Source organism: Erinaceus europaeus, chromosome 1, assembly GCF_950295315.1.
Source record: "Erinaceus europaeus chromosome 1, mEriEur2.1, whole genome shotgun sequence".
Taxonomy (NCBI): Eukaryota; Metazoa; Chordata; class Mammalia; order Eulipotyphla; family Erinaceidae; genus Erinaceus; species Erinaceus europaeus.
The window spans coordinates 107,132,708-107,201,809 of NC_080162.1; the positions used below are offsets into that span (position 1 = coordinate 107,132,708).

At 47.2% G+C, this 69,102-nt stretch overlaps 2 protein-coding genes across 3 annotated transcripts in view; one reads left to right on the plus strand and one right to left on the minus strand.

Annotated features, from left to right (window-relative positions):
• The window catches only part of PGAM1 (phosphoglycerate mutase 1), a 9,254-nt gene extending 8,715 nt beyond the window's left edge, over positions 1–539 (minus strand). Inside the window, exon 1 of the mRNA XM_007532636.3 lies at positions 251–539. Within this exon, the coding sequence (XP_007532698.1) occupies positions 251–389 (139 nt within the window). The 5' untranslated portion in view covers positions 390–539. The remainder of the gene's footprint in view (positions 1–250) is intronic.
• Positions 540–25,509: 24,970 nt separating this feature from the next.
• RRP12 (ribosomal RNA processing 12 homolog) lies at positions 25,510–59,010 on the plus strand. 2 transcript variants are annotated; one of them, XM_007532661.3, is made up of 34 exons: positions 25,510–25,734; positions 26,099–26,328; positions 27,754–27,837; positions 31,579–31,655; positions 32,457–32,562; positions 32,760–32,876; positions 34,089–34,227; positions 34,310–34,437; positions 36,839–36,937; positions 37,593–37,684; positions 39,856–39,967; positions 40,169–40,266; positions 42,191–42,305; positions 42,938–43,080; positions 43,293–43,414; positions 45,354–45,418; positions 45,507–45,669; positions 46,048–46,202; positions 46,421–46,488; positions 47,000–47,093; positions 47,994–48,152; positions 48,261–48,341; positions 48,504–48,609; positions 48,759–48,866; positions 49,309–49,466; positions 50,733–50,824; positions 50,975–51,139; positions 51,212–51,384; positions 51,581–51,715; positions 54,403–54,452; positions 56,043–56,115; positions 57,555–57,622; positions 57,915–57,997; positions 58,564–59,010. In XM_007532661.3, the coding sequence occupies exons 1-34, from the start codon at positions 25,596–25,598 to the stop codon at positions 58,664–58,666; spliced, it is 3,900 nt and encodes a 1,299-aa protein (XP_007532723.1). In that variant the 5' UTR covers positions 25,510–25,595; the 3' UTR covers positions 58,667–59,010. The 2 variants fall into 2 exon arrangements, with proteins under 2 accessions (XP_007532723.1, XP_060048691.1); XM_060192708.1 differs by lacking the exon at positions 27,754–27,837.
• Positions 59,011–69,102: the final 10,092 nt, after the last annotated feature.

Below are 69,102 nucleotides of genomic sequence, written 5' to 3' on the forward strand. Positions count from 1 at the left end.
CGCAGGTGCTGTCGTGGAGAACTCGACGCTGCACCAGGGGTGACCTTGAGCAAGTCGACCTCCCTACACACACTACATACACACATACACACATACACACACACACACACACACGCCTATTTCCTCCAACTGCAAGTGAAAGTGCTGGAGGAGCGATGCCCAAGGGCTCGGCCTTGAGCTGCCGGATGCGGATGCAGCAGGCCCGGCCCGGCCCCGGCCCCGACTCCCGCCCACCCCGTCCACCACGCACCTCGCAGCGCCCGGCCGCCGCGCTTGGCCTCCTCGTGTCCGGCTGGGCTCAGGTCCGCGTCGTACCAGCCGCTGAAGCGGTTCTCCAGGTTCCAAGCGCTCTCGCCGTGCCGGATAAGCACCAGCTTGTAGGCGGCCATGGCGATGGCTCGAGATGCAGCGCAGCACACTGGCGATAGCTGAGATTCCGGATTCGCAGTCGGGTCCCTGTCGTCGCGCTTGCGCACTCGCACCCCTCCTCCCGCCCCGATACCGCGCACTGTCTCGCCCAAACCTTTCCACTAGCCTGGGGCCCGCCCTCTGCCCGCCGGCTGTGCGCATGCGCCCCGTGCCAGCGCTGCGGCCCCCGGGTGGGGAGGGACGTCAATGCGCATGCGGCCTCCGCCTCTGGCAGAGCGTCCGGCTCGCAGGTCACGGAGCGCACGTAAGCGCAGAAGGGCGGTGGGACCTCCCTGGCTTGAGCTCAGCCGCCCGGTTCCCCCGGTCCTGCACGTGCTCCTGAACCGCTTCCTGGACTCAGATGGCTTTGTCCTTGGTCCCGTACGCTGACCTTAACAGTTATGCCCATGGTTGACTCTTTATCTTGGTTCTTTCATCAGATTTGCTTTATATCTGTTATAAATACAACATGTATCTATATAAGGTTTATATCAAAATCTCATCTGTAATGGACATGATGTAAGTCCTAAGCTGATGATTGTTGCTATGGCTAGCTCATGTCATGAGATTGTAAAATATTTATTGATAATTGAGAAAGAACCATAGCATCACTCTAGCACATGCAGTGTCAGGAATCAAAAGTCGAAACCTCATGCTGGAAAGTCCAACAGCTTTATCCACTACGCCCCCTCCCAGGCCCTCTGGGAATCAACATTCATGGGATGTTGATCCAAGCGTTCACACATGAAGAAACTGGCTCTGACTGGCTGCTGGTTCCATGCCCCACTGTATGTGCCACGCAGAGCTGTTTAGTTCACCGCTTTTGGTCTCTCATGATCTCTCCAGTTAGTGTCTCCTGGGCCTCCAACAGTGCAGTAAACTCTGGGTCCCTTCACGAATTGCTGAAGGTGGAGAGCGATTGGCTGGCACTCCAGGGCACACAATCAGCCCTTATGCACCTACCTGGTCCACTCTCTGTTACTCTCACTACAGGATCTTGACATCATTCATTTTCAGTCTAGGCTTCTAGTGAACTCCAAACAAGCTTCAGGCTACAGGCTGATGTGGTCTCTGCCCTTCATAACAGGTGGCATTCAAATAAGACCCAAATGTAAACAGTTAGCAATGAGATTATGCTAGATTTTTACAGTTCAAGAAAAATGCTTATTACGTAGGAGAGTTCCACATGAGGTCATGAGATAGAAAGAAAGAGAAGCAACAGAGCACCATTCCAGCACATGCGGTAGTGGGGATGGAACCAGGAACCTGAGACAGAAGAATCCTATATGTTGAGCCATCTCCCCAATTATATCTAGAAAAAAATGTAACATTTGTGATCTGGGAAATGGTGCAGTGGCTAAAGCACTGGACTCTCAAGCATGAGGTCCCAAGTTCAATCCCCAGCAGCACATGTACCAGAGTGAAGTTTGGTTTTTCTGTCTCCTATCTTTAACATAAATAATTTTTTTAATTCTTTTTAAAAAAATGTTACATGGGGGGTCGGGCGGTGGCGCAGTGAGTTAAGCGCATGTGGCACAAAGCGCAGGGACCGGCGTAAGGATCCCGGTTCAAGCCCCCAGCTCCCTACCTGCAGGGGAGTCGCTTCACAGGCGGTGAAGCAGGTCTGCAGGTGTCTATCTTTCTCTCCCCTTCTCTGTCTTCCCCTCCTCTCTCCATTTCTCTCTGTCCTATCCAACAACGAATTGCGTCAACAAGGGCAATAATAATAACCACAACGAAGCTACAACAAGGGCAACAAAAGGGGGGTAAATGGCCTCCAGGAGTGGTGGATTCATGGTGCAGGCACCGAGCCCAGCAATAACCCTGGAGGAAAGAAAAAAAAAATGTTACATGAACTCTTAAAGCAGCTGCTATGTGTCACACAGTGTTATAAGTGTTCCACAGGGAGTCGGGGATAGCACAGCGGTTTAAGTGCACCGTGACGCAAAGCACAAAGACCAGCATAAGGATCCTAGTTCAAGCCCCTGGCTCCCCACCTGCAGGGGTGTTGCTTCACAGGTGGTGAAGCAGGTCTGCAGGTGTCTTTCTCTCCCTCTCTCTGTCTTCCCCTCCTCTCTCCATTTCTCTCTGTCCTATCTAACAACAATGGCATCAATACCAACAACAATAATAACTACAACAATAAAACAACAAGGGCAACAAAAGGGAATAAATAAAACTGTTCCACAAACATCTACGGATTTTATCCTCATAAGGACTCTATGAGGCAGGTGCTACTATCATTTTTCCATTTGCTAATGAGAAACAGGAATACAGTGATATGCCTATGGTGATAGGAAGCAGAATTCAAGCCTAGGCCCTAGCCTCTCAAGTCTATATTCTCACCTACGTTATTTTTTTATTTAATTTATTTATTTTCCCTTTTGTTGCCCTTGTTTTTTATTGTTATGGTTATTATTGTTGTTATTATTGATGTAGTCATTGTTAGGACAGAGAGAAATGAAGAGAGAGAGGAAGGAAAGACAGAGAGGGAGAGAGAAAGACAGACACCTGCATACCTGCTTCATGGCCTGTGAAGCCACTCCCTTGCAGGTGGGGAGCCCAGGGGCTTGAACTGGGATCCTCATACCAGTCCTTGTGCTTTGCGCCATGTGTGCTTAACCCGCTACACTACTGCCCACTCCCTCTGCATTATTTTATGTAGCCTCTGCATTTTTGGGTTTTGTTGACTTTGAACAGAGGAAGAATTTGAGAGGAAGAGAAAAGACATTTTTGGAACAACATGAACCAAACCTGTAAGACTGTTTTGTAAATATGTGATCATAATGGCTACTTTTTGTGAGAGCTGTATCAGTCTGACCCCTAACCCCCCATTGCCACCAGGGTTATTGTTGGAGCTCAGTGCCTGTACAATAAATCCACTGATCCCAGCAGTCTCTTTCCCCCGTTCATTTCATCCATCTATCTATCTATCTATCTATCTATCAACAGAGAGAAGTTGAAAAAGAAGGAGATAGATAGATAGATAGATAGATAGATAGATAGATAGATAGATATGGGGCTGGGCAGTAGCACACTGGGTTAAGTGCACATAATATGAAACCCAAGGATCCTGGTTTGAGCTCCTGGGCTCCCCACTTGCAGAGGGATTGCTTCACAAGTAGTGAAGCACTTTCTCAATCCCTCCCCTATCAATTTCTCTCTGTCCTATCCAAAAAAAAAAAAAAAAAGATAGATAGATAGATAGATAGACCTGCAGCACTCCTTGTGAAGTTCCCCTCTTGCAAGGCAGGGATTGGGGGCTTGAACCTCAGTCCTTTCACATGTTAATGTGCACTCTAATGGGTGCACCACCACTAGCACTATCAATTTTTTCCCTTTACTGGGGGATTAATGTTTTACATTCGACAGTAAATATAATAGTTTGTACATGCATAACATTTCTCAGTATTCCACATAACAATACAACCCCCCACGAGGTCCTCTGTCATCCCTTTCCAGGACCTGTACTCTTCCCCCCCAATTCACCCCCAGAGTCTTTTTCTTTGCTGCAATACACCAACTCCAGTCCAGGTTCTGCTTAGTGTTTTCTCTTCTGATCTTGTTTTTCAACTTCTGCCTGAGAGTGAGATCACCCCATATTCATCCTTCTGTTTCTGACTTATTTCACTTAACATGATTTGTTCAAGCTTCATCCAAGATGGGCTGAAAATGGTGAAGTCACCATTTTTTACAGCTGAGTAGTATTCCATTGTGTATATATACCACAACTTGCTCAGCCACTCATCTGTTGTTGGACACCTGGGTTGCTTCCAGGTTTTGGCAATCACAAATTGTGCTGCTATGAACATGGGTATATACATTTTTTTTTTTTTTACTTTGGTGCCCTACTCCATACTCAGTCAAATCCTGCTTTGAGTTTCCCTTTCTGTTCTTCTTTCTAACTTCTGTTTATGGGTGGGATCATCCCATACTCATCTTTGTCTTTCTGGCTTAGCTCACTTAGCATAATTCGTTCTAGCTTCTTTTTTCCCTTTTGTTGCCCTTGTTTTATTGTTGCTGTGTTTATTATTGTTGTTATTATTGATGTCATTGTTGTTGGATAGGGCAGAAAGAAATGGAGAGAGGAGGGGAAAACAGAGGGGGAGAAAAATAGATACCTGCAGACCTGTTTCACCACTGGTGAAGCAACGCACTCCCCCTGCAATTGGGGAACCAGGGGCTCGAACTGGGATCCTTGTGCAGGTCCTTGCACTTCATGCCCTGTGCGCTTAACCTGCTGCGCTATCACCCGACCTCCCAACAAATCTTTTTGGTTGGGTGTGTTGGATTCCTTAGGATATATCCCCAGGAGAGGGTAGGTCCATTTCTAGCCATCTGAGAGTTCTCCAGACTGTTCTCCACAGGGATTGGAGCAATTGCCATTCCCACCAGCAGTACAGGAGGGTTCCTTTGTCTCTGCAACCTCTCCAGCATTTGTTATTGCTACTTTTTCTCTTTCTTTCTTTCTTTCTTTCTTTTCTTTTTTTTTTTTTGCCTCCAGGGTTATCACTGGGGCTCTGTGCCAGCACTACGAATCCACTGGTCCTGGAGGCTATTTTTCCCATTTTGTTAGCCTTGTTGTAGTTGTTACTGTTGTTGTAGCTGTTGTTGTTGTTGGATAGGACAGAGAGAAATTAAGAGAGTATTGGAAGATAGAAAGGTGGAGAGAAGATAGACACCTGCTGACCTGCTTCACTGCTTGTGAAGCAACCCCCTGCAGGTGGGGGTGGAGCCGAGGCTAGAGGGGAGGCTGGGACTCAGCCTGGATCCTTAATCTGGTCCTTGAGCTTTGCACCATGTGTGCTTAACCTGTTGCACTATTGCCCAGCTAGTTTTTCTGCTGGATGACATTCTCACAGGAGTGAAGTGGTATCTCATTGTTGTCTTTATTTGCATTTCTCTGACAATCAAAGACTTGGAGCATTTTTTCATATGTTTCTCGGCCTTTTGGATCTCTTCTGTGGTGAATATTCTGTCCATGTCCTCTCCCCATTTTTGGATGGGGTCATTTGTTTTCTTGTTGTTAATTTTGGCAAGCTCTTTATATATTTTGGTTACTAAACTCTTGTTTGATGTATGGCATGTAAAGATCTCCCATTCTGTGAGGGGTCTCTTTGTTAGGGTAGTGGTTTCTTTTGCTGTGCAGAAACTTTTTAATTTGATGTAGTCCCATTGGTTTATTCTTGCCTTAGTCTTCTTTGTGATTGGATTTGTTTCATTGAAGATGTTCTTAAAAATTTATGCAGAGAGAATCGGGCGGTAGCACAGTGGGTAAAGGGTACTTGGTGAGAAGCGCAAGGACCGGCATAAGGATCCCAGTACAAGCCCCTAGCTCCCCACCTGCAGGGGAGTCGCTTCACAAGCAGTGAAGCAGGTCTGCATGTATCTATCTTTCTCTCCCCCTCTCTGTCTTCCCCTCCTCTCTCCATTTCTCTCTGTCCTATCCAACAACAACGACACTAATAACAACAATAATAACTACAACAACAATAAAAAATAGCAAGGGCAACAAAAGGGAAATAAATAAATAAATATTTTAAAATTTTTATGCGGAAAAGAGTTCTGCCAATATTTTCCTCTAAGTATCTGATAGTTTCTGATTTAACATCCAAGTCCTTGATCCACCTGGAATTCACTTTTGTGTTTGGTGAAATTTAGTGGTTTAGTTTCATTCTTCTGCATGTTTCTTTTTATTTATTTATTTATTTTATCCCCATTTGTTGCCCTTGTTGTTTTATTGTTGTAGTTATTATTGATGTTGCTGTTGTTGGATAGGACAGAGAGAAATGGAGAGAGGAAGGAAAGACAGAGAGGGGGAGAGAAAGACAGACACCCGCAGACCTGCTTCACCGCCTGTGATGCGACTCCCCTGCAGGTAGGGAGCCGGGGCTCCAACCGGGATCCTTATGCCGGTCCTTGCACTTTGCACCACATGCACTTAACCCGCTGCACTACTGCCCGACTCCCTCTTCTGCATGTTTCAACCCATTTTTTCCAACACCATTTGTTGAAGAGACTCCCCTTTCCCCATTTAATAGTCTGGGCACCCCCCACCTGCAGGGGAGTTGCTTCACAGGTGGTGAAGCAGGTCTGCAGGTGTCTTTCTCTGCCTTTCTCTGTCTTCCCCTCCTCTCTCCATTTCTCTCTGTCCTATCCAATAACAACAATAATAACTACAACAATAAAACAACCAGGGCAACAAAAAGAAATAAATATTTAAAGAGAATTAAAAAAAATAGTCTTGGCACCTTTGTCAAAGATTGCATGTCCACATGCTATAATATGCTATAATCTCCATCCTAAACACGGCTGAGCCATCTACGCCAAATCGTGTCTTGCGGACGTTTATCATACGGCCTCTTCGACCTTGTACGACTCCATTACTATTGGAACTATTCAGCTCGTCAACGTATATAAGCCTCCCAGTGCCTCATGGGATAATGAGGTCCTGCCTAGCCCAAATCACCCAGCCGTTTACGTTGGAGACTTTAATAGTCATCACCAAGACTGGGGATATTCCTCCACTCGTGCTGACGGCTCTATCTTAGCCAACTGGGCTTCAACGAATGACCTCTCCCTATTATACGATCCCAAACAGCCAGGCTCTTTTCACAGTGCTAGATGGAATAAAGACTTGTCACCTGACCTGTGCTGGATTAGCACAGTCAACGGCCAAGCCTTTCCCGCTACGAGACAAGTTCTCAAGATCTTCCCGCACAGTCATCACTGCCCAGCTATCATCCACGTTGGTCTCCAGCTCCCACTGATTCTGTGCTCGGAGAAACTAAGATGGAACTTTCGGAAAGCAAACTGGCGTCTGTTCAGTGATCTTACCAACAAATCTATTCCTACAATTCCAATTAACTCTATCCCCTCTGAAGATTCCTACAGGCGCTTCCGCCAAGCCATCTTCAAAGCAGCTTCCCAAGCCATTCCTCGTGGGAGACGTGCTAACCATACGCCTTGTCTTGATGCTGAATGCGAGCAACTACTAAAGCAGTATGATGAGCCGGGCGACCCAGATGTGGCTGACCATCTCATTGCCTCCCTGGATGCAGCACGCCAAGCCCGCTGGCAACAACTCACGGAAAGTCTGAACTTCACCCACTCAAGTAGGAAGGCCTGGAAGCTTCTTCACAGACTGGGTGCCGGTAGCCAACCCCCTCCCATCTCCCATCCTCCCGTATCTCCAAACTCAGTGGCCAGTCACCTAACTCAAGTTGGATGTGCTAAGATCGACCCAGTCTGGAAAAGAGAAATTTCCCACGAGTGGTCATCCCTCTTCCGGTTATCTTGTCCATCTCCAAAACTCTCTCCCTTTACACTGTCTGAACTGGAAGACGCTTTGAAGAGGGTTAAACCGGGAACAGCTGCTGGCTATGATAATATCACCCCAGAACTCATTCTTAACCTGGGTCCCGCGGCAAAGAAGTGGATCGCTTCATTCCTGTCCCACATCTTGGAATCTGAGTCTATGCCCAAAGTTTGGTGTCGTGCGAAGATTATAGCGGTTTTGAAACCAAAGAAAGACCCAATACTGGCCGCCAGCTATAGACCAATTTCTCTCCTCTCCGTGTGTTACAAACTCCTTGAGAGGCTGCTTCTGTCACGTATTTCTCATCTTACAGAGAAATTCCTATCACCCGCCCAAGCTGGTTTCCGCCCAGGAAGATCTACCTGCGAACAAGCCCTAGCCCTCTCAACTTACACTGAAAATGGATTCCAGAAGAATTTAAAGACGGGTGCTGTCTTTGTTGATCTCACAGCAGCCTATGACATGGTCTGGCACTGTGGTCTCCTAGTCAAGATCTCAAGATGCCTGCCTCCATGGGTGGCCAACACTATATCGTTTCTTCTCCAAAACAGAAGATTCCGGGTGCATCTGGGTGACAAGTCTAGCAGATGGAGACTTGTCTCAAGTGGCCTTCCCGCAGGGCTCTGTTCTGGCTCCTACGCTATTTAATATTTACATCAATGACCTCCCAGAAACTTCTTCAAGGAAGTTCATCTACGCCAATGACATCTGCTATGCAACTCAGGCATCAAAGTTCGACATCCTTGAGGAAACACTCACGAAAGACATGTCTCTGATATCTGATTGCTGTAAAAAATGGCGACTAATCCCTAGCACTGCAAAAACGGTATCATCTGTTTTCCATCTACACCATGCCTCGGCCTCGCATGAGCTTAATGTGCAGCTTGGCGATACGAGAATCCGGCATGAAGCCCAGCCAGTCTATCTTGGCATTACTCTCGATCGCACTCTGTCATTTCACAAACATCTCATAAAAACTGCAGCAAAGGTGGGCGCGAGGAATAACATCATTGCAAGACTGGCCAGCTCCTCATGGGGCGCGAGCGCTTCCACACTGCGATCATCATCTCTGGCATTATGCTATTCCACTGCAGAATACTGTGCCCCAGTATGGTTCCGTGGCCCCCATGTCCACTTGGTCGATTCCAAATTATATTCCTCCATGAGGATCATTTCTGGAACCATCCATTCCACCCCGGTTCCATGGCTGCCAGTTCTTAGCAACATCGCCCCGCCAGATATTCGTCGGGATGCAGCATCATCTAAGTTCATTTCCCACGTCTATGCTCGACCGGACCTGCCAATATACGCGGATATCTTCGCCCACCCTGTCCAACGCTTGACGTCTCGTCACCCAATCTGGTCCCCTACGCCTACACTGAACTTCTCTGTTCCAGTCTCTTGGAAACAGAGTTGGCAGTCAGCTGAGGTAAAGAACAAACACCTCATCACAGACCCCTGCAAGCGTCAACCCGGCTTTGACCTAGCACGTTATGATTGGGCCCTCCTCAATTGCTATGGAACAGGCCATGGCCGGTGCGCCGCTATGTTCCATCGCTGGGGAGCCAGAGATGACCCGAACTGCCCCTGCGGCTACAGACAGACTATGACCCACATAGTCAACGACTGCCACCTCTCCAGATTCAAAGGAGGTCTCGAAACTTTACATTAGGCTCAACCTGACGCTGTTGACTGGCTACAGAAGAAGGGCAAACGCTAGAAGAAGAAGAAGGTGTGGGAGCACTGTCAAATTTTTTAAATGTTTTTGTTTATTTATTTATTATTGTATAGAAACAGAGAAACTGAGAAGGGAAGGGGAGATAGAAAGAGAGAGAGAGAGAGACACCTGCAGCCCTGCTTCACCACTCAGGAAGCTTTACCCTGCAGGTGGGGACTGGGTGCTTGAAGCCAGGTCCTTACGCACTGTAGTGTGAGCGCTTAACAAAGTGTGCCACCACCTGGCCCCCGGGGTCAATTCTTTTTAAACTATTTATTTGCTTTTTTTTTATATATTTATTTATTCATTTTCCCTTTGTTTTTGCCCTTGTTGTTTTATTGTTGTTGTTATTGATGTCTTCGTTGTAGGATAGGACAGAGAGAAATGGAGAGAGGAGCGGGAGATAGAGAGGGAAGAGAAAGATAGACACCTGCAGACCTGCTTCACCGCTTGTGAACCGACTCCCCTGCAGGTGGGGAGCCGGGGGCTTGAACCGGGATCCTCTCACCAGTCATTGTACTTTGTGCCACCTTCGCTTAACCGCTGTGCTACCGCCCGACTCCCTATTTATTTGCTTTTTAATGAAAAAGAACCAGAGTGTCACTAAAGTATATGCAGTGCAAATCCTGCACTCACCACTTAAGACACATTCCTTGCTGCTCAAGTATTTTAATGTATTATCTCAACCCCACCACCACCACCAATTAATTCATATATTGTAGATACCATTATAGTTCCACCCACAGATGAGGAAGATAGGACCCGGAGAAATTCTCTTTCCAAAGTCACAGCTTAGGAAGCGGAGGAGAAAAACCAGAAGTCAAATCCAGGTGGTCCAGTGACTTAGTGCTCCACTGCCTCTGTGTTCTATAGCTGGGGAAAAGCAGAATTCATTGACCAGAGATGTGACTGGGATGAGAGTCAACATAGCTTTTTGTGTTGGCCTTCATCTTTTTTGCCTTAAAATTATTTATATTTATTTATTGGACAGAGACAGAATTGAGAGGAAAGATGAGATAGGGAGAGAGAGGGAGAGAGATAGAAAGACACTTGCAGCCCTGCTTCACTACTTGTGAAATATCTCCCCTGCAGGTAGGGACAGGAAACTTGTGGACCCAGGTGTTGCACATTGCGTCGCAAGGATCCTGGTTCAAACTCCCAGCTCCCCACCTGCAGGGGGGTTGCTTCATGAGTGGTGAAGCAGGTCTGCAGTTGTCTGTCTTTCTCTCCTCCTCTCTGTTTTCCCATTCTCCCTCAATTTCTTTATATCCTATCCAACAACAACAACAACAGCTATAACAACAATAACAACTACAAGAAGGGCAACAAAATGGGGAAAAAATGGCCTCCAGGAGCAGTGGATTTGTAATGCAGGAACTGAGACCCAGCAATAACCCTGGAGGCAAAAAAGAAGAAAATGATATATATCAGGTAATGATACAGCTAGTGAAACACTCAAATTTTGTTTTGTTTGTGTTTTTGTTTTTACCAGAGCACTCACTTCTCAGCTCTGAATTATGGTGGTGCTGAGAATTGAACCTGGAGATTTTGGTTCCTCGGGTATGAAAGTCTTTTTGCATAACCATTATGCTATCTCCCCAACCCAAGCACACAAGTGATTATGCTCAAAGACCTGGATTCAAGTCCCCAGTCCCCCCCACACACAAGAGGAAACTTTGAGAGTGGTGGAGCAGGCTGCAAGAGTCTTCCTCTCTCTCCTTTCTCTCTCCTTCCTCCTCTCTCACTCTATTTCTCTCTGTTTCTATAATAATAAAAATAAAAAGAAAGAAAAATACCTGCAGCACTCCTGTGGTAGTGGGGAATGAGGGCTTGAACTTGAGTCCTTGTGTGTATAACGTGTGCTCTAAAGGATGTGCCACTGCCTGGCCCTGGGAAGGTGTTTTTCTTTTTCCCCCACCATCAGCTCCCCTTCTCCTTCTGTCTAAAGACTAAATTTTCTTTTTTTTTTCTTTTTTTTGTATTTATCTATTTTTCCTTTTGTTGCCCTTGTTGCTTTTATTGTTGTTGTTATTGATGTTGTTGTTAGATAGAACAGAGAGAAATGAAGAGAGGAGGGGAAGACAGAGAGGGGAGAGAAAAATAAACACCTGCAGACCTGCTTCACCACTTGTGAAGCAACTCCCTTGCAGGTGGGGAGCCGGGGACTCTAACGAGGATCCTTCCGCCAGTCCTTGCGCTTTGCGCCACATGCGCTTAACTGACTGCGCTACCGGTTTTTTTTTTTATAGATTGTATTAATTTATTCATGAGAAAGATAGGAAGAGAGAGAGAACCAGACATCACTCAGGTACATATGCTGCGGGGGACTGAATTCATGCTCAAGAGTCCAATGCTTTATCCACTGCGCCACCTCCCGGACCAAAAGACTAAATTTTCTCTTTAATTTGTTGTTTTCTTGTGTGTATGTACTTATAGTCTCATGGACTGCTGGGAGCTGCTGGTCATAGTTTCGAAACTTTTGGTATGTGGCCCAGGAGGTGGTGCAATGGATAAGATAATAGACTCTCAGGCATGAGGTCCCAAGTTAACCCCTGGCATCGTATGTGTCAAACTGCTGCTCTGATTCTCTCTCCTCCTCCATTCCCCAATAATGGATACAGAAATATAAAAACAAACTAAAACAAACAAAAAAACTGTCAGTAGTAAACACCATCAAACCAAGGAGATTTCTCAAACACCAGTAAAGGATAAGGATAAAACAGGGAGCTTGGCCCTGCACTATGTACATTTGTTTGTTTGTTTTATTTTTTTATTTTTCAATGAGAGAAATACAGAGAGAGGGAGGGGGCACCAGAACACTGCTCAGCTCTGGCTTATGGTGGGGCTGGGGATTGAACCTGGGACCTTGGAGCCTCAGGCATGAGAATTATTTGCATAACCATTATGCTGTCTTGCACAGCCTCTACTTTTGAAAAGTATTGTTATCTCCGGGTGTTGGGCGGTGGCGCAGTGGGTTAAGCGCAAGTGGCGCAAAGCACAGGGACCGGCGTAGGGATCCGGGTTCCAGCTTCCGGCTCCCCACCTTCATGGGAGTCGCTTCACAGGCGGTGAAGCGGCTCTGCAGGTGTCTTTCTCTCCCCCTCTCTGTCTTCCCCTCCTCTCTGCATTTCTCTCTGTCCTTTCCAACAACGAACAATATCAACAATGGCAATGATGATAACCACAAGGAGGCTACAACAAGGGCAACAAAAGAGGGAAAAAAATGGCCTCCAGGAGCGGTGGATTCATGGTGCAGGCACTGAGCCCAGCAATAACCCTGGAGGAAATATATATATATATAGTTATCTCCATTGAACATAAGACACCCAGGCATTTGTGAGGATTGATTCCACTGGCATTTCTGAAGAAATGTGCAGATTCAGAAACACGTTCACATTCTGAGAACAAAATCTGCCCAGGAATTCCAATCTCAGCAGCCTGACGAAAATAAAGCCCAGCTCCTAACCAGTCCATCATCCTCCCTCTATGTCCTACGGGGGCCAACTGTGGCCAAATATTCCCTCTTACTTCTTGAAGTCTGGAGGTGGAATCTATGCCCCACAGTAGAGAGCCCTCATGAAAATCCACAACCGGGGAGTCGGGCTGTAGTGCAGTGGGTTAAGTGCACGTGCACGTGGCACAAATCGCAAGGACCAGCATAAGGAACCTGGTTCAAGCCCCGGCTCCCCATCTGCAAGGGAGTCGCTGCACAGGTGGTGAAGCGGGTCTGCAGGTGTCTGTCTTTCTCTCCCCCTCTCTGTCTTCCTCTCCTCTCTCCATTTCTCTCTGTCCTATCCAACAACGATGACATCAATAACAACCACAATAATAACTACAATAAAAAAACAAGGGCAACAAAAGGGAATAAATAAATATTAATAAAAAAATTTTTTAAAGAAAAAATATCCACAACCAGTGCACCAGCACGTTCCAGATCCTGAATTCTTGAGAACCTACCTCTTCCTTTTGGAACATTGCTTTGATCCCTCAGGTCAGGAAGATTCCTAAGGCTATAATAACTTTCAGACAACCAGCTTACTGATAAAGCTGTTACAAAACTAAGAACAGTCATTGAAATTGTTATCAAATGAGGAAAATTAGTGGCCAGAACTCTATTATTTGTCACTGTTTCTTAGGACAATAAAGGCTTCTCTCAGTCTTCCCTTCTTTATTTATTTCCACAGAAGAATAACTTTCTTGTCAAGTAGCCAGCATTCAGTGAAGGAGCCAATTCAGAAACACAGTGGGTAAACCACATTTCCTGCTGGGCGTGGGGAGGGCAGTATCTGATCAGCCCACAGGCCTCCTGGCCCAGCTACCACATGTTTTTACTTGCTTCTGAACCATCTTGCAGACTCACTGCCTGGTGGTCACATCACACCAGCTCAGCTGATGTCTGAAAGGAGAGCATTTTCTGTCTCAGAAGAGGGAGTCCAGATGGTTGTGGCTAGAAGCTCCAGACTCTGTGCTTTCCAGAACAGAAAGCAGTGCTTGCAAGGAGGCGGAAAACTGCTCCGGCTCTTAGCAGCAGCCTCCTGAAGTAGAGTTGGAGGCTATGCTGTTGGAGAGGAAAGCAGACATTGGCTGCAGCGTTGTGACTTCCTTATGCCTCCCTCTGTCTTCTCTCCTCTGGCCTCAGAACCCCACCTTAGGGCTTGGGAGTCCCTTCATCTTTATTACAAGCTTCCTTTTCCAGATGTATGGATCCTTTTGGTTTCTGGACAGAAACCACCTTACTGGAGAGACAGAATAATGGTTGTACATGACTTCAACGCCTCAGGCTCTGAGTTCCAAGATTCAATTCCCAGCATCACCATAAGCCAGAGTTGAATAGTGATCTGGTTAAAAAAGGAGAAGGAGAAAGAGAAGGAGAAGAAGAAGGAAACCATCAGGTACATGCCAGGCCCTGTGTCTAAAGGGTCTGCATGAGAGAACTAAGATGATGCCAGTTATCTCAATAAATACATTTTTTCAATTAATAAGCAATAAAATAAAAATAAGAAACATTATTATGAGTATGAGAGACCATGGCTGGGAAGAAAACATAAAAGTTATCCAAAAGGGGGGCTGGGCAGTAGTGTAGCAGGTTAATCACACATGGCAATTAAATGAAAGATGGCCTCCAGGAGCAATGGATTTGTAGGGCAGGCACTGAGCCCCAGTGATAACTCTTGGGGCAAAAAAAAAAGTTATCTGGGAGTCGGGTGGTGGCGCAGCGGGTTAAGCACACGTGGCACAAAGCTCAAGGACTGGCGTAAGGATCCCGGTTTGAGCCCCCAGCTCCCCACCTGCAGGGGGAGTCGCTTCACAAGTGATGAAGCAGGTCTGCAGGTGTCTATCTTTCTCTCCTCCTCTCTGTCTTCCTCTCCTCTCTCCATTTCTCTCTGTCCTATCCAACAACAACAACATCAATAACCACAACAGTGTTAAACAACAAGGGCAACAAAAAGGAAAATAAATAAATATAAAAAAAAACTTTAAAAAAAAGGTTATTCAAAAGACTTTTTTTTTTTTTGCCTCTAAGGTTATCACCGGGACTCGGTGCCTACACCACGAATCCACTGCTCCTGTAGGCCATTTTTTTTCCCTTTTGTTGCCCTTGTTGTTGTATTGTTGTTGTGGTTATTGTTATTGTTTGTTGTTACTGTTGTTGGATAGGACAGAAAGAAATGGAGAGAGGAGGGGAAGATAGAGAGAGGAGAGAAAGATAGACATCTGCAAACCTGCTTCACCGCCCGTGAAGCAATCCCCCCGCAGGTGGGGAGCTGGGGGTTCCAACCAGGATCCTTATGCTGGTCCTTGTATTTCGCACCATGTGCGCTTAACCTGCTGCCTAAGTCATGCATTCATTTGGCAAGTAAGTGTATTATATACCTATTGTGTGCCAGACAGAGGCAGCTATGTTGGCACCTGTATGGCCCAGACATGGTCCTGGGCCTCACAACCATGATTACATATTACACAACCAGGGCCCAGGGAAGCAGAGAAGCAAAAGGCAATCCTGTGACTCAAGCATCAGTGAATCTTAAGGCTTCTCAGGGACTTAGAGATACAAAAGCTGTGATTTAAAGAAGATTGAAGTGTTTCCTGCTTGTCTTTGCACTGCTAGTCTGTAGGTTGCCTAAGAGCAAGGTAAACCACAGCCCAGGAAGTAGCATAGTGGCTAGAGTGACCTGTGAGCATGAGATCTCAAGTTTGATCCATGGCACTGTATATGCCAGAGTGATGCTCTGGTGTGTGTGTGTGTTTTCTCTAAATAAATAAACAGATTTTATTTTTATTTTATTTTATTTTTATTTTATTTCTGAGTAGGTGGTAGTACACCACATTGATCACCCACGTAACCATGCACAAGGACCTAAGTTCAAGCCCTTGGTCCCCACTTACAAGGGAGAAGCCTCATAAGTAGTGAAGCAATGCTGCAGGTGTTTCTCTTTCTCTCTCCATAACTCTCTTTCTCCTTTCAATTTCCACCTTGGTTGGGAGAGTTGTCCCTTTGAGCAGGAACACAACTACCCAGACTCCCATTTTCTCCAGTAGCAGAACACACTTCCTCCAACACCAGGCCATCGGCTTGTGCCCCCAGACTTGTCTAGGAAGCAGGCCCTTCTTCCTAGAAATCTCTTCCTTGGGCAGCAGGGTGGTGGAGGGAGTAGATGGCATAATATTTATGCAAAGAGACTTTCATGCCTGAGGCTCTGAAGTCCCAGGTTCAGTTCCCACCCCCCCACCCACCCACCACCACCCCCTCACCACCACCACCACCATCAAGCCAGAGCTAAGCAGTACTCTGGTATTTCTCTCTGCATCGCTCTCAAAAATAAAAAAAATACACCACAGAAGAGATCCAAAAGGCCGAGAAACACATGAAAAAATGCTCCAAGTCTCTGATTGTCAGAGAAATGCAAATCAAGACAACAATGAGATATCACTTCACTCCTGTGAGAATGTCATACATCAGAAAAGGTAACAGCAGCAAATGCTGGAGAGGGTGTGGGGTCAAAGGAACCCTCCTGCACTGCTGCTGGGAATGTCAATTGGTCCAACCTCTGTGGAGAACAGTCTGGAGAACTCTCAGAAGGCTAGAAATGGACCTACCCTATGATCCTGCAATTCTTCTCCTGGGGATATATCCTAAGGAACCCAGCACATCCATCCAAAAAGATCTGTGTACACATATGTTCTTGGCAGCACAATTTGTAATAGCCAAAACCTGGAAGCAACCCAGGTGTCCAACAACGGATGAGTGGCTGAGCAAGTTGTGGTCTATATACACAATGGAATACTACTCAGCTGTAAAAAATGGTGACTTCACTGTTTTCAGCTGATCTTGGATGGACCTTGAAAAAATCATGTTGAGTGAAATAAGTCAGAAAGAGAAGGATGAATATGGGATGATCTCACTCTCAGGCAGAAGTTGAAAAACAAGATCAGAAAAGAAAACACAAGTAGAACCTGAACTGGAATTGGCGTATTGCAACAAAGTAAAAGAGTGAGTGGGTGGGGAGAATACAGATCCAAGAAGGATGACAGAGGACCTAGTGGGGGTTGTATTGTTATATGGAAAACTGGGAAATGTTATGCATGTACAAACTATTGTATTTACTGTCAAATGTAAGACATTAATTCCCCAATAAAGAAATAAAAAAAAAACTAGTATAGCCACAGGCCCTTTGAAATATAACTAAAATATGCCTACTAGCTATCTACAAAATGGAGAACCCCCCAACTCTTCATCTGCACTATTCCAGTCTTTAGGTCCATGATTGTTCAACAATTTGCTTGGCTTTGTATGTTACCTCTCTTTTCAGCCACCAGGTTCCAGATGCCAGCATGATGCCGACCAGACTTCCCTGGACAGACGACCTCACCAATGTGACCTGGAGTTTCGCTTCCCCGGAGCCCCACCTTACTAGGGAAAGAGAGAAGCAGGCTAGGAGTATGGATTGACCAGTCAATGCCCATGTTCAGCGGGGAAGCAATTATAGAAGCCAAACTTTCCACCTTCTGCATCCCACAATGACCCTGGGTCCATACTCCCAGAGGGATAAAGTATAGGAAAGCTAACAGGGGAGGGATGGGATATGGAAATCTGGTGGTGGGAATTGTTTGGAATTGTACCCCTCTTATCCTATCTTATCCTATGGATTTGTTAATGTCTCCTTTTTTAAATAAAAAATAAACATAAAAAAATAAAATACTTAATAAAAAATTTTTCCCTTTGGAAAAAAAGAAAGAAAATAAAGCTCCTCCTTGGCCAAATAAGATGTTAATGCCCTAGAAGCTGAGGTACATTCTGTCTTTTACACTAATGATGTGCCAGGCACCTTGCCAAGTATGCTAGGCTGTGCATGCATTAGCTCATTTGAGCCTCAACTATCCCATTCTCAGAGAACTGGCTTAGAAAGTTCAGCCACCTGCCTAGGTCTTGAAAATAAAATGTGGCTCCAAACACAGACTGTCCCACTGCTCCAGCAGTTAAGAAGACTCTTCAGAGCACCCATGACACCCCTGCATGGGCTGCCAGGGTGATAATGGTCTCTCCCATTCTCAGTACTTCAAGACCTAACTTACACTCAGACCTGCCCTTTCTCATTTGGGCAAGAACTTAGGCCTCAACTTCCTTTTCCTCTTGCCCAGTGTCATAATAGATTACAGTCCTGCGGCCCTAAGAATAATCTTCCTAGTTCCTTGTGAGCTGAGCTATTTGGGTTTCAGCAACTCTATTCCCTCCACTCTAGTTCAATTTGTTTTATTTTATTTTATTTGGGAAAATAGAGAACATTCACATCTTAGGGCATGAGAAAGAGAGAGAGACAGGGAGAGAGAGACAGAGAGAGAAATAGAGTTGTTATTTACATGATGATCTGGACAGAAAGAGCCACACTAGTCCTATTTTTTCTTTGCCTCCAGGATTATTGCTGGAGCTCAGTGCCTGCACCATGAATCCACTGCTCCTGGAGGCCATTTTTCCCCCTTTCGTTGCCCCTGTTGTAGCCTTGTTGTGGTTATTGTTGTTGTTGATGTTGTTCATTGTTGGATAGGACAGAGAAATGGAGAGAGGAGGGGAAGACAGAGGGGAAGAGAAAGATAGACACCTATAGATCTGCTTCACTGCCTGTGAAGTGACTCCCCTGCAGGTGGGGAGCTGGGAGCATGAACCAGGATCCTTATGCCAGTCCTTGAACTTTTTGCCATGTGCGCTTAACCCACTGCCTGACCCCCACTAGTCCTATTTTTAAGAGCAGTAGTGACTGTGGCATGGACGTTGCACAGAAGGAGGATAAAGTATTAGATTCTCAAGCCTGTGGTCCTGAGTTTAATCCCCAGCATTGCATGTGCCCAAATGATGCTTTGGTTCTCTCATAAATATGTAGAGTTTTGTTTATTTAATTTATTTTACCAGAGCACTACTCAACTCTGACTTACAGGCATGAAAATCTTTTTGCATAACCATTATGCTATCTCTCCTATCCAATAAACCCAATAACCCCCCTTTTTTTGCCTCAGGGTTATCTCTGGAGCTTGGTGCCAGCACTACCAATCCACTGCTCCTGGAGGCTATTTTTCCCATTTTGTTTCTCTTGTTGTGATTATTATTGTTATAGCTGTTGTTGTTGTTGGATAGGACAGAGAGAAATAATAGAGGAGGGGGAGACAGAGACGAAGAGTGAAAGACAGATACCTGAAGACCTGCTTCATTGCTTGTGAAGCAACCCCCCTGCAGGTGGGGAGACTGGGGACTCAAACCGGGATCTTTATGCTGGTCCTTGGGCTTTGTGTCATGTGTGCTTAACCTGCTGCGCTCCCGTCCATCCCCCCCCCCCAATAAACCCTTTTTTAAAAAGAGCCATGGTTAGTGTTGCCTGGGAGGTAGGTAGTTCAGTGGGTAAGGTGCTAGTCTCTCAAGCATGAGCTCCTGAGGTTACTTCCCAAGTATTGCATGTGCCAGAGTGATGCTCTAGTTCTGTGTCTCTTATAGATAAGCTTTTTGCCACCTGCAGGGGGAATAAATAGAAAAGACCATATCTATCTTGGGCCTCTTCATCTTCTGGTTTAATTTGTGGAATTCAAACCAACCAGCTCAGTCAGTATTGCTCTCTGGGATTTTAGCTTTAAGGGGTTGTTTGCAGATCTCCCTCTTGTGGCAGCAATTGCACCCATCACCAAGTGCCTATCAGTACTTGGACATCGGAATTTAGTGAATGCTCAGAATAGTCCAAAGTGTTCAGTAGAGCGATCACCACAGTTTAGAAGATGAAGCAGAGAATCCAGGTGAAATTCTTGCTCAGTATCATGCAGTCAAGTCCATACTCAATCCACATACTCCATCTGCCTTCTCTCAACTGTCCCCATTTGGAGGCTTGCTTCTACCAGTTTGCAAACTGGGCTTCCTCTTCCTCCGCAGGCCAGCAGTTCCATTTTCTCAACTGGTGTCAGAGGAGAGAGACCCAATCTGAGGCAGCAGTGTCCACTCTTGACAACACTGGAGGTTCAGGTTCCTGAGTGAGTGCTGGGCTTTCTTCTCTGCAGTGACACATTCTCATGCTAATGTGCCTGCTCCCTGGTTTGCTTGCAGGTCCTACTTTATATTGTTAGTAAGTCAACAAAGTGAGATATATATGCAGAGAAGTGCACACATTATTGGTGCACAGTGAATGAATTACATCTTTGCAAAATCACTTCTGGTGGTTCGGGAGGTGGCACTGTGGCTAAAACATTGGACTCTCAACCATGACGTCCTGAGTTCAATCCCGGCCAGATTGATATCTGGTTCTTTTTCTCCACCTGTCTTTCTCATGAATAAATAAATAAATTCTTTAAAAAAAAATCAGGAGTCATGTGGTAGCATAGCAGGCTAAGCTAACAGGTGGTGCAAAGCACAAGGACCAGCTTAAGGATTCCAGTTTGAGCCCCCAGCTCTCCACCTGCAGGGGGGTCGCTTCACAAGTGGTGAAGCAGGTCTGCAGGTGTCTATATTTCTCTCCCCTTCTCTGTCTTCCTCTCCTCTCTCCATTTCTCTCTGTCCTATTCAACAACAACAACATCATCAACAACAACAATAATAGCTACAACAAGGGCAACAAAAGGCAATAAATAAATATTTTAAAAAATCACGGGGGCCAAGCGGTTAATGGGTGCAATAGGTTAAGCACACATGGCGTGAAGCGCAAGGATTTGCATAAGGATCCTGGTTCAAGCCCCTGGCTCCCCACCTACAGGGAGGTCACTTCACAAGCGGTGAAGCAGGTCTGCAAGTGTCTACCTTTCTCTCTTCCTCTCTGTCTTCCCCTCCTCTCTCCATTTCTCTCTGTCCTATCCAACAACAACGATGGCAATGACAATAATAATAACAGCAATGATGAACAAGGACAGCAAAAGGAAAAAAAAAAAAGGCCTCCAAGAGTAGTGGATTTGTAGTGCAGGCACCGAGCCCCAGAGATAACCTTAGAGGCAAAAAATTAAATTAATTAATTTAAAATAAAAATAAATAAAAATCACTTCTGACAAAACGGATTATTACCCTATCTCTTGTGCCCACTCTGCTGTCATCACCATTGTAACCACTATGTTGATTTCCTTCTTTCTCTTCTTTCTTCCTTTTTTTGCTTTTTGTTTTTGCTACCATGGAACAAAACCTTTATTAATGTTTTTTTTTCTTATTTTTATTGTTGTAGTTATTGTTATTTTTTAAAAAATATTTTATTTATTTTATTTTTGAGAGAAATGCAGAGAGAGAGGGAGAGAGACACAGAGAGAAACACCAGAGCACTGCTCAGCTCTGGCTTATGGTGGTGCGGGGGATTGAACCTGAGATTTAGGAGCCTCAGGCATGAGAGTCTAAAGTTTGCATAACCATTATGCTATCTCCCCTGCCCATAACTATTAGGCTATCTCTCCTTCCCATTATTGTTGTTTTGATGTCATCCTTGTTAGGACAGAGAGAAATGGAGAAAAGAGGGGAAGACAGGGGAAGAGAAAGATAGACACCTGCAGACCTTCACCACTTGTGAAGCGACTCCCTGCAGTTGGGGAGCCAGGGGCTCGAACCCGTTGGCTCAATCCGGGATCCTTGTGCTTCAATCCGGGATCCTTGCGCTTCGTGCCACGTGCTCTTAACCCTCTGCACTACCGCCCAACTCCCCCTTTATTAATGTTTTGAACAGGTTTAGCTATTACTGAAATTAGAAACTAGTTCTAAAGTTAAATTGAGACAAATGGCTAGAGTGCAGAGTAATACCATCATCAGGCACTATGAGTGCAGTACTGAAAAATTAACAATCACCTTTCAGGTGGAAGACCAGGTGCAGGGTCAACTTTTTCTGGATGTTGTAGTCAGAAAGAGTGCGGCCATCTTCCAACTGCTTTCCAGCAAAGATGAGCCTCTGCTGATCAGAGAGAATGCCTTCCTTATCCTGGATCTTGGCCTTCACATTCTCTATGGAATCACTGAGTTCCATTTCCAGGGTGATGGTTTTGTCAGTCAGGATCTTCACAAAGATGGTCTGCTTTTCCTTTGTCCTTTTCAGTTTCCTTTTGCCAATTTATTAATGTGTTATACTAGTCCACCGTGCCCTTAGTCTCTGCTATAGTTTATCTCCTACTGGCCTGGAAATCCTGCTCCCACCTGGAATTCCCAGGATTTGAAGCAGTTTTTTTTTGTGGAGAATATGTCTAGTTACTGTCTTCAAGCCGCCATATTGACTCCAGCCCTCCACTGTCTTGATTCCTTTTCTTTTTTTTTTCATTGTTGTAATTATTATTGTTGCTGTTATTGATGTCATCGTTGTTAGATAGGACAGAGAAATGGAGAGAGGGGAAGACAGAGAGAGGGAGAGAAAGATAAGACACCTGAAGACCTGCTTCACAGCCTGTGAAGCGACTCCCTTACAGGTGGGGAGCCAGGGGCTCAAACCGTGATGCTTATGCCAGTCCTTGTGCTTTGCGCTACGTGCACTGTCTTGATTTCTAAGGCTGCTGATTAGGGGCCAGGTGGTGGTTCACCTTATAAAGTGCACTTGTTATCAAACCCAAAGACCCCGGTTCAAGCTTCTGATGATCCCCACCCGCCAGAGGGAAGTTTCAAGCAGTGAAATAGTGCTCCTCTCTCTCTCTCTTTCTATTTCTCTTTATGTCCCTCATCCTTTATAAAATGATGATGATGATGGTGATGATGACGTGAGGACTTTTACTTAAACTGATTTCCCCATTGCCTCATGACCTGTTTCTTATCTCTTCCTTCTGAGAAACTGCTCAAGGTTAAAATCCTTGTTCTTGGTCTGGTCTATGAACTTGTGGGAAACTCGATGCCTAGGCTAGACAAGTAGCTCACACAAGGCTGGGTTCAAGGGACAAAGTATGTACTGTTAAGGAGTGGCTTTTATTTACTAGCTGTGTATATATTTTTCTCTCGCTCAGTCCCCGGGGAGGACAGTTCTCCCCAGCAGACCACCACTGAGCTTCCATGGAAAGGCAGACCCATTTCCCCAATCTATGGCAGATAGTTGGTCCCCCATCATCTGCCACAGTAGCTCCTGTGTAATAAATCCCAACAAATCACTTATTTGTCTCTTCTGGTTTCTCCAGCACCACGTCTCTTTAAAGTCAAGCCCTTAAAAATCTGGGCTTTTGGCCAAACAGATGTGAGGCATACATTTTATCACTGAGCTGCACCCCAACTGTACAGTCAGTTTTAGTCGGTACTGCCATACAGTTTTCTGAAGTGGTTGTGTCATTAATGGTGAAAGGGGACCATTTTTCTTTGTTTGTTTTTGTTGTTGTTGTTGTTTTTCACCAGAGCACAGCTCAGTTCTGCTTATGGTGGTGCTGGGGATTTAACATGGGACCTTGGAGACTCAGGCATGACAGTATTTTGCAGATTCATCATGCTATTCTCCCAGCCTGGCCCTCTTTCCTAATGCATTAATTATACTCATGAGAACCTGGACCCCTCCTAATGTTCTTGCCTTTAAAAATTATTTTAATATTTATTTATTTCCTTTTTGTTGCCTTGTTTTTATTGTTGTAATTGATGTCACCGTTGTTGGATAGGACAGAGAGAAATGGAGAGATGAGGGGAAGACAGAGGGGGGAAAGAAAGATAAACACCTGCAGACCTGCTTCACAGCCTTTGAAGTGACTTCCCTGCAGGTGGGGAGCCGGCGCTCGAACTGGGATCCTCAACACCGGTTCTTGTGCTTTGCACCACGTGTGCTTAACCCACTGTGCTACCGCCTGACTCCCCAAAACTATGTTGTTGTTTTTTTAATATTTATTTATTTATTTCCTTTGTTGCCCTTGTTTTATTGTTGTAGTTATTATTGTTGTTGTCGTTGTTGGATAGGACAGAGAGAAATGGAGAGAGGAGGGGAAGACAGAGAGGAGGAGAGAAAGATAGACACCTGCAACCTGCTTCACCGCCTGTGAAGCGACTCCCCTGCAGGTGGGGAGCCAGGGCTCCAACCGGGATCCTTAAGCCGGTCCTTGTGCTTTGCGCCACCTGCGCTTAACCCTCTGCTCTACAGCCCGACTCCCAAAATTATGTATTTTTAAGGATTTTAAAAGTATTTATTTTCCCTTTTGTTGCCTTTATTTATTTATTCATTTATTTATTTATTTTTGCCTCCAGGGTTATTGCTGGGGCTCAGTGCCTGCACCACAAATCCACTGCTCCTGGAGGCCATTTTTTCCCTTTTGTTACCCTGGTTGTTTTTATCATTATGGTTATTATTATCATTGTTATTGATGCCGTTCTTGTTGGATAGGACAGAGAGAAATGGAGAGAGGAGGGGAAGACAGAGAGTAGGTGAGGAAGAGAGACACCTGCAGACCTGGTCACCACTTGTGAAGCAACTCCCCTGGAGGTGGGGAGCCCGGGGCTCAAATTGGGATCCTTAAGCCAGTCCTTGTGCTTTGTGCCACTTAACCCGCTGCGCTACACCCGACTCCCCAAAAATTACTTATTAATGAGAAAGATAAGAGAGCAGAGAGAAAAAGAACCAGAGAATCACTGTGGCACAAGTGCTTCTCAGTCTTGAGAGTCCAGTGATTTATTCTCTGTGCCACCTCCCGGAGCACTTTAAATAATTATTTTGTATATTTTTAAGGGGGGGAGTGTTATGCAGAGCATCACTCTGACATGTGGTGATGCCAGGGTTTGAACTCATGACTTCATGCTTGAGAGATCAGTGCTTCATCCACGGTGCCACATACTGGGCTGATAGGTCCTGCCTCAAGATATAATAAGGGGAACTAACACTCAAATCATAGCAAGAGGTGGGGGGTACTCACACTGTAACAAGTCAAAGAAATTTTGTCAACTTCTGGCTAATTTAGAAGATGTAGTTATTGAAGTATCTTACTCAGTGGAAGCTAAAAAACATGTCTGAAAAGTAAATGTATTAAACGATGAATTAGTCAAATCCCATGAGGATCAAGGCTTAGTCTGACAAAAATCAAACTTAATGCTTTGCAGTGAGGAAGAAAATCCCAGAAGAACCTTGTATTGCTGTTCTGCAAAAGTGAGGGTGGGGAGCATAATGGTTATGCAAAGACTATCAGCGGTCTCAGGTTCAATCCTTCACACCACCATAAACCAGACCTAAGTAGTGCTCTGATAAAAAGAGGAAGGAGAAGGAGCAGAAGAAATGTGTGGTGGGAAGTGTCTTTTTAGTCTTGGGTTCTGGCTGAAAGGTTCTGGGGAGACTTGCAGGAGAGTAAGGATCTGCTCTGGCTTAAGGTAGTGCGGGAGGGAGAAGGGGGGATTGAACCTGGGACATTGAAGCCTCAGGCATGACAGTCTCTTTGCATAACCATTATGCTCAATTAATACATCTTTAAAAAAACAAACAAACAAACGAAAAACCCCACAAAACCAGACACATCTGTGGCACAGAGTAGGAGCCCAGGGAGCTCCCTGGCAACTTTCTCCGTAGCAACGGATTTCCTAGAAGAAGCGCCGGCATCTCTGAATGGAGGATAAGTAAAACCGGATGTTGGCTACCTTGCCATGGCAACAGGATCGAGGCCGGAAGTTGCGTCACAGGAAGAGGAAGTAAATCGGCAGAGGACCCACGTGGATTCTGCCTGTGTTTCTGTGTCTCTGAGAGCTGTGAAACTCCCCCCTAATTTCTCAGCTACAACTTAGTCGACATGGGGCGCTCGGGCAAGTTACCATCGGGTGTGTCGGCCAAGTTGAAACGCTGGAAGAAAGGACACAGCAGCGACAGCAACCCCGCCATCTGCCGCCACCGCCAGGCCGCCCGCAGCCGCTTCTTCAGCCGGCCTTCAGGTAACGCGGTCCAGAGCCGGCGGCAGTGGGACTGGCTTCTCTGGGGGCTCTGAGGCTCAGACATGAGAACTTCCGTCTTTTGGAAGGTCGGGTCTAGAGCCTGCTGTTCGAACTCCCCTTCCTCCTTTAGCAAACACGGGGACTGAGCCGCAGTAGGGAAGTGACAGCTACCACGCGTCTCGGGATTGGGACTCCTGGCTGTAATTGACCTGGGGTGGCTCTTTTCCACATTTGTTTTCACATTTATCTATTCCCCTTAGTCTCCAGAGTGTAACCCCCACCCAGCTCCCACCGGCTCAAGCACCTAAGCCACTGGGACAGGGACACCCACCTGGGGGCTTAACTTTGTGCCTCTTGTTCTCAGGAAAGAGCGACCTGACGGTTGATGCTGTGAAGTTGCACAATGAATTGCAGTCAGGGTCCGTGCGCCTGGGCAGAGGCGAAGGGGCCGAAATGGCCGTGGATGAAGAGCTGGCGCCTGCTCTCACCGAGAAGTCCTCGGCCACCTTCCTGAGTGGCCTCTCCGACTGCACAAATGTCACCTTCAGCAAAGTGCAACGCTTCTGGGAGTCCAACTCAGCCGCCCACAAGGAGGTAGAGTGACATCAAGAGGTTGTGGGACAATGAGGAGGGGGCAAACCCAAGCTTTCTCCTGCTTTCCTTCGCTGACTGATGCTTGGCTGCTGTCCAGGAGAGCAGCTGGTATTTCTAGACGATGTGTCATCTCTCTTACTCCTTATGCCCTCTACTTGTTGCCTCTTCTAGGGAAGGTTCCATGTGCTGCTGTCTTCTTTTTTATAAGATTTTGATGGATTGTATGAGAAGCCCACCAAGACACTGCTGTAGCCTGTGTGGTGTTGGGGATGGAATCTGAAGCCTCCTATAAACATACTACTATGCTTCCAGTCCCTGTCCAACCATTTTGTGCTGTTCTCTTCTTTCTTCCTTTTTCCTTTTTTTTTTTTTTTTTTTTTTGTTTAAATAGATTTGTTTTATTTTTATGAGAGGTAGACAGTGAGAGAGATAAGGTCACTGGTCAGCTGTACTTGTGGTGGTGCCAGATATTATATACCTGGGACCACTGGAGTCGCAGGCATGCAAATCCTGTGCCCTCACACCTTGAACTATATCCCTAGAACTTTTATGTATTTTTGCAAAGTGTGTTTGTTTATTTTATGAGCGAGCGAGAGAGAGACCAGAGCACTGTTCCTGCACATACTGTGTTATGGGATCATACCTTCATGTGTGTAAGTCTTGCATCCTACTGATTGGACCAGCTATCTGACCACTTTGTATATATTTTAACCCACATTTTGCTTGAAGAATATATGAATATAATATGAAATACTGCTCAATAGAGAAAAATATAGGGCAGTACATATAACATCTATTGAGCAGTATTTCATATTATATTTATATGTTTATTATATTGACATTGGGTTATGTATTATTATATGTTATTATGCCACACACGCGTGTATATGTATCTGCTCTATTTGCTTTGCATTCTTTTCAATACTGTTTTTCCCCTGGAGCACTGCTCAGCCTTGGTTTATGGTGGTTCAGGGGATTGAATTTGGGAATCACAGGAATCAAAGTCTTTTGCATAGATTGGGCTATCTCCCCAACTCTCAATAGATCTGGACTACTTGACACTTCCACTGTTTATATGTAATATATATTATATAATATATAGTTATATAACATATATAATTCCGGACATTATTCCCTGTTGATGGCTGCATACATATTCCATTCCCTTGCAGTGACTTCACTTTACAGAATTGTTTGCTTGGTGTGTGGGTGCCTTTATGAGTCCTAGGGGTGGGATTTTGATAAATGTGTTCTGAGTCCTCCTTGTTGGGTCCTGTGGTGTGTGGCCCCAGCTCTGGATGCTGTTCAACTGTTCTACCTGTTTTGTTTTTGTCTGAAGATTGTCTGTGAAAGAACAGGATGAAGATGCTAACCTGGGTGGGATTAGATTGGCAGTATAGTCACAGGTACCTCTCCCTCCTGCAGATCTGTGCTGTTCTGGCTGCTGTCACTGAGGTGATTCGCTCCCAGGGAGGGAAGGAGACTGAGACTGAGTACTTTGCCTCACTGGTGAGTGTGACTTGGGATGTTCAGGCTCTGGAGAGGAGCAGGTTCTCCTGCAGTGTGGGGTAAAGAAGGGGACATATTGAATGGCTCACACAGCTTCAGTCACTCAGGTGACTTGGGAAGGTTGGTGGTATTTGCTACATTCTTTAAAACAATAATCCACTGCTCCATTGTTGTTTTTTCCTCCACTGATGAAGCTGAGGCAGGGTTGGGGCACAGGGGAGATAGTCCCCTAATACCCCTTTTGTGGGGTCAGAGTTTGATTAGGTCAGAGGTATTTCCATAATAATAACTTGCCTTTTTATTCTTTCTCATTAGCATACCATGGAGTTTAGCAGAAATTACTTGAAGTTTTATATCATTTTACTATTATTTTTTTAAACTTATTTTCCCTTTTGTTGCCCTTGTTGTTTTTCATTGTTGCTGCAGTTATTATTGTTGTTGTTGATGTTGTCGTTAGATAGGACAGAGAGAAGTGGAGATAAGAGGGGAAGACAGAAGGGGGAGAGAAAGATGGACACCTGTAGGCCTGCTTCACTGCTTGTGAAGCCACTCCCCTGCAGGTGGGGAACCGGGGTCTTGAACCAGGATCCTTTCGCCCAGCTTTGCGCTTTTGCGCCGTGTGCACTTTACCCCCTGCGCTACTGCCCTACTCCCTATATCATTATTTTTAACAGCTAATGAAATTGTGCATGCTTATTGTTGTCTTAACTTTTTCTGTTTAAAGATTTTAAAGGTGGGAGTCGGATGGTAGCACAGTGGGTTAAGTGCAGGTGGCACAAAGAGCAAGGACCAGCGTAAGGATCCTGGTTCCAGCCCCTGGCTCCCCACCTGCAGGGGAGTGGCTTCACAAGTGGTGAAGCAGGTCTGCAGGTGTCTATCTTTCTCTCCCATCTCTGTCTTCCCCTCCTCTCTCCATTTCTCTCTGTCCTATCCAACAACAACGTCATCAATAACAAGAACAGTAATAACTACAACAACAATAAAACAACAAAGGCAACAAAAGGGAATAAATGAATATGAAAATATTAATTTTTTCATATTCATTTATTCCCTTTTGTTGCCCTTGTTTTATTATTGTAGTTATTATTGATGTTGTTGTTGTTGGATAGGCCAGAGAAGGGAAGACAGAGAAGACAGAGAGGGGGAGAGAAAGATAGACACCTGCAGACCTGATTCACCACCTGTGAAGCAACTCCCCTACAGGTGGGGAGCCGGGGGCTTGAACTGGGATCCTTATGCTGGTCCCTGCCCTTTGCGCCACCTGCGCTTAACCCGCTGTGCTACCACCCGACTCCCCCTCAGCCCCTTCTTTCTTAATTTCTGACTGTCTCTATCCAATAAATAAATAAAGATAATACTTTTTTTTTTTTAAAAAAAAAAAAGGGAGGCAGGGGAAGAGAGAGAGGCTGCACTGCATTACTACTTGTAATGCAGATGGGGAGCTTGAACTCAGGTCCTTGTGCATGGTGATGTGTGTGCTCAACCAGGTGTGTGCCAGGCCCCAGCTTTAATTGGAAAAAAACAATTCTGGGGGTTGGGTGATGGTGCAGTGGGTTAATTAAGCACATGGCACAAAGTGCAAGGACTGGTGTAAGGATCCCGGTTCGAGCCCCCGGCTCCCCACCTGCAGGGGAGTCGCTTCACAGGCGGTGAAGCAGGTCTGCAGGTGTCTATCTTTCTCTCCCCCTCTCTGTCTTCCTCTCCTCTCTCCATTTCTCTCTGTCCTATCCAACAACAACAATAATTACCACAACAACAAGGGGATAAAAAGTGACTTCCAGGAGCAGTGGATTCGATTCTTGTTGAAGGCACTGAGCCCCAGCAATAACCCTGAAGGGAGAAAAAAAAATTCTAATGAGAGAATATAATTCAGGAGGGGAAGATACCAGAGCACTCTTAGCTCCTGGATAAAATAGTGCACCATACTGAACCTGTATCCTTTGAGGAACTCAGCATGCAAGTCCAGCACTAGAACAGGTTCTTTCACCAACCATCAAATTAAATTTTTTTTTTTTTTTTACACCAGAGCACACTGCTCAGTTCTGGCTTATAGTGGTGTGGGGGATCGAACCTGGGACTTTGGAGCCTAGGCATGAGAGTCTGTTTGCATAACCATTATGATATCTATCCCCATCCCAATATTAATTTCTAATGTCATCCTCAATAGATATAAACTACATAAATATAACTTTGGGGAATCCACAGTACTTTTTTTTTAATGTGTTTTATTTATTTATTATCAGAGACAGAAAGAAATTGAGAGGAGAGGAGGAGATAGGGAGAGAGACAGATACCTGCAGACCTCCTTCACCACTTGTGAAGCTTTCCCCCTACAGGTGGGGACCAGAGGCTTGAACCTGGGTCCTGGAACACTGTATTGTGTGAGCTTAACCAGGTGTGCCACTGCCTGGCTCCTTACTTTTTTTAAGGGTCTGAGGTTCAATGACCACTACTGTAGAATAGAAGTTAGCAGACTACAACCCATGAGCCAGATATGTCCTGTTTTGGTACAGCATGAAATCTGAAAATGATTTTTACATTCTTTAAAAATAATTTCACAGGGGCAAGAGGGATGATAGGTAGTTTTAATTTTTAATTTTTTAATTTTTTTTTTATTGCCGGGGCTCAGTGCCTGCACCACGAATCTACTACTGCTCCTGGAAGCTATTTTTCCCTTTTGTTAACCTGGGTGTTTTACCATTGTTGTGGTTATTATTATCGTTGTTATTGATGATGTTGTTGTTGGATAGGACAGAAAGTAATGGAGAGAGGAGAGATAGACAGAGGGGGGAGAGAAAGACAGACACCTGCAGACCTGCTTCACTGCCTGTGAAGTGACTCCCCTACAGGTGGGGAGCTGGGGGCTCGAACTGGGATCCTTCTGCTGGTCCTCGTGCTTTGTGCCACGTGCACTTAACCTACTGCACTACAACCTGACCCCTGTATTTTTACATTTTTAAAAAAGATTCATTTATTTATGGGAAACAGAGAGCCAGAGTATAACTGCAGCACTTGTGATGCCAGGGGTTGCATTTAGAACCTCATGCTTATAGGCTCAAAATTTTACCCACTTCTCTGCCACCCCGGGCTACAACAGCATCTTTTAAATAATGAAACAAATTAAATGGTAGTACATGGCTTTTATCATGTACCAGACAGGTATCATTATAAGTGTTTTTCATTTATTTTATTTTATTATTATTTATTGCTTCTAGGGTTATCACTGGAGCTCAGTGCCAGCACTATGAATCCACTGCTCCAAGAGGCTGTTTTTTCCCATTTTGTTGCCCTTGTGGTTGTTATTGTTGTTGGATAGGACAGAGAGAAATCGATAGAGGAGGGGAAGACAGGGGGAGCGAAAGACAGACACGTGTAAACCTTCTTCACTAACTGTGAAGCGACCCCCTGCATGTGGGAGCCAAGGGCTCAAACTGGGATCCTTAGCTGGTCCTGGTGCTTTGGGCCACATGTGCTTAACCCACTATGCTACCATCCAGCTCTGTGTTTCCCATTTATTAATTAAACCTCACAATAACTTACTATCTCTTTTTTTATGGAGATAACAGCTGAGTCACAGAGATGTTAAGTTGCTAACTAAAAGCCAGACACTGACAGAGCTAGGATTTGAACCTCTGACACTAGGAATTTAGCCACAATAATTTGCTGGGCACATGGTTTCCCCACACCTTATTTGCCCAGCACAACACATTTCCCATTCACACCCTGTGATCTGGCCCTCAGATGACAACACTGGAAGCAGTGGAGTCCCCAGAATCCCTGGCTGCTGTCGGTTACCTGCTCAACCTTGTCCTGAAGCGGTGAGTCCTGACTCCTGTCTGCACCCCTAGTCTCTTGTGGAGAAGGCAGTGCAGACACAGAACAGGTAGAAGGGTGGGGGTATAGCATAATGGTTATGCGAAGAGACTTTTATGCCTGAGGCTCTCAAGTCCTAGGTTCAATCCCCGACACTGCCATAAGCCAGAGTTGAGCAGTGCTCTGGTGGAAAAAAAAAAAAAAAAAGGAACAGAATTAGGGAGAAGGAACATAATCTCTTAGGTGGCTTCTACACATAGACTTGGGATATTGTAGGACATGTGAATGCTAGTGCTGCGGGGCGGAGGGGTTCTGCCGTAGTTAGTGGGTAGAGGGATGGTAGAGTTTTGATGGGGGTTTCTTTGAGAGCTTATTCCAATGTTTAGCAGGGGAGTGCAGCTACTCATATGCCCTGCTTTGTCTGTTTGGGGAAGGTCATCTTTGACAGAGCACACATCTCTGGGAAGGACACACATGAAGTCATGAGGGAGGAAGGGGACACCTGCCCAGACACCTAGATGAGCCAAACCAACCCTGGTGATCAACAGGGTGACAGATGTCTCAGCTAGATCACCCTCACATCCAGCACTGGGTATTACCCCCAGCCATGGTGGAAGTGTAGACAGTAATAGAGTATGTTTATAAGGATCTGTCTTGTGTGTGGGAGGAGGAGGAGGAAGAGGAAGGAGCTCCTGAGCTCACCTTCCAGTGTCACTCACAGGCTGAGTGACAGCGCCAGCATCCTCCTTCAGACTAGGACTGAGGCTGCAGGAGCACCTCCAACCTTTGCTGTCTTCTCTCCACAGTGTGCCCAGCCCTGTGCTCATTAAGAAGTTTTCTGATACCTCCAAAGCTTTCATGGCTATCCTGTCAGCCCAGGCTAGCAGCGACTCCACATCCGCCCTCCGATGGGTCAGTGTCTGAGCCCTTGCTTCCAGAGTCAGTCTGATCTGACTAAAGCATCCTATGGGCATCTCTGGGAGTCGGAACTACGCTTTGTGCATCTACTGATGAATCCTTTGGGAATTTTCTGGTGTTGGTGAGAACTTGGGCTTATTCCCCACCTGTCAGAGGTGGGTGGAGCTGAGACTCTGATTCTTCTCTTCCAGATCCTTTCCTGTCTGGCCACCCTCCTGCGGAAGCAGGACCTGGAGGCCTGGAGCTATCCTGTGACCCTACAGGTGTACCATGGCTTGCTGAGCTTCACTGTGCATGCTAAGCCCAAGGTGAGACTGCTGAGCTCCACAGAATACTGAAGTGGGGCAGCCTATTTGGGATTCCTGAGGATGGACTCCTGAGCTATAGGAGCTTACTCCAAAGTTTTGCTTTCTTGCCCCTTTGGCCCCATCTGTGTGCTAGCTCCTCTCACAGTAGGGTGTTTAGTGCCCGACTTCAGTGAGCAGTGACATGTTATTCATGCTGGCAGGAGGGCTGGGGTGGAGAGGCAGAGGCTCTTTGGAGTCACACATATGGATTATTTACTGAATTCACCACTTGTGCTATGACCTTGGACAAGTAACGTGACTTCTGAGCCATGTTCCCCAACTATGGGAACAAGGTCACAGCACAAGTGGTGAATCCAGTATCCAATCTATGTCTGTGTGACTCCAAAGAGTGCTGCGGGGTTGGGAGGAGGTGTCTGTGTTCCTCCACAGGTGTGGTGCAGCTCCTGGCTGACAGCAGGTACCCAGCAAATGGTGGCTCCTTTCCACCTCCATTTCCTCCTGAAATTTAGGGCAGGAGTATGTATTGGTACTAGTCAGCACCGAGCTGGTCCTTCAACTCTGCCAGTGTCACTTCACTAGAGTGAAGCTTTTCTGACCACAGTGTGAAAAGCAACAAGCCCAGTTTTATTCTCTGGAATGTACTTCTTTTTTTTTTTTTTTTTTTTAAAGATTTTATTTATTTATTTATGAGAAAGATAGGAGAGAGAGGGAAAGGACCAGACAGCATTCTGGTACATGTGCTACCGGGGATTGAACTCAGGACCTCATGCTTGAGAGTCTAGTGCCTTAGCCACTGCACCACCTCCCGGACCACTCTCTGGAATCTACTTCTAACTCCTGGATATATTTTCCTTTTTTTCTGCCTCCTGGTGAACTGTTGACTCTGTTCCCCACCACTCTGCCAGCACCAGGGACAGTGGCTGGCTTGGTGGACACTGTGTATTGCTGCCTTATTGCATGAATAAATGAGTCTCGGTTGCAAAGATGAGGACCTGAAGTGCATTGGCCAAGCATTTGGTCTCTCAAGGCCACTGGGCAAGTCAGTAGTTGAGCAGGGATGGGGATCAAGGTTCGCCTTGCTCCACAGCTCAGGAGCCCATCCATGGGAAGCTCTGGACCTGGCAGCAGCCATACAGGAGATGTGCCTGGACCCACCAACCCTTGAAGTTGGGGGAAGCTGTCCTGACCCTACCCCCTCTCCTCGCCCTTCAGATCCGGAAGGCCGCCCAGCATGGAGTGTGCTCTGTCCTCAAGGGCAGTGAGTTCATGTTCTGTGAAAAGGCTCCTGCCCACCATCCTGCTGCCATTTCCACTGCCAAGTTCTGCATCCAGGAGATTGAAAAGTCTGGAGGTGGGAAGTCAGGCTGCACGCATGGGGAGGGCAGGGCCTGCTAAGATTCAGGTCTGAAGTTTCAGCCTCCTCTGTCTGCCAGGCTCCAAGGAGGCTACCAGCACACTGCACATGCTGACTTTGCTGAAGGACCTGCTGCCCTGTTTCCCGGAAGCCCTGGTGAAGAGCTGTAGCGAGACTCTCCTCAGGGTCATGACCCTCAGCCATGTGGTGAGCTTTGGCCAAGTGCCAGCAGGTGTGGGGAGAGGGGGTTGAGGGGAACGTGGCCAGGGGGAGAGTTGGGGGTAATAGTTTCAGGCCCTTCTTTGGGTGTCTCCCTGCCTTGCTTCTGCTTTATCTACAGCCAAGGACACCACCTCATCCCTGGTAGAAGGGCTCTATTCAGAGTTGGGAGTTGGCCCCAGAGGCCAAGCCAGAGAGAGGACAAACCAGGTGGAGGTGCTGGGAAAGTATCAGCACTCTGCCTCTTCCACTTTACCTATTGCAGTTACACAGCTATGTCATTAACAAGTCAGTGCAGGAACTTCAAACTTATGTTAAAATGGTCCTTTTTTTATATTATTTATTTATTCCCTTTTGTTGCCCTTTTTTTATATATTTATTTATTTTCCCTTTTGTTGCCCTTGTTGTTTAACATTTTTGTGGTTATTGATGTCGTTGTTGGATAGAACAGAGAGAAATGGAGAGAGGACGGGAAGACAGAGGAGGAGAGAAAGATAGACACCTGCAGACCTGCTTCACTGCCTGTGAAGAGACTCTTGTGCAGGTGGGGAGCTGGGGGTTCGAACCAGGATCCTTACACCAGTTCTTGTGCTTTGTGCCATGTGCGCTTAACCCACTGCACCACCGCCCAACTCCCTGCCGTTGTTTTATTGATGTCGTTGTTGGATAGGACAGAGAGAAATAGAGAGAGGAGGGGAAGACAGGAGAGAAAGACATCTGCAGACCTGCTTTACTGCCTGTGAAGCGACTCCCCTGCAGGTGGGGAGCCGGGGGCTCGAACCAATATCTTTATGGTCCTTGTGCTTTGTGCTGCCTGCTTGCACTTTGGGCTACCGCCTGACTCCCAGTCCTTCTGTATTTCATCGATCTTGGCCTACTTCTGTCCATTGGGTTTTTTCACACCTGCATTTGCATTATTATAATATGTTTTTGTTTGTTTGTTTTTACCAGCCTGGGTGTCTGAAAGGTAGCAGGACATAAAGTGAGACAAAATGGTTAGTGAACAGGAATCAGAAAGTAGGAACAGGGCAGATGAGATTAGGGCTCTTAGGGTGGAAGAAATCTTGGAAATCCATTTTAGGCCTGTTTCTAGGGGCTCACGGACTATGGTAGTTTTTGCGAGTCATGAAGTTGGATAAAACCATTGTCTGAGAAAATGGTGTCAGAGTAGAGGAAAGGACTAGAGAATTGGATTAGGGCAGATAGTAGCTCCCATTCTTGAAATAATTATGTGCATAGAATTAACTGTTTACTTCCATCCACCTTATCCAGGGCCCATATGTATATTTATATTTAGCACCAGAGCCTTTGTAACCTCTAAGCCTCTATTGGTCTGAGCTTGTAGCTGTTCGTTAGAACTGGAAACATTGCAGGCTGCACTAATTTCAGAAACAGTCTTCCTCGACTGGCAGGGCGAGATACCCCAGCCTCCCTTCGCAGACGGGGCCAGTCCCTACCATAGCTGCTCTATGGTGAGGGCAAGGTCCTGAGAGGGCCCACAAGAGTAGCCCTTGATTTTAAAATCATGTTGTTCATATTTCTCTACTGTCTTTGTTGATATTTAAAGTTTTGGTGTCTTTGTCTCTCTCTCTTTTTTTTTTTTTGGTGGGGGTAAGGGCACTTGGGGACTGGGCTGTGGAACACCCAAGTTGAGCATACACATTACCATGCACAAAGATCTGGGTTCAAACTCCTGTTCCCCATGTACAGGAGAAGCTTCATGAGCCATGAAGCAGTGCTGTAGGTGTCTCTTCCTCCCCTCGCAATCATTCTCTATCCTATCAAGTAAAAGAAGGGCAACAATTGAGGGTAGATAGCATAATGGTTATGTAAAGAGGTTCTCACGCCTGAGCCTTCAAAATCCCAGGTTCAATCCCCTGTACCACCGTGAGCCAGGACTGCATGCAGTGCTCTGGTAAAAAAGAAAAAAGAGAGAGTCGGTTGGTAGCTCTGCAGGTTAAGCGCACATGGCACAAAGCGCAAGGACCGGCGTAAGGACCCCAGTTCAAGCCCCTGGCTCCACACCTGCAGGGGAGTCGCTTCACAGGTGGTGAAGCAGGTCTGCAGGTGTCTTTCTCTCCCCCTCTCTGTCTTCCCCTCCTCTCTCCATTTCTCTCTGTCCTATCCAACAACGATGACATCAACAACAATAACTACAACAAAAACAAAAACAAGGGCAACAAAAGTGAATAAATAAATATTAAAAAGAAAAGAAAAGGGGGAATTACCAAGATGTACTGATGTGACAGTCCTCTGAGTGTTCAGGTGTGGGTGCATGGGTTGAGATTCTGGGGTCCTATTTTGTTCTCAGTCCACTGCCTGGGGTGGGAGATTGAACCTAGGATGACTTGGGCTTTGTGTTTCCCTACTAAGTTTCTGTTCTTTTCAGCTGGTGACATCCTGTGCCATGCAGGCCTTTTATAGCCTCTTCCATGCCAAGCCCAGCCAGGGCACCCTGTCCGCAGAGCTCAACGCCCAGATCATCACGGTGAGGCCTGCTGGTGAGGGGATATCCCTCAGCTGCCACAGCTGCACCCTTCAGACGACTGTGCTGGGGGTGGCTGGAGAGGCTACTGTTGTGATAGGTAGGTCAGATAGCTGCTGAGTACAGGAGTTCTGACACCAAAGCCATGTCAATGCCCATGGGTCCCTGGCTCATGTCCTGGTGGTAACTGGCTTGATAACTACTTCTGCATGGCCTCATGTTAGTCAGATATTTTAATCAGGTATTCTCAGCTTTAGAGATTCTTGGATGGACTTAAGCGGAGGAAGTGGCAAGCCCTTAAATTGGTTGCAAAATGTGTGTATTCTCACATGCATTTTGCTTTTTCCTCTTAATTTTTAGTGATTGAATAGTGATTTTTAGGATTATCAGATAATATAGATCCAGCAGATGTTTTTCTAGGAAAGAGCTCTGTGACTTCTGTTCCTCAAGGCTTTTCCTATGGAATTTGAACTGGAAGGGCCTCACAGGGCAGTGACAGACAGGAGCTGGGAAGTCCCAGGGGACTGTGCATTCTGAGCTGCACATACAGGCCTGTCCCTGGGACATGGTGGAATCCTGAGATAGGAAGTGGTCTTTGTCACTGGGCTGATGCTAAGCACGCTTTCTTAGTCACCTGCTTCTTCCCTCCTGCCTGTAGGCCTTGTATGACTATGTCCCCAGCGAGAATGACTTACAGCCCCTCATGGCCTGGCTTACAGTCATGGAGAAAGCCCACATCAACCTGGTCAGGTAGGGATGTTGTAGAGGGATCTCCCAGGGATTCTAACCAGGCTCTGGATTCTGTGTTGTGGATTGGGGTTGGGGGGAATCTGTAAGTCTGGAGAGGGGTCAGCTTCATGGGACTGGCAGCCATCTAGTCCTATGTGAAGCATACCACAGACTAGCTCTGATATATTTATGAGTAGGTTAGTACAGCCTGGACTGTGCCTTTCCTGCCACTATATCTCAGTGACCCCATGGAAATCAGCCCAAAAGAGCTCTGTCCCAATCCTCATCACCTCCTGCTATTATCCTTATTTAAGTTCCACCCCACTCCCCACCTAGTTGCTGGTCTGAAGCTTAGTGTCCCACAGACCCAACTTCTGCTTCATGTCTGTCATGTTGTGTGTGGCTGCTGAATAGTAACCACCAGGCTGTCCTACTTGTCCCATATAAGACTGAGATGGCTTGCATTTTGCTGAGTCAAGGTCTGGTCTTCCCCCTCTACCCCATGAAGGGTTCCTGCACACCTGTTTCCCCAGGTTCTGTGCTGGACACTTTACATCCTTTGTTTCATCACAGCCACTCTCTCAGGAAAGTCTTAGCCCGTCCTATAAACCAGAACGGTGTAGCGTGAGTTAACAGTGCAACTGTTTGGAGGCAAAGCCAGATCTCCCTCTGGCCCAGGTCTACCAGGCCCACATTCCTCATGTATCAAACCACCTTTCACCTACAGGTGCCAGAAAATAACAAAATAGCCCTACTCTGCTTAAATCTCAGCATTTCTTCTATGGGAGGATGCCCACAGTTGAGCCCTGGTATATTTCCAAGTATTTCTGTAGCACTGTAGGTAATGGCAAAGGAAACCCTAGAAACAACCCAAATGTCTCCCAGAAGGGGACTAGTTAGATATAAACAACAAAAATGCTCTGTAATCACTAGGACTTACTGAAAGAGATGAGTGTTGAATGGTTTTCCTTTCTTCAAATTCGAAGTCTTTTAAAAAATATATTTCGGGGAGTCGGGCTGTAGCGCAGCGGGTTAAGCGCAGATGGCGCAAAGCACAAGGACCGGCATAAGGATCCCGGTTCGAACCCCGGCTCCCCACCTGCAGGGGAGTCGCTTCACAGGCGGTGAAGCAGGTCTGCAGGTGTCTATCTTTCTCTCCCCCTCTCTGTCTTCCCCTCCTCTCTCCATTTCTCTCTGTCCTATCCAACAACGACAACAACAATAATAACTACAACAATAAAGCAACAAGGGCAACAAAAGGGAATAAATAAATAAATATTTAAAATATATATATATTTATATATATATAAAATATATATTTTTTGGGGGTCAGGCGGTAGCACAGCAGGTCATAAGTGCACAAGGTGCAGAGCACAAGGACCAGCGTAAGGGCCCTGGTTCGAGCCTCCAGCTCCCCACCTGCAGGGGGTCTCTTCACAAGCATGAAGCAGGTCTGTAGGTATCTACCTTTCTCTTCCCCTCTTGGTCTTCCCCTTTCTCTCTGTTCTATCTAATAACAATAATAATAATAATAACCACAACAACGATAAAACAACAAGGGCAACAAAAAGGGGAAATAAATAGAGCCTCCAGGAGCAGTGGATTTGTGGTGTAGGCACTGAGCCCCAGCAATAACCCTGGAGGCAAATATATATATATATATATATATATATATATATATCATTTGCTTGTTTTTTTTTAAATTTATTTATAGGATGGAAATATTGACAAGACCATAGGATAAGAGGGATACAATTCCACACAATTCCCACCACCAGAGCTCCATATCCCATCCCCTCCATTGAAAGCTTTCCTATTCTTTATCCCTCTGGGAGCATGGACCCAGGGTCATTATGGGGTGCAGAAGGTGGAAGGTCTGGTTTCTGTAATTGCTTCTCCGCTGGACATGGGTGTTGGCAGGTCAATCCACACTCCTAGCCTGTCTCTGTCTTTCCCTAGTGGGGCGGGGCTCTGGAGAAGTGAGGCTCTGGAACAGATTAATGAAGTTATTTTTCCAGTGAAGTCAGGTTGGCATCATGGTAACATCTGCAACTAGGTGGCACATTTGAATATTTTAATGTGAGATTTATAAGGAGAAAGATACAGAGGGAGAGAGATCAGAGCACTGCCCAGCTCTGGCTTATGGAGGTACAGGGGCTTGAACTTGGGGTGGAAACCTTTTATGTTGACAGGCTGCAACGGGACCTAGGTCTAGGACACATCCCTCGCTTTTTTGGAACTGCGATGACCTGCCTCCTCTCCCCCCACTCACAGGTGGTGTCAGCAGCCTCCTTGAGCCTCCAGGTACCACAGCCCTCCAGCCCAGGTGTGGGGGGTTGGGTAGCTGAGAGCACCAGAGGTTCTGCCTGCTTGTCTTCTAGAACTTGCTCTAGGTCTCCAGCACTGGGGAGAAGATGCTAGAAAGTTCTGGACAGTAAGCTGGGAGGGCTGAGCAGCACTGAGGGGTTCCCCTTGGGCCCACACAGCCTTGATTTCATTTTGTAGGAGATCCTGCAGGAATGTGTTGCCCCTCACATGGCAGACATTGGGTCTGTAACCCCCTCAGCCTCAGGCCCTGCTCAGTACATCGCCAAGATGTTCAGGTGAGATGATAGCATCCTTGTCAGAAGGAAATACAGTGTACCTTCTAGAAAGTTCCTTATAGTGACATATGCTCTACTTGTCACTTACTGTGAGCTGTGTGCACTGCACCACTGCAGCTGCTGTCATTCTGAGCACATTCCAGATGCCCAGCGTGAGGCCACGAGTGTAAACTTTGACCAATCATTAGTGCAAGTTCTGCTGTTCTCTGGGTCCTCTACAGTGCAGGGTGACAAATGTAGGTGAGGGATCCAGGCTCCCAGAACAGTATCTGGGATGTAGGTTCCCTGCCCCTTACAGATGAGAAACCTGAGGTGACTGACACTAGTCTGAGTGACAGCCTCACACAGAGTTACTCTTACTTTCACACTGTGTTGCTGTTCAGCCACCTTCACCTTCCTAGCAGGTGCGAGGAGTTGTAGCACCAAAGCATTTCAGAGTTGCTCCAGGAAGGGCACTGGGGCCCTGTGTCTCCTAGGGGTCCTTAATGCTTAGTTCCAGGGTGTAGTGCCTTGGATACTGTTCCTCATGAAGAAATGGACCTGTTTTCTGTGTGTGTAGGCTCAGGGAAACACAAAAGTAGAGCTTAGAGCTTCCTCCACCCCCACAGTAACTCTCTCTCTTTTTTTTTTTTCTTTTAGATTTTATTTATTTATGAGAAAGACAGGAGGAGAGAGAGAACCAGACATCACTCTGGCACATACATGTGCTGCCGGGACCTCATACTTGAGAGTCCAAAGCTTTATCACTGCGCCACCTCCCGGACCACCCCCACAGTGACTCTTATTCGTCATTCTTGCCCCTAGTCTCGGATTGACTCTGAGGCTGTGCTGATTGGGCTAGCGGCAGAACTGTCCCCATTCTGCCTGTTCCTACCCTTTCTTCCTCAGGCTAGGCCAAGAAAGAAGAGGGAAGTGAAAAAAGTTGGAGTTGGGGACCCAGTTTGGCCATTTAGCAGCTCACCTGTATTTGCTGAGTACCAGTTTCCCCACCTGACAATGGAATAAATAACCTATCTCACAGGTTTTTGTTTTGTTTTTCTTTTCCTTTTTTTTTTTTTAGATTTATTTATTTTTATGAGACTGCAGAGCTGTCATCTGAGAGGTAGTGCAGTGGTTTGTAGCCATGAGGTCTTGAGTCAATCACTGGTACCACATATAATGGTGAAGCTCTGCTTCTGTCCTTTCGTATCTTTTTAAAATTATTATTATCTTTATTTATTTATTTATTTGGATAGAGACAGCCAGAAATTGAGAGGGAAGGTGGTGATAGAGAGGAAGAGAGAGACAGAGACACCTGCAGCCTGGCTTCACCACTTGTGAAGTTTTCCCCCTGCAGGTGGAAGCCAGGCACTAGAACCCAGGTCCTTGTGCACTGTAACATGTGCTCAGCCAGGTGTGCCACCACTTGGCCCCTATCCTTTTATATCTTTGCTTAATAAAGTACTTACTGGGGGTCGGGCGGTGGCGCAGTGGGTTAAGCGCATGTGGCGCAAAGCGCAGGAACCGGCGTAAGGATCCCGGTTCGAGCCCCCGGCTCCCCACCTGCAGGGGAGTCGCTTCACAGGCGGTGAAGCAGGTCTGCAGGTGTCTATCTTTCTCTCCCCTTCTCTGTCTTCCCCTCCTCTCTCCATTTCTCTCTGTCCTATCCAACAACGAATTGCGTCAACAAGGGCAATAATAATAACCACAACGAAGCTACAACAAGGGCAACAAAAGGGGAAAAAAAAAAAAAAAAATAAAGTACTTACTGAGGAGCTGGGGCTCTGAGTTGTGGATACTCTTTAGTTCTCTCCTTTGGTTTGCCTAAAGGGACTCTCTTACTGACCAGCTGGTGGTTTGTAAGTTGTGGTGCAAGCTGTTGTCTTCCCTGCTGGGGGGGGGGGGGGGGCATGATATTGACCCTGACTGGCTGCTCCCTTGGCAGGGCTGTGGAGGACGGCCTGACATACAAGTTCCATGCAGCGTGGAGCTTCGTGCTGCAGCTGCTATGTGTCTTCTTCCAGGCATGTGGGAAACAGGCCCACCCTGTGATGAAGAAGGTGAGCTGGGTCTCTGCTGGGGCCAGGGCAGGAGATGACACTTGGCCTAGTGGACTCTGGGCTCCTGGAGGGGCCTGTGTCAATAGCAAGGACCGAGAGCTCTTTCTCCAGGAAGGTAACTGGGCAGCCAGGGGAGGACCCAAGAAAAAGGCTAAGCTGGAATCAATTGACTTTGAAGCTCTTAAAGAATCAATGTAATCCTCCGCATTCTGTCTGTTAGCTTATAAAAGTGAACATAGTCGTTTATATTACTAAACTGGTTTACTGTGGTCCACAGGAAACTACTTAAGGATCAGGGATCAGCTAGGGCCTATGCCAGCTCTTTTCCTTAGGCCCCATATTAGCAGCTAGAATGTTGCCCAGCCTTGCTCCAGTGCTGGTTTGAAGACAGAAAGCACCTTGGACCCATACTTCCCATCTTCCAGGGGACTTTGGCCTCAGGGATGGGTCCCTCTTCCATAAGCACATTTTTTTTTTTTTTTTACCAGAGCTCTGGCTTACGGTGGTGTGGGGGTTTGAACCTGGAACTTGACCAAGCCTCAGGCATGAGTCTGTTTGCATAACCATTATGCTATCTACCCCCGCCCCCATAAGCACATCTTAATGTCCAATCTTTTGTGTCTCTGCTCCAGTGCCTCCAATCCCTGGGTGACCTGCGCCTATCCCCCCACTTCCCCCACACAGCAGCTCTGGACCAGGCAGTGGGGGCTGCAGTGGCCAGCATGGGCCCCGAGGTGGTTCTAGAGGCAGTGCCATTGGAGATCGATGGCTCTGAGTAAGTGTGGCAATTTGGCTTTTGCACAAGTCCCAGAAGAGTCAGGTGGCTGGCTGCCCCCCAGGTGGGGGGATGCTCTTTGGGGTGAGGTCTCTGTGCCATGCAGGGGTCAGTAGGAGAGGCTGGATATGGCTGACTGCTCCTCAGCTCATCAGGAGCCATGATGCTGCAGACTCGGTCACCCTTCCTCACTGGGTCTTGTCTTCTCCCAGAGAGACTCTGGATTTCCCACGGAGCTGGCTACTGCCTGTCATCCGGGACTATGTTCAGGAAACACGACTTGCCTTCTTCACCACCTACTTCTTGCCCCTGGCTACCACCCTGAAGAGCAAAGGTATTAGTGTTATAGCTGGATGGGATTGGGGGGAAGAGGGGAGCTCATCTAGCTCCCAGTCTTAAGGCATTGGGCCACATCCCTCTGCCCAGCAGGGGCCAGTGCTCCTGTGCCTTCCTCTGCCCTGGGGTCTAATCAGACATTCCCTCATTACAGGACCCTGTGGCAAGCAGACATTGGGCTCCTCTCCCACTAAGGAAATAATTAGACTAGTACATGTAAATTTTACCTACAAAGATGATCTAGCAAAAAGTCTGATACAACAGTTCAAGGGAATCGGGCGGTAGTGCAGTGCGTTACGCAGGTGGTGCAAAGTGCAAGGACCGGCCTAAGGATCCAGGTTCGAGCTCCCCACCTGCAGAGGAGTCACTTCACAAGCGGTGAAACAGGTCTGCAGGTGTCTGTCTTTCTCTCCTCCTCTCTGTCTTCCCCTCCTCTCTCCATTTCTCTCTGTCCTATCCAACAACAGCGACGTCAATAATAACTACAACAATAAAACAACAAGGGCAACAAAAGGGAATATATATATATATATAACAGTTCAAGAGGCAGCACAGTGGATAAAGAGTTGGACTCTTCAAGCATAAGTTCCTGAGTTCAATCCCCAGCATTGCATGTACCAGAGTGATGCTCTCATTTTCTCTCTTATGAGTAAATTTGTTTATTTTGGATTTATAGAGAGAAATTGAGGGGAGATGGGGGAAGGAGAGACACTGCCATATAGAAATTACCCAGTGAAGAGGGTTGGGCATTAGCGCAGCGGGTTAGGTGCACATGGCGCGAAGTGCACTGGTGGCATAAAGATCCTAGTTTGAGTCCCCAGCTCCCCACCTGCGGGGGGTTGTTTCACAAGTGGTGAAGCAGGTCTATAGGTGTCTTTCTATCTCCCTCTCTGTCTTCCCCTCCTCTCTCCATTTCTCTCTGTCCTACCCAACAACAATGACATCAATAACAATAGGACAGGCGTAGATAGCATAATGGTGATGCAAACAGACTGTCATGCCTGAGGCTTCAAAGTCCCAGGTTCAGTCCCCTGCACCACCATAAACCAAAGCTGATAAGTGCTCTGATAAAAAATAATAATAAGCAACAACAATAATAATAACCACCACAATAAAACAACAAGGGCAACAAAAAGGGAGAAAAATAGTCTCCAGGAAAAATGGATTCATGGTGCGGGCACCAAGCCCCCTCCAATAACCCTGGAGGCAAATAAATAAATAAATAAATAAATAAATAAATAAATAAAAGAAATTACCCAGTGAATGTTACCAATTTTCTTTTTCTTTTTAAATTTATTATTATTATTTATTTTCCCTTTTGTTGCCCTTGTTGCTTTTTATTGTTGTCGTAGTTATTATTGTTGTTGTTAATGATGTCGTTGTTGGAGAGGAGGGGAAGACAGAATGGGAGAGAACGACAGACACCTGCAGACCTGCTTCACCGCCTGTGAAATGACTCTCCTGCAGGTGGGACCAGGTGCTTGAACTGGGATCCTTACACTGGTCCTTGAGCTCCTTGCCATGTGTGCTTAACCTGCTGAGCTACCGCCCGACCCCCCTATTTTATTTTAATGAGAGATGAGAGCACTGCTCAACCCTGGCCTGTGGTGGATTGAACCTGGGACCCTGGAGCCTCAGGCTGCCAATTTTCATGTCAAGCATAACAAGGTTTCAGAATTTTGTAGTTATAGTATAGTTCTGTTCATTATTTATTTATTTTAAGATTTAATTACTAATGAGAAAGAGCAGCAGGAGAGAAAGAGCCAGAGTATAACCCTGGCAACATGCAGTGCCAGAGACTGAACCTGAAATTTCATGTGTGAGGGTAGTGACCCATATTCCCATCTTCATTGCTGGGCTTTTAATTTTGGTAAAAGCAAAGCTTTTTGGCCAGGATGGTGCTCAGGGTCACACTGTGTCCTTGTGTCTTATTCCAGCAATGGACTTGGCCCAGGCGGGAAGCATGGTGGAGTCCAAGATCTATGACACCCTTCAGTGGCAGGTGAGGTGCCAACTGGGAGGACCTGGGCCTGACAGCTCAGGGCAGGGGCGGCTGGCTAGCTTTTATTCTTCACCCTTCCTTCTCCCAGATTTGGACCCTCCTGCCTGGGTTCTGCACAAGGCCCACAGATGTTGCCACTTCCTTCAAAGGGCTGGCACGGACGCTGGGCACAGCCATCAGTGAGCGCCCAGACCTGAGGGTCACTGTGTGCCAGGCCCTGCGCACCCTTATCACCAAGGGCTGTGAGGCAGGTATGTGAGGGCTCCAGGTCTAAAGGTTGGCAGGTGGGTGCCTGCCCTGCTGGGAACTCAAGGAATTACTAAGATGCTAGAAACTCCCCTTTCTGTCTGTGCTCCCAGTGTGCTGACAGGTTCTGGGAGCTGTCTTATCAGTATTGTGACTGTCACTAGACTGGCCCCCGGGACAGGGGTAATGGAGGAGCATAGGCCCCTATGCCACTTAGTTCATTGTGTTATGGCCTCAGCCTCTCCTGTCCCAGAGAAACCCCAAAGGCGTTGGTTCTAAGTTCTAGAGAGCCCACTAAAAGGATGCTTCTGGGCTGGAATATCTATGACCTTGAGGTGGGGTCAACTGCTGCTTTTTTATTTAAACTGTGACCCACCTGCCAGAGGCCGATCAAGCTGAAGTGAGCCGCTTTGCCAAAAACTTTCTGCCAATCCTCTTCAACCTGTACGGGCAGCCTATTGCAGCTGGAGAAACCCCAGCCCCTCGCCGGGCTGTGCTGGAGACCATCAAAACTTACCTGACCATCACTGAGCCTCAGGTGGGTATCAGAAGCACACGGGCATGTTGGAGGACCAAGACACTAGCCACTAGGGCTTATGTGGGTGTTGGTCACCTGGAGCTCAGGGGTCTAGATAGTGGTGGCTTGGTGTGGACACTAGGCTTCTAGATGGGAGGAGAGGAAGGGGAAAGGAGACAGGGTGCAGTTCTGTGACCCACTGCTGCTTTGTATTTCTCTCCCATCTCTGTGCCTGTCAGCTGGTGAATAGTTTCTTGGAAAAAGCCAGTGAGAAGGTGCTCGACCATACCAGCTCTGACTTCACCAGGTAAAGTGCCCTGCTTCAGTTGGGCTGCCTAGAGAACCAGAGGGAGTGTCTAGGAGAAGCCCACAGCTCCTTTCTGGAGAAAGTCTCCAGATACTGACATTTCCCAGCTCCAGCAGTTAGCCCAGCTGACTGGCTCCTTTCCTGGAGAGGCAGGATTGCTGGCTAGGAAAGATTGAACAGCCCAGGTGCTCAGGTTTCAGTTCTAGCTTCACCACTTAGAAGCTGTGGGATTTGAACATGGTGATTAGTCATCTCTGTCCTCTTTCTGCAAAGTAAAAAAAAGATAATAGCATCTGCAGCAAGATCTAGATATTAGCATGTGGAAAGCAGCTAGACCCAGGCCTGCTGCTTGATTAGGTGCTGTCTGTGGCTCATCCGTGGGCTCCCTGAGTCCCTTTGTCCTCATCACCCTGACGTCTCCCACCACCTCCCCTGCACCCAGTAGACATAACACTGCTAGTCCAGCCTTCTCCAGCCCCCAAGCCCCTCCTTGTCCCCCACTTCTGAATAGACTGTCTGTCCTGGATTTGGTCGTGGCCTTAGCACCTCATGCAGATGAAGCTGCCATCAGCAAGCTGTACTCCAACATCCGGCCCTATCTGGAGGTAAGCCACAGAGGCCGGGAGCCTGTCTGGAACACGGGCCACAGAGGCCTCCTTGGGAAGATGGAGCCTGCTTTGTCTTCATCCCTTACTACTGCCTTCTCATGGCACAATTGCATCTCCACCTCCCTCCACTTTGCCCCCTATCTTAGCAACAGGTCATGGTGACTGAAATGCACAGACTTCTGGGCTCAGTCTGCACATGCTGAGACCATGCTCCACGGCCTGGCTCTGCCATTAGGTTCATCCCAGACAGACCCGACCTTCACTTCCCCTTAGCCTCCTGCTACTACCCTGGCTCATGAGGCTGCTTTCAGCATCCCCATTGTAACTGGGTCCCTTCTTTGCTTTTGTCCAACACCAGGTGTAGCTCAGGCCAGCAGTGACTGCCTTCAAGCTGCCTCCCGTGGCAGTTTCTTTGCCTTTCTTTCTTGCTTGCTTGCTTTTGTTTTGGGCAGGGACAGATAGAAATTGAGAGGGGAGAAGGAGATAGAGAGAAAGAGATATTTGCAGCACTAATCCACCACTCATGAAGCTTCCCTACTGCAGCTAGGGACTAGGGGCTTGAACTCAGGTCCTTGCACATGGTAACATGCTCGTTCAATTAAGTGTGCCACCTCCCACCTGCTCCATAAACAGTTAGGTGATAATGTGAAAATTGCTCTGGTGTGGGCTACACAGGCAGGCACAGACATAAGGTTCAAGGTCTCCTCACCTTGGGGCTGGTGCTGTGAAATAGCATGGCATTAGTCAGGTAGAGGAGAGAGAAGGGGGTTTTAGCCAGACTGGCCAACAGGCTGGACTAAACCTTACTTAGTGTGGGATTGGGGATGGAGGGACAGCAGGAGACGGTTCCCTAGCCCCCATTTCTCCTCCATCCCTATCTACCCTATGCCTTCCCAGAGCAAGGCCCATGGCATCCAGAAGAAGGCCTATCGAGTGCTGGAGGAGGTATGTGCCAGTCCACAGGGCCCCAGCGCCCTCTTCGTGCAGAGCCATCTGGATGACCTGAAGAAGACCCTGCTGGACTCGCTGCGCAGCACATCTTCCCCTGCCAAGAGGGTGAGCACCAGGCCAGCCCTGCTCTGCACAAAGCCGCCAGGGGCCTACTGGGGGCTTCAGGTCAGGGGTGGGGGTGGTAGCTGGGTCCTGACCCCTGTCCCCTCACAGCCCCGTTTGAAGTGCCTCACGCACATTGTGAAGAAGCTCTCAGCCGAGCACGAGGACTTCATTACTGCACTTGTCCCTGAGGTGAGGTCCTGCTGGGGTCAGGGAGGACAGTCACCAGGGTTGGGGACTTTGTTCCTTGCCTAGGAAGCTGGTACTCTCCCCTGCCTCATCTGCCTTGGGTCACAAGCCCCTGTGTGGCTTGCTCTGGCTTGGGAGCAGGTGCTTACAGGGATGTCTGTACAGGTGATCCTGTGCACCAAGGAGGTGTCAGTGGGTGCCCGGAAGAACGCCTTTGCCCTGTTGGTGGAGATGGGCCAAGCCTTCATTCGCTTTGGCCCGAGCCAGGAAGGTGAGCCCTAGGTGGATGCTCTACGCTTGGGCCTTGGGGGAGACACCTCACACAACCACTGCTGCATCAGAGGGGAAAGGTAGACCCGGGCAGAGCCCTTTTCTGGTGGGCCCTGCCCCGGGTGACTGTCCTGGTCTCCACCCTCCCAGAGGCCCTGCAGCGCTTCCTTGTCCTCATCTACCCCGGGCTGGTGGGCCCTGTGACCATGGTCAGCTGCAGCATCCTGGCCCTGACCCATCTCTTGTTTGAGTTTAAAGGTAATACTTGCTTCTTCAACAACCTGGGAAGGAAAAATGCCTATAAGGTCAGCCCAGGGTGGCTACCAGAACAGGCATGGTCTTGGGAGGGAGGATAACAAGCCAGAGGGAGCCAGCTACCTCCCCTCCTCTCAATACCCTGCTGTCCCAAGTATCACTGCCAGAGTGGGTCAGAGGAGGATGACTCACGGGCCCAGATTTTAGTCCTGATTCTGCCTCTTAGCAACCATGTGAGGCTCTGAACAAATAAATCTCTTGGAGCCTCACCCTCTTCCCTCTAATGTGTGGGAGAAAACAACACACCTTCTTAGAATGACTAAAGGATTAGAGAAGAAACTGTGCCAGGCACTTCTAAGTCCTCTTGGCTTTGGAGGGGGTCTGGAGAGGGTCTTGGTCTTGGGGATCCCTGGATGTCTTGACAGTGGCCCCCTGGCCACCACAGGCCTGATGGGGACCAGTACAGTGGAGCAGCTACTGCAGAATGTGTGCCTGCTCCTGGCCTCCCGCACGCGAGACGTGGTCAAGTCAGCGCTGGGCTTCATCAAGGTGGCAGTGGTCGTCATGAATGTGACGCACCTGTCTAAACACGTGCAGCTGGTGGTGAGTGTCGTCCCCCCCCAACACATACAGTGGGTAACATCAGGGACCTTCGAGTTTGAAGCATTTACTTTTTAGCTGTTTGCTATCTTGTGCAGCAGCAAATCATATAGGAGTCCTGGAAAGACCAGTGGGGGTGTGCCATACTGGTGGAGACAGTGAAAAGCCAGGCTGCCTTTCAACATACACACACTCACACGCTCCCCCCCCCCCCCACTCACTTACCTTGTGAAAGAGGCAGAGAGAGGAGGCGGGGGAGAGATACAATAGCACCAAAGCTTCCCCTCGTGTGATGGAGGCCAGGCATGAACCTGGATCGTGTGCATGACCAAACAGGCATACTACCCAGGTGTCATTTTATAAATGGACAAACAGAAGCCAAGCATTTTATTTATTTTGGATTGAGAGGGAGATAGAGAAGAACAGAGAGACAGAAAGACACTTGCAGTATTGCTTTACCTCTCATGAAGCTTCTCTGCAGGTGGGGACTGGGGGGCTTGAACCCAGGTCCTTTCACACTGTAAGATGTGTGCTGTACCAGGTGCGCCACCGCTTGACCCCAAACCAGAGATTGTTGGAGGACACACACACACACACACACACACACACACACACACACGTTGTAGCCAAGCCATGTGAAGACTTCTAAACAAGATATGGAACCAAGAAACCTAGTGGTGATAGGGATAAAATATAGGCCCTGAGGCTAGGAGATTTGACCTAACTCCTATTTCTGTAGCTAGTAACAGGCTTTTAAGTCTCTCTGCCTCAGTCTCCCTGTCTGTATGTTGGGGGTGGTGATAGCATTTGTTTCACTGATTGTTCTGAGGACTCAGTGAGACAGTGCATGTGAAGTACCACTGTTCATAGGACTTAAGCTTTGGCTTGATACGAGTTTGGGGATTGGGCGTTGGGCGGTAGCGCAGTGGGTTAAACGCAGGTGGCGCAAAGCGCAAGAACTGGCGCAAGGATCCGGTTCGAGTCCCCGGCTCCCCACCTGCAGGGGATTCACTTCACAGGCAGTGAAGCAGGTCTGCAGGTGTCTATCTCTCCCCCTCTCTGTCTTCCCCTCCTCTCCATGTCTCTCTGTCCTATCCAACAACGACAACATCAATAACAACAACAATAATAACTACGATAATAAAAAAAACAAGAGCAATGAAAAGGAAATAAATAAATATTAAAAAAAAAAGTTTGAGGATTGTTTGGGGTTGTGGGCAGGTGGTTAGGAGGCATAGCCGCCCTGAACCCTGGTGCTCTTGCTGGCAGATGGAAACCATCGGGAAGCTTTCAGATGATATGCGGCGGCACTTCCGAATGAAGCTTCGGAACCTGTTCACCAAGTTCATCCGCAAGTTTGGGTCTGTGCATCAAAGGGTGAGGGTGGAATTTGAGGGGTTTCCACTCCTATCAGAGACCTTGCAGAAGACGTCCTAGGCCCATGGCCGGACACTGCCTGCGGGGGGAGGGGGTTCAAGCCAGTGTTCCTCATCAGCCCTGTGCCCCTTCAGGTTTGAGCTAGTGAATGGACTGCTGCCCCAGGAATACCACAAGGTGCTGGTGAACATACGGAAAGCCGAGGCTCGGGCCAAGAGGCACCGCGCCCTAAGTGAAGCTGCTGAGGAGGAGGAGGAAGAGGAGGAAGAAGAGGAGCCTATCCAGGTCAAAGGCGACAGGTGAGACCATTGTGGGGGCTGGTGGACCTCTCCTGCGAGCCAGCACCTGACTTGGAGCTTCCCTGCCCTTAGCATTGAAGAAATTCTGGCTGACTCAGAGGAGGAAGACGAGGATGAGGACGAAAGGAGCCGGGGCAAGGAGCAGCGGAAGCTGGCCCGGCAGAGGAACAGGGCATGGCTGAAGGAGGGCGGCGGGGACGAGCCCCTCAACTTCCTGGACCCCAAGGTGGCCCAGCGAGTCCTGGGTAAGCAGGAAGCGGCAGGCCTTTGAGATTAGCAGATTGCCCTGGTGCTTGTCCTTGGGATGGGTACCACTCACATGCACACCTTGCAGTGGGCACTGTAAGCAGCACAGCCCTGGGCCTGTTGGTTGTGCTGACAGGTGAGTGCTTAAGATTGCCTGCCCTTCCACCTCCTCACGGCCCCACTCTGCCACCCCAGCTACACAGCCTGCACCAAGCCGGGGCAGAAAGAAGGATCATGGCTTCAAGGTGAGCGCTGATGGTCGCCTGATCATCCGGGAGGAGGAGGAGGAGGACGATGATGCCAAGCTAGAGGAAGAGGATGGCATTAAAGGTGAGGCCACCTACTCTGAGAATGAAGCTGCTTGTGGCCTGGGCCAGGGCCGTACACATTTGTTCATTCACTCATCTACTCATTCACTTTTCATTCAGTGACCACTTTGGGGAAGCACCAGTAGAAACAGAAAGAGCTTGTGTGTTAAGATAACTGCCACAAACTTCTTCAGTTTCTCACTTTCTCCATCATGTTAAGAAATATTGTGTTGCAATTCAGCCGTTTATACAATACCCTGGACTCAAACAAACTTTCAAACTGCAGCAGTTCCTCTTACCATTTGTAATGCACCTTGTTAGTCTCTATTCTATTGTGGGTTTTGTTGTTGTTTGTTTGTTTGTTTTAGATAGTTAGGCAGAGAAACTGATAAGAGACTACAGCACTGAAACTTCCTTCAGTGCAGTGGGGGCTGAGCTCAAGCCTGGGTCACACACATGGCAAAGAAGTATATGATCCAAATGAACTGTTTTGACAGCCTTGTTTTCACCTATAAATTTGGCTCCAAGTCCTCCTTAGTCTTCCCTGTTCTCTGTACTTAATCATCTGTTAGATCACAAAAGCCCAAGTTTTCTGCAGATCCTCCCTCTCTCTCTCTCTCTCTCTCTCTCTCTCTCTCTGTGCCACTGCAATGATACATGGGTTCTGCCTCACTGCAGCAATTTAACCACTGTTTCCCTGCATCCATCTCCCTAACCAGCTGTGTGACTGCTGTGGACAGTTATTTAACTTCCCTGTACCTCGGTTTCCTGTGTGACAAGATGGATATTACACCAGTAGCTATTTCAGAAGCTTGTCAGTGAAACTAAATTGGGTGCCCTGAACAGCACCAGTATGTCATGTACCTGCTTGGTATCAATGAGAGACAACTGGTTCTCTCTCCCCTCTCCCCCTGTGATGAACCCTGGGCCTTGTCCCTGCACAATAAAACCAAGCCACCCCCTAGCCCAATTTCTAAAAATTATTTAATTTATCTATTTAATAGAGACAGTCGTAAATTGAGAGGGAAGGGGGTGATAGAGAGGGAAAGAGACACCTGTAGCTCTGCTTAGCCACTCACAAAGCTTTCCCCCTGCAGGTGGGGACCTGGGGCTCAAATCTGGGTCCTTGTGTATTGTAATATGTGCTCTCAACCAGGTGCACCAGCTCCTGGTCTCCTAGCCCAATTTTTTTTTGTTGTTGTTAAAACTTTTTTTTTCGAGTTCTTTATTATTTATTTTCCCTTTTGTTGCCCTTATTTATCATTATTGTTGTTCTTGCTGTCATTGTTATTGGATAGGACAGAGAAATGGAGAGGGGAGGGGAAGACAGAGGGGGGAGAGAAAGAAGCAACTTGTTGTGAAGCAACTCCTCTGCAGGTGGGGAGCCGGGGGGCTCGAACCGGAATCCTTACACTGGTCCTTGTGCTTTGCGCCATGTGCGCTTAACCCGCTGTGCTATGCCCGACACCACCCCCCCAGCCCAATTTTTAAAAATATTTTCTTTGGAGTAGTTTTGGGTAGTGGGGAGAAAAAGGCATTAAAGTACTGCTTCACTACCTAGGGAGCTCCATTAGTGCCCGGGGTCAAACCCAGAGTTGAGGCATGGAAAGACTTGTGCTCTACCCACTGGACTATGTCCTGGGCTCCAAGATGATTTCCTAATCTGCACTCATTGATGCTCTCCTCATCCCTTTATACTTCCTGTCTCTTTATTTCCCTCTTGCCCACTTAGTCGTGGTGTTGCTTCCTCTCTCTGTCTTTACAAACCCTCCCTCATGATTTCACTGCCCCAGACCAATGTTTTCACACAGAAACAGTGACCACAACACTGCAGCTTCCCCTGCTGCCAGAACACTGTCATGTGGTGTGCCAGAAGCTTGATCCTGGACAGTTACCTCCCTCCCAGTTCAGGTAGTTTTCTGTGGGCTTTCCACAGTCCTCGGCCTCTGCACTTGTTCCCTCAGAACTGGCAAGCTCAGGGACTGTCCAGGCTTCTGTACCACCGTAGCCATTCGTGTTACTGTGTAGCCAGTCTTCAGCATTCTTCTTCTAGATCTGAAACTGTCCCTGCTCCAACCCCTTAACAGCCAACCTCTTTTCTACCTCCATAAATTTGAGTCTGACTATGATGAGTCAGCGCCTTGTGGAAGTAGCATCATTTCGTGGTCATCCTTTTGTGGCTGGCATATCTCACTTATCAGTAACATGTTTGCCTTTTCAGCCCGTGTGTCCTTTGATGCCCAGAGTTTTGTAGATTTTCATGTGGTTGAATTTTTTTTTTTTTAATTTTCAGTTAAGTTGCCTCCCCCCCACCCCGTCTTTATCCCTACATAATTCCCAGCAATTACTGGGGTGGGGAGATGGGGGTAAATGAAGGCAACCTTTGGAGGGTAATAAAGGGGCCTGTCTGACGACCCAGCAAGCCAGGAATTTCCCTGAAATCAAAAATTCAGCTGTGTTGGTCTCAGAACTGGGATCACCACTTCCTTGATGGCCCGTCATCCCTAGGGCCCAGGATGGGATGCCAGAAGGAGCAGTGTTCAGAGGTCTTGTCTCCCAGAGAAGGACACAGGTTCCAGGAAAGGCAGTTTTCTGTGCCTAGAGCTGGCAGCTCACTCACTCCAAAGGAGGGAGGACAAAGCTTGTGTGGGCTTTGGGGAAGCTGGGGATCCCTGCATGCTTATAGACTAGTCTTCCTTTTGGTTCCAGGGGATGATGCAGAGATATCTGACCTGATGGAAGACATGGGCGTCAGGAGTGTGAGTAATTCCCACATGGGCCAACAGCTTCTCACCTCCTCCCCACTGCCCCACCTCCACTGTGCCCATGTGCATAGTCCAGAGGGCAGTGCAGTGGCTTGGCTGAGGGGCTTGGCTTCCTCTGAAACACCAGTGTAGCCTTCAGGGTTTGCTGGTCTGTCCAGTTAAGAGGAAGAAGGGCAGAATCACCAAGGGCATGCGAGCTACAGGCTGCAAGGCAGTGGCTGGCCTGCCTACTCCAGGGGAACAGGCTTTGCAGTCCCTCTGCATCCTGTCCTGTGCCTGGTCGGGGAGGAACTGACTGTGGCTCTCATAGCATAAGGCCTGGCCCCACAGCTTAGCACAGCAGGAGTGTGCCAGGCTTCAGGCACCAAGAGGAGTCTGGGGTGGTTGCCCTCCAACTGGCTCCTGCACCTGCTGCTGATATCTCCCAGCTTTTTTCATCTGACATATGCCAAGTCCCACTCATTTGCCTATAGTTGTGGGAGCAGAAAATGCTGGGTTTGGAGGCCAGTGGTTGAGGCTGGTCTTGCCAGATTCCAAATAAGCCAGGGACAGGCTTACCTATCACCCTGCACATTACAGCCACAGCTACGTGTCCAGCCTGTTCCTGTTTCTACCAGCAGCTCCTCTGCTAGGCCTCAGTCAGCAGAACTGGGTGTCACCTTTGTTTATATAACATGGCATATCTTCCCCTTGACCTGATGCCTGAGCCATGCATGCTTCCAGACTGGGGCCAGAAGTCCCCAAAGGAACTTGAGCCCCAGGAATGTGTAGTTGGAAGAGGCTACCTGAGCACAGACCGGGCACAGACTGCACTGTGGCAGCCAGCTCTGTGAGTGGTGATCCCTCTGCACAGTATTGCTGGGTAGTAACTTTCTTTCTTTCTTTTTCTTTTTTGCCTCCAGGGTTATTGCTGGGGCTCAGTGCCTACACTACGAATCCACTGCTCCTGGAGGCCATTCCCCCCTTTTTTGTTGTTGTTGTTGTTGCCCTTGTTGTTTTATTGTTGTTGTGGTTATTACTGTTCTTGGTATTGATGATGATGTTGGATAGGACAGATAAAAATGGAGAGAGGAGAGGAAGACAGGGGGAGAGAAAGATAGACACCTGCAGACCTGTTCCACCGCTTGTGAAGTGACCCCCCTGCAGGTGGGGAGCTGGGGTCTTGAACCGGGATCCTTTCGCTGGGCCTTGCGCTTTGTGCCACGTACGCTTAACCCACTACGCTATCACCCGACCACTGGATCAGAGTTTATATGGAGCAAAGTGTTGATAGAACTGCTTTCTCCAAAGAGGCCAGCGACCTCATTTTCGCTGGTGGGAAGCTGGCACAATGAGATTAAGGTGCTCAGACAGCGGTTGTAGTTTGAGGGGGAGGAAGTTCCCTGTCGAACACCTGAGGCAAGCCCTGTTTTCTGGCCCCGGGCTGGAACCTTGCTTGCAACCCGACTATGAACTTGGACAGTGACTTGCCCTCTCTGAGCCTTGGTGCCGAGCAGAGGGCCTTTCACACTGGTTTCTTCCCCTGCTATAATTCCTGAGGATGACCGTGCCCTCTGTTGACTAGCTCTGCTGACCTTTTTACAGAAAAAGCAACAGAAGCTTAAGCGCCAGAAAGAGGACGATGATGAGGAGCTGGAGATGCCCCCTCAGTACCAAGGTGAGGCTGCTGCCCCTCTCTGTGGGCACTCTTCCTGTTGCCTGCAGCATTCAGGGGCTGTTGGGGGCAAAGCCACAAGGATGCCTAATGGCACTCACAGGGATTGGCAGATAATGCCACCCATGACTGGGCTTGTGGGCTGAGGAAGTTGAGGGAAGAGGAAGAGTTTGACGGCTAGGGGATCTGTGCATGGATCCTCAGCACTGCTCCTTAGAGATATCAGCTTCTGCTGTCTGGCCCTGGTCAGGGTTGGTTTGAGGGCTCTACCTCAGCCTGTGTGAATGGCAATTGAGAGGTTAGTATAGTATAGCATAGCATAGCATAGCATAGCATAGCATAGCGCTTGCCAGGGTGGGGGTTAGGGTGTGTGTTCTTAAGCTTCTGTCTCTAGGCCTCAGTGCCAAGAGGGCCTCTGTCACCTTAGCTCTGCCTCCTGCCCCGAAAGAAACCTCTAGTCTTGAATCCTCATATTAGAGCCCCTGCTGTGCATCTGGTGGTTCAGGGGCTCCCATGAGAAACCCCCTAATCCCACAGGAGTGTGCTCAGAGCCCCACAGCAGTGCCTCATATTCTGCTCTGGGATGGTACAAAAGCCCCATCGGGGCTCAAGACCAACTGCCTAGCTATTCTCATCTGTGTGACCTTGGCCTTGTCATGCTGCCTCTCTGACCTTCTAGTGTCTCTGTCTGTCTCTCTCTCTCTTTCCACTTTATTGGATAGGGCAGAGAGAAATTGAGGGAGGAAGGGGAGATAGAGGGAGAGAGAAAGATATACACCTGCAGACCTGCTTTACCACTTGTAAAGAAACCCCTCTGCAGGTGGGGAGCCGGGGTCTCAAACCAGGATCCTTGTATTCACACTACATGCATTTAACCCAGTGTGTCACCACCCAGCCCTCATTTCTCATCTTTATAGTAAAAAAGGGGCCTGGGTTCACCTGCATCAGCTCAATGAGTCTTCCTGAGTCAATATTGGGGCACCAATTTTGGAAGCAGCCTGACTCCTGTAAGCTGCAGTGGCCTCATAGGATAAGATGGGCTAAGAGCTGCCTTTCTATCTCACAGTGTGGGTGTGAAGCCACATGCACTCAAGCCGTAAACCTCTTTTAACAGAGACTAAGAGGCTCCAGCCACAAAGTTATCAAAGGGAATTGCCGAGGTTAAAGCTAAGAGATGGCAAAACTGGGAATTGAAACCAAGTCTGCCTAACTTCAAACTCCGTGCTTACTCCTAGACTAAGCAGAAAGTTATCTTCAAAGAGAATGGGGTTATTTTGTGTTAATTCCTAGAGGATATTGGGAGGCCTCTGTGGATTCAGGACAGTCCCCATTCAAGGAACATCTCTGGTTGGAAGGGACAGAGCCAGGTCCCTGATGCCCATAGCCTTCTCCCTGGAGGAGCTGCCCTGGCATTGTCTGAGTCAGGCCTCTGTCTCCTTTAGCTGGAGGCTCTGGTATCCATCGCCCCATGTCCAAGAAGGCTGCACCTGGAGCTGAATACAAGGCCAAGGTAAGAGCTAAGGCAAGACTCTGGGTCCCCTCAAAGGTCTCAGCAAGGGCAGGGCAAGGTGTATCCATCACCACGCTGGAGAGGCACCTTTGTGGAGACACACTCAGGCTGGAGAGAGGGACCACCACGGTCTTGCTGGCATGCAATGCCAGGGCCCACCATGGTCTTGCTGTGTCTTGTGTGTCATATGGGGCAGAGAATAAAGGGAAGGAGGGCATGGACCTTGTCGTGTCAGGTAGGAGTGTGACCCCACCCCTCATACTCCTGCCTGACTGTTTCTTTGCATGAGCAGAAAGCAAAGGGAGACATGAAGAAGAAAGGTCGCCTGGACCCCTACGCCTATATCCCCCTCAACAGATCCAGGCTGAACCGCAGGTATGGCATTACGTGGGGCCAGGTGCAGGCTGTGGTCTGCAGAATGGAGGGCTCTCCACTCAGCTGCTCTGGTCTCTGCCAGTTTTTCATTTACTTTTAACAAATACCTTCCGGTAGTGCTGCCAGTTGACCTGAGCAGCTTTTTAAAAACAGTACGTGGGAGTCGGGCTGTAGCGCAGCAGGTTAAGCGCAGGTGGCGCAAAGCACAAGAACCGGCAGAAGGATCCCGGTTCGAACCCCGGCTCCCCACCTGCAGGGGAGTCACTTCACAGGCGGTGAAGCAGGTCTGCAGGTGTCTGTCTTTCTCTCCTCCTCTCTGTCTTCCCCTCCTCTCTCCATTTCTCTCTGTCCTATCCAACAACGATGACAACAACAATAATAACTACAACAATAAAACAACAAGGGCAACAAAAGGGAATAAATAAATTTAAAAAAAAAAAACAGTACGTTTGGTCTGCCTAGTTCACGTACTGCTCACAGCCTGGAAGAGCCTCCTTTTGACATTCTGAGAAGGGGAGGCTACCTGTTCCCAGGAGATGTGACCTTCCTGTCCCTTGCCCCTGCAGGAAGAAGGTAAAGCTGCAGGGACAGTACAAAGGCCTGGTGAAAGCTGCCCAGCGTGGATCCCAGCTGGGACACAAACTCCGCAAGAAGGAGCGTCGATCCTAAAGACCCAGGGCCTCTGGGCTGCTCTGTGGTCCAGTGTGAGGTCCCGCTTGGCTCCCAAGCTGCCTTGACGCTCAAGGCTCTGGTGGAATCTGGACTCAAAATGACTTGTTGGAATGAGAACTTGGCTCCCTAGAAGCTCGAAGGATCTTGGATAACCCAAACAGGAACTGCCCCTTTTTAGAGGCATTTTTAGGGGCTTGAGGGCATGTGGACTGGGAGCTGGCTGTGCTTTCCACCCATGGCAACCGCACAACAGAGCATCGATTTGGAGCCTGTGGTCTGGGTGTGTGAAGTATGCTGTGAACAGACTGGAATAAACAAGCACCGTGTGTTGTTCCTGGAAACACTGTCTCATCACTGCCCCCTCCTGGACAAGCATGGTGACTTCGCCCCTTCCTACCCAACCTCAGTCTGCTGTCCTGAGTGTGACTGGATGCTCTGGGTCAGGCTTGGGAACTTGCTCAGTCTCCCCAACCTCACTTTACAGTCTCAGTCAGAAGGTGGCAGCTAGGGTGGTTGGGCGAGTGGCAGAGCACCAGAAGCCCAGAGCAGAAAGGAAGCGAGGCTGAGATGCTGAGGGCTACAGCCTGGGCTGCACAAGTTGCCCCTGTAACATTGTCTACTGATTCAGTGGTAGTTACTCAGTGCAGCCTGACCACCCCCTTCCTGCTTTTCCATGTTCTCTTTTCCCAGACAAGGGAATCAAGTCATGATGCAAAGAAAGCAGTGTGGTGCCTGTGTCCCATCAGCCCAGGGAACCCCTTTTCCATGCTTCCCCATCACAGTCAAGGAGTAAAGAACCAGGGTCAGAGAGGCTCTCAGCAGTAGACCATTGGATTGGCATGCCTAGAGGCCCCATGTCCCATTCCCAACACCTTTATCTTACATAAGTAAATAAGTGGGAGTTAGGCAGTAACGCAGTGGATGAAGCGCAGGTGGTGTAAAGTGCAAGGACCAGTGTAAGGAGCCCGGTTTGAGCCCCCGGCTCCCTAGCTGCAGGGGAGTCAATTCACAAGCGGTGAAGCAAGTCTGTATTGTGTCTATCTTTCTCTCTTCTCTGTCTCCCCTCCTCTATTTCTTCCTGTCCTATCCAACAACAACAACATCAATAACAATAACTACAATATAAAAAATAGGGCAACAAAAGGGTATAAATAGATATTAAAAAAAAGAAGTAAGGGAGTCAGGCGGTAGCCCAGAGGGTTAATCACGTGTGGCTCAAAGCACAAGGGCCGGCTTAAGGATCCCCGTTTGAGCCCCCGGCTCCCCACCTGCAGGGGAGTCGCTTTACAGGTGGTGAGGCAGGTCTGCAGGTGTCTGTCTTTCTCTCCCCCTCTCTGTTTTCCCCTTCTCTCTCCATTTCTCTCTGTTCTATCCAACAATGAACAACATCAGCAATAACAATAATAATAACTACAACAGCAATAAAAAACAAGGGCAATAAAATGGAAAATAATTTTTAAAAAGGTAAGTAAGTGACCTAGGAGTGGAACAGTGGATAGAGCCTGGGAGCCTGGGACTTGCAGGCCTGAGGTTCAGTCTCTGGCATCACATCTGCAGGAGTCAGGCTCATCTGGTTCTCTCTCCCTCTCATTAATATTGGAGACTGGCGGCTGACTCACCAGGTAGAACACAGGACCATGTGCTAGAACCAGGGTTTAAGCCTTAGTCTGCCACTTGGTAGCGCCTGCAGTGGGGAAGCTTGTATGCAGTGGAGTGGTGCTATGGACTCTTCTCTCTCCCCTCTCTAGAGGAAAGGAGGGGAAAAGGCTTCCAGAAGCAGTGGAGTCATGAGTCATGTGGGCAGAGTGAGCCCTAGAAGGAGAAATAAATAAATAAATAGGTCTGGTATCTTGAAGTTGCTTTTTCCAGTGTACGAATATAAAGGGATTCTCCGGTTGGAAAAAAATGAATGTTATACCAGTCACAACTATCAACATATATCCAGATGGGCCTGAAAAATCAGCAGAAAAGCTTGAAGATGGAACATGTATTTAAAATACCATCTCTAGGAGTCAGGTGGTAGCGCAGCAGGTTAAGCGCATGTGACACAAAGCGCAGGGACCGGCTTAAGGATCCCGGTTCGAGCCCCCGGCTCCCCACCTGCAGGGGAGTCGCTTCACAGGCGGTGAAGCAGGTCTGCAGGTGTCTGTCTTTCTCTCCCCCTCTGTCTTCCCCTCCTTTCTTCATTTCTCTCTGTCCTATCCAACAATGAATAACATCAACAACAATAATAACTACAACAGCAATAAAAACAAGGACAACAAAAAGGAAATAAATATTAAAATACCATCTCCAATCAGACAATCTGTTGTGTTTAATCTGCAACTTGAATTTTTAATTCACTGAGAGTCAGTTTATACACTAGAGAAATTGCTAAACTCTTAAAAAAAATACAAGAAACTTGATCTTTACAGTAACAAGTTCATATTATTCTGTAATAGGGCTGGTTTTCTTTTTTTTTAATTTTTTATATTTATTTACTTTCCCTTTTTTATTGTTTTAGTTATTGTTGTTATTGATGTCGTTGTTGGATAGGACGGAGAGAAATGGAGAGAGGAGGGGAAGACAGAGGAGGAGAAAGATAGACACCTGCAGACCTGCTTCACCGCCTGTGAAGCGACCCCTGCAGGTGGGGAGCCAGGGGCTCGAACCAGGATCCTTATTCTGGTTCTTGCGCTTCACACCACCTGTGCTTAACCCGCTGTGCTACTGCCTGACTCCCAGGGCTGGTTTTCTACCTGATGGACAGTTAAGGAAAAATTTCAGTGAAAGAGAAAATATGTGAAGGAACTTTGAAATTACCAAAAAGAAAATTAAAAGACAAAATGCCAATGTGCCAATACTTTCCTAGGTGCCTTTGTTACGGAACTTATACCCACTTAATTACTATGATATATGACTTTATGGAAAGCACTTCATGAAATTCTAATTTAAAAGCTCAAGGACTTAACACATTTTTTTCAGTGCCTTTATATTAAGTATGAGACTTGGTATAAAGTCACAGAAGTATATCATGATTTGATTGTATCCTGTACCCAGGAGTACTTACTTCGGATGCACCAGCATGTAAAAATAGTGATGTTTGGGAGTCGGGTAGTAGCTCAGCAGGTTAAGCGCAGGTGGCACAAAGCACGAGGACCGGCATAAGGATCCGGTTCGAGTCCCCGGCTCTCCACCTTCTGGGGAGTCGCTTCACATTCAGTGAAGCAGGTCTGCAGGTGTCTACCTTTCCCGTCTCTGTCTCCCCCTCCTCTCACCATTTCTCTCTGTTCTATCCAACAACGATGACATCAATAACAACAATAAAACAAGGGCAACAAAAGGGAATAAATAAATATTTTTTTAAAGAACTGGTAAAATAGCTCACCTGTGTGCTCCTGCTTTGTCATGCACACAGCCCAGGTCCAAGCCCTGCCCACACCACATTGGAGGAAACCAGTGCTGTGATATCTCTTCCTCTTTTCCTTATCTCTTTGAGAAAAAAAGTTAATAACAAAAAATAAATAAAATAGTAATGCCCTGGGAGAACTACTGCACTTTCCAATGGAGGGGATGGGACACAGAACTCTGGTGATGGGAATTGTATGGAGTTATTTATACCCTGTTATCTTACAATTTTGTAAATCAATATTAAATCACTAATAAAATAATAAGGACCCCTGGTGGTGCAGCACCCAGTTAAGTGAACATAATACGAAGCACAAGGACCATTGCAAGGATCCAGGTTTGAGCCCTTGGCTCCCCACCTGCAGGGGGGACGCTTCACAAGTGGTGAAGCAGGTCTTCAAGTGTCTGTCTTTCTCTCCATCTCTATCTCTCCCCTCTAAATTATTTTTAATATTTATTTATTCCCTTTTTGTTACCCTTGTTTTATTGTTGTAGTTATTATTGTTGTCTGTCTTCATTGCTGGATAGGACAGAGAGGAGGGGAAGACGGGGAGAGAAAGATAGACACCTGCAGACCTGATTCACCGCCTGTGAAGCAACTCCCTTGCAGGTGGGGAGCCAAGGGCTCAAACCGGGATCCTTAAATCGGTCCTTGTGCTTTGAGCCACTTGAGCTTAACCTGCTTGCTGCGCTACCGCCCGACTCCCTAATATTTATTCCCTTTTGTTGCCCTTGTTTTATTGTTGTAGTTATTATTTTTGTTGTTATTGATGTCGTCGTCGTTAGATAGGACAGAGGAATGGAGAGAGGAGGGGCAGAAGGGGGAGAGAGAGAGAGACACCTGCAGACCTGCTTCACCACTCGTCTGCAGGTAGGGAGCTGGGGGCTCAAACCAGGATCTTTACGCCGGTCCTTATGCTTTGCACCACCTGTGCTTAACCCGCTGCGCTACTGCCCGGCTCCCCCCCCCCCCAATTTCTGTCTGACCTATTGAATAAAATTTTAAAAAATGGCCATCAGGAGCAATGGATTCATAGTGTTGATACCAAGCAATAACCCTGGAAGCAAAAAAAAAAGACTGACATCAATATTTGATGAGAGATTGAGAGATAAATTGGTAGAGAGAGGGAAAAGATGTCAAAGCAGCATTCTGGCATATGTAGTACTGGAGGCTGAACTTGCTCAACCACTGTGCCACTGCCCAGGAGCACGTGTTCTTCCAAGTTGACCTCAGATGTAAATGATCTGGGTGCAGAGGCAGAATTCATCTGCCCCAGAAACTCAACTGCTTGAAATATCTGCTGTTGCTTCTTCTATTTCATCAGCAGAAGTGGGGGTGGGGGGGTTAGAAGAATTTGTTAATACAAGGCTCATTCAGGGAACTAGGACAGTTGTAGGCCTCCAGAAAGACCCAAGCTTATTCCTTAAGTTTATTATGCTTTTGGCATGTCAGAATTTGAGACTTATTTTTTTTCTTTTAATTTAATCAGAGTAATACTTAGCTTTGGTTTATGTTGATGCTGATAATTGAACCTAGGAATCTGGGAACCTCAGACATGAAAGGTGTCTTGCATAACTTATGCTACCTCCTCAGCCCTTTTTTGGACATTCTTTAAAAAAACAAACAAACGGGCTGGGCAGTTGCACAAGGACCCAGGTTCAAACCTCCATCCCTGCCTGTAGGGAGAAAACTTTGAGAGTCATGAAGCAGTGCTGTAGGTGTCTCTCTAGTCTCTATCTCTCTATAACTCCCTTCCCTCTCAACTTCTGCCTGTCTCTATCCAAAAAAGATTAAAAAATTAAAAACAAAAAGCATGTATATGTGTGTATATTTAGGGCCCAGGTGGTGGTATACCCAGTTGAGTGCGCACATTACCATGCATGAGGACCCAGCTTCAAGTCCTCAGTCCCCACCTGTGGGGAAGGGGGAGCTTCACAAGATGTGAAGTATTGCTGCAGGTCTCTCTTTCTCTCAAAGATTTTATTTATTAATGAGAAACATAAGAGGAGAGAAAGAACCAGACATCACTCTGGTATATATGCTGCTGGGGATCGAACTCAGGACCTCATGCTTGAGAGTCCAAAGCTTTATCTACTGTGCCGCCTCCCAGACCACTCTCTTTTAATTAAAAAAAATTTTTTTTAATTATTTAAAAAAATTTTTAAGATTTTATTTATTTATTCATGAGAAATGATAGGAGAGAGAAAGAACCAGACATCACTCTGGTACATGTGCTGCCAGGGATTGAACTCAGGACTTCATGCTTGAGAGTCCAATGCCTTATCCACTGCGCCACCTCCTGGACCACTAAAAAGATTTTATTTATTTATTAATGAGAAAGATAGGAGGAGGAAAGAACCAGACATCACTTTGGCATATGTGCTGCCGGGGATCAAACTCAGGACCTTATGGTTGAGAGTCCAAAGCTTTACCACTGCGCCACCACACAGACCACCTTTTAATTTTGTATTATCTTTATTTATTTGATTAAAGACAGCCAGAAATCGAGAGGGAAAGGAGTGGAAGAGGAGAAAAGAGACAGCTGCAGCACTGCTTTTACAATTTGCAAAGTTTTGTCCCTGCAGGTGGGGAACGGGGGCTCGAACCCAGGTCCTTGCACATTGTAACATGAATGTGTACCTCCACCTGGCCCCTTCACTTTCCTCTCAATCTCTTTTCCCCTCAAATTTTCTTTGTCCTATCAAATAACATAGGGTTGTAAAAAAATCATAACCAATTTTTGCATAGAAAAAAGTATATGAGGGAGTTGGGTGGGTTAAGCGTACGTGGCACAATGCGCAAGGACCAGCCTAAGGATTCTGGTTCGAGCCCCTGGCTCCCCACCTGCAGGGGAGTCGCTTCACAGGCAGTGGAACAGGTCTGCAGGTGTCTACCTTTCTCTCCCCCTCAATGTCTTCCCCATCTCTCCATTTCTCTCTGTCCTATCTAACAACAACGACATCAGTAATAACTACAGCAATAAAACAACAAGGACAACAAAAGGGAATAAATAAATATAAAAACATTTTTTTTAAAAAAGAAAAAAAGTATATGAAAGGGGAAGCATGCAGGGAGGAGGAAAGGAAAGAAAAGCATCGTTCCAACATGCTTTGCCAGGGACTAAGCTCAAGACTTTATGTTTGACAGTCCCACATTTTATCCATGGCATCACCTGGGCTGCTTTTTCTGACTTTCTTTTCTGAGGTCCGTCCTAACTGATGTACTGGACCAACAACCATTGTGTTGGCCAAGGACAAAAATGTGGGCAGAAGTGAGGCTTGCACAGGCAGCCTGCTAAGTCTCCCAGACACTCCGCTTAAACTAGCCCTAACCTTCCTCAGAAAATAGACTTCTGGGACTGACAGCTGGTGTGGTGGTGGCTCCACTTCATTCTTGGCAACGGGTTGCCGTAGGCCTGCTGTTTTGTAAACAAGCCTGCCTCAGTCCACAGGCTTGGGCACACTTGTTCTGTATTGTTGGCAACGTGAGCCAGTGACTTGTGACATTCAAGTATTCTCTCTTCATTCTGCTCGGTTGCTTGCTTGCATTTCTTCAAAGGGCAATTTAGAAAATTAGAGTGTACATTGCATTTCACTGTAAGTGTAATAAAGATTCACAGAGCATTTGGGGAGAGAAAGAAAAATAAAAGCAGGAGCTAGAGTCCTTCCACCATGTTCTCACTGTTATTCCTGTTTTGCTTTATACTGGGCCTTTTTTTTTTTTTGAGGGGGAGGATTAATGGTTCACAGTCGCCAGTAAAATACCATAGTTTATACATGTGTAACATTTCCCACATTTCCATTCAACCCCCACTAGGTCCTCTGCCATCATGTTCTAGGACCTGATCCCTGACCCCAACTCCAGAGTCTTTTATTTTGGTGCAAAACATCAAACCCAGTCCAAATTCTGCTTTGTGTTTTCCCTTTTGATATTGTTTTTCCTTTTTTTTTTTAATACAAAAATATGATTTTAATGGGTAGGCGGGGATAGATAGCATACTGTTTATGCAAACAGACTTTCATGCCTGGGGCTCCAAAGTCCCAGGTTCAATCTTCCGTAACCATAAACCAGGGATTAGCGCTCTGGTTAAAGAAAATTTAAGTTGGGCGGTAGCACAGTGGGTTAAGCGCAGGTGGTGCAAAGTGCAAGGACCAGCATAAGGAACCCGATTTGAGCGCCCCCGGCTCCCAACCTGCAGGGGAGTCCCTTCACAGCCAGTGAAGTAGGTCTGCAAGTGTCTATCTGTCCCCCTCTCTGTCTTCCTCTCCTCTCTCCATTGCTCTCTGTCCTATCCAACAACAATAGTAATGGCAACAATAATATAATAACAACAAAGGCAACAAATTGGGAAAAATGGCCTCCAGGAGCTACGGATTCATAGTGCAGGCACCAGATAAGTCTGGAGGCAAAAAAATAAGAATAAAAAATAATTTTTAAATATGTTTTTAAAATACATATTTGTATTCTAAATAAATTAATCTTTAAATTTTTATTATTATTATTGGATAAAGACAGCCAGAAATCAAGAGGTGAGGTGAATATACAGAGGGACAGAGACATCTGCAACAATGCTTGACCACTTGCAAAGCTTTCCACCTGCAGGTGGGGACCAAACCTGGGTCCTGGTGTACTGTAACCTGAGCTCAACCAGGTGTGCCATTGCCCAACCCCTAATGTTTATATTCTAAATTTGCACTTGAATATCAAAGTATTTATTTATTTATTTATTTTAAAAAGGAGACATTAACAAAACCATAGGATAGGAGGGGTACAACTTCACACCCGATTCCCACCACCCGATCTCCATATCCCATCCCCTCCCCTGATAGCTTTCCCATTCTTTATCCCTCTGGGAGCATGGACCCGGGGTCATTGTGGGTTGCAGAAGGTAGAAGGTCTGGCTTCTGTAATTGCTTCCCCGCTGAACATGGGCGTTGACTGGCCAGTCCATACTCCCAGTCTGCCTCTCTCTTTCCCTAGTAGGGTGGGGCTCTGGGGAAGCGGCCCTCTAGGACACATTGGTGAGGTCATCTGTCCAAGGAAGTCTGGTTGGCATCATGCTGGCATCTGGAACCTGGTGGCTGAAAAGAGTTAACATACAAAGCCAGACAAATTATTGAACAATTATGGACCTAAAGGCTGGAGTAGTGCAGATGAAGTGTTGGGGGGTACTCACTGCAGACTACTGTGTACTTTTGCTTTCAGGTATATATTTTGCCCTAGTTTATGGATACATGTGAACACATGCTCTATCTCAGGGGACCTGGTCTATATCTAGGTTTTGGGACTTTGTTAGGAAGTGAACCACCTGGGATGGAATTAGAGAATACTATGAAAGGAAAGGTCTCACCCAAGTAATGAAGCTGAAGGGTTGTCATTCCACATCTGAAGTCTCTGGACACAGTCTGAAGTGAAGCATGCTGAGGTGGCACTCATTGTGTTGATTAGGTTGTGATCGGTGGATGCAATATTATTTGATATGAATTGAGAGAAGCATGCAGGAAAGTGCGCCCCACCCTAAGGTTCCAGGACTGGGGGAAATATAGGCTCTATAGTGGAAATATGAGGTTTCTGCTGCCTTAGGGTTCAAGAAGACAATGGATAGTTATTGTTATCATCACATTACTTGGTAATTGGGTTAACTTTGAAAAGTCCCTTTGTTAGGATTTGCTGTATAATACCCAACATCTTGTATCTAGCTGTGCCACCAGTTGCTTCTGTTCTCCCTGGTCTAGGCTTTTGAGAGAGTCAACATATCAAAGACTCAGCCTTTGTATTAAAAAGACTCAGTCTGTGCTTTAAAAAGTTCAGACGTACAATCAATTTTTCCCCTCTCATATTAATTAGTGATTTATATGACTACACTTTAATAGGAGTGTACATAAACACCATTGCCACCACCAAAAGTCTGTGTCCCATCACACCCCCCCGCCCCCCCCCCCCCCATCCCTGCTGCCTCAGGAAGCCGAATGTCCACCCTCCCCCTCACCACAGGGTTCTTACTTTGGTGCCCTACTCTGAATATCAAAGTTTTAACCAATGTCAATATTTCATAAAGACTATTTTCATGGTCCGGGAGGTGGAGCAGTGGATAAAACGTTGGTCTCTCAAGCATGAGGTCCTGAGTTCAATCCCCGGCAGCACATGTACCAGAGTGATGTCTGGTTCTTTCTCTCTCTCCTATCTCTCTCTCATTAATAAATAAATAAAATATTTAAAAAAGACTATTTTCAATGTCCTGACTTAAACACCTTCTCAGTGGATAGTAGTTCAGCTTATTTACAAAGGACTTTTGTATATTAGCAAAGTAATAACTTCTTTAAAACATGATTTACTTATTAATGAAAGAAAGAACCAGAAGACCATCTGGCACAAGTGATACTGAGGATCAAACTCATGACCTCATGCTTGAAAGTCCAACATCGTACTATACTTCCTAGGTCACAATATGCTGCTCCTTGAAATAAGCAGTCTAGTGCCATCATTACATGCTAGATCACATGCAAAGCAGTATTGAGAAAATGACAAGATGGACAGGGGAGATAGCATACTGGTTATGCAAACAGACTTTGAAGTCTGAGGCTTCAAAGTTCCAGATTCAATCCCCCGCATCTTAGAGCTGATCAGTACTCTAAAAGAGAGAGGGAGGAAGGAAGGAAGTGAGGAAGGAAGGAAGGAAGGAAGGAAGGGAGGGAGGAAGAGAGAAAGGGAAAGAGGGAGGGAGAAGGGCTGGGCGGTGGCTCACTGTGTTAAGCATACATAGTACAAAGCGCAAGAACAGGAGCAAGGATCCTGGTTCAAGCTCCACACCTGCAGGGGGGTCATTTCACAAGCAGTGAAGCCAGTCTGCAGGTGTCTTTCTTTTCCCCTATCTTCCTTTCCTCTCTCAATTTCTCTATGTCCTATCCTATTAAAAAATGGGGGGAAAGCCTCCAGGATTCATAGCACTGGCACTGAGCTCCAGCAATAACTCTGGAGGCAAAAAAAAAAAAAAAAAAAAGAGAGAGAGAGAGAGAAAAGAAAGAAGCGGGGAGGAAGGAAGGGG

What these genes read in the sequence shown, in the direction of transcription:
- RRP12 (XM_007532661.3), top strand. Translation starts at nt 25,596, where the DNA reads ATGGGGCGCTCGGGCAAGTTACCATCGGGTGTGTCGGCCAAGTTGAAA. An exon ending in ACTCAGCCGCCCACAAGGAG is followed by an intron (nt 26,329 to 27,753) that starts GTAGAGTGACAT and finishes TCCCTCCTGCAG; the next exon opens with ATCTGTGCTGTTCTGGCTGC. An exon ending in TCTCTTGTTTGAGTTTAAAG is followed by an intron (nt 48,867 to 49,308) that starts GTAATACTTGCT and finishes TGGCCACCACAG; the next exon opens with GCCTGATGGGGACCAGTACA.